At 49.3% G+C, this 71,128-nt stretch overlaps 3 protein-coding genes across 3 annotated transcripts; 2 read left to right on the forward strand and 1 right to left on the reverse strand.

Moving 5' to 3' along the window:
- The first annotated feature begins 8,142 nt into the window (after positions 1–8,142).
- GDF2 (growth differentiation factor 2) lies at positions 8,143–12,099 on the forward strand. Its single transcript, XM_061196470.1, has 2 exons — positions 8,143–8,488; positions 11,147–12,099. Exons 1-2 carry the CDS (start codon positions 8,143–8,145, stop codon positions 12,097–12,099), a joined length of 1,299 nt encoding a protein of 432 aa, XP_061052453.1.
- A 13,672-nt stretch (positions 12,100–25,771) lies between these two features.
- Positions 25,772–35,240, forward strand: RBP3 (retinol binding protein 3). The gene is made up of 4 exons (XM_061196484.1): positions 25,772–28,819; positions 31,050–31,240; positions 33,123–33,265; positions 34,762–35,240. The coding sequence occupies exons 1-4, from the start codon at positions 25,772–25,774 to the stop codon at positions 35,238–35,240; spliced, it is 3,861 nt and encodes a 1,286-aa protein (XP_061052467.1).
- A 9,332-nt stretch (positions 35,241–44,572) lies between these two features.
- On the reverse strand, positions 44,573–45,608 carry ZNF488 (zinc finger protein 488). The gene has a single exon (XM_061196498.1). The coding sequence runs from the start codon at positions 45,606–45,608 to the stop codon at positions 44,634–44,636; it is 975 nt and encodes a 324-aa protein (XP_061052481.1). The 3' UTR covers positions 44,573–44,633.
- Positions 45,609–71,128: the final 25,520 nt, after the last annotated feature.

A 71,128-nucleotide genomic window follows, 5' to 3' on the forward strand; every position in this document is an offset into this window, starting at 1 on the left:
TGCTTATTGAAATAACCCATACAGTGATACGTTGGAATACTAAAACATAACCAAGATTTTATATTTTTGTAAATTATACTTTCTATACTGTAGATTGTGTACGGTATGTGTTTTTATGGAAAGCTAATAAATTAAAGGGACAGTGGTATCTTGAAAAACTGAATGTCACCCATTCCAAAATATGGATGGATCTCCATGTGTAAGTATGACATCTGGGTGGCTGCTGGGGTCACAGCCTTCTTTAGAAGCCAAGGCCTCTGTAGGCCATCTCCATACTCTCTCATCTTTATCCTAAGCTCCAGACACTGGCCACTCCTATGCCTTCCAGGGTCCTGCCCACTCATATCGCACCACAGGTCCCCACCCTGGGCTCGTCCAGGCAGGACACAGTCCAGGCAGGCACAGTGGCCTCGACTCCTTAGCCTCAGAGGGGATATCAAGTGATGGGGAGGTGCCTGAGATATTTAAAGGAACATCTATAGTAGCCTGGTCAGAGGGCTTCTACTTGGGGTAGTTCAAGCAAGAGATTCAGTAGAAGAAGTCAGGGGTCTCTCCAGAGATTAGGGGGCTCCTGAGGAACTGGAACGTCTGCTTCTCCCTGCTTCTTAGTCAGCATCCCTGTCCCCAAATAGTCTCCCCCAAGTGGCTCCCTTATCCCTGAGTTGACATCGCCTTACAGTTGTAGTACCTGAAGCTGATTGACCAGCATTTCTGAAAGAGAAACTGGGTCCAACTGGGGGCAGGTGTATAACAGTCCCTCGGCTGGGAACTAAAAGGATGGCATGGCCCCCAGTCTTCTCTTACTCTGAGAAGGTTGAAAAGCCATGAGCAGTTCTCCAGGATGGGACTTAGAAGGAGAAAAGGAGCCCAAGGCATCTGTCTTAGGTCAGGCTCCTGAAACCAGGGTTCCTGTGCAAGGGATGGATGAGGAAGTGCTCCCAGGAGAAACAGGCAAGGAGTGGGTAGAGCAGGACAGAAGGGCAAGAAGCCAAGCATCCCAACTTAGCCTGGATCCTATGGGGAGCTCTGGCACTTAACCTATACCTCTGGGTTAGTCCAGCTTCAAGGCAAGGATGCTGGATGTTCAGACCCCCTCCCCAGGCTGCCCCCAGTGGAGAGATGGAAACTCTCAGTTCTCTGGCCCTCTACACAACCAGCTGCTGTGGCTTAGGAAGCCCAGGCAGCCTCTGAAGAAGGATGCAACTGCAGCCACTGGAGGCAAAGCAGCCGACACTGAAGAGAGTACCCAGAACAGGTAGGTAAGGGGGGCTGAGGGTACCTGGGTTGGGGTCTAGGTATTTTCCCCATAAACATCTCTACTGTAAGCAGTTTCTTCACAAGCATTCTTGCTGCACAACTAATTGGCCATGAGGCTATTTTGCCATAAAAGATAAAATAACTGGTTGACAGTTCCATTACACTAGAAAATGTAACATCAGTTTTTACACATTCTTCCGTGAGCACAGTCATACCTCCCACCCATCAAAACCAAAAGTTTACCGATTTATCAAAGATATAAAAGAGGCAGCTACTAACAACAGTCTTCGAGAGCATTAATGATGGGTTCTTTAGCTCATTTAGATATGACACCTTGTTCTCTTAAGCTGTCTTTACCAAATTTATTATGCCGTATTAGAAGTTGGAGGCAAAAGAAGAATCAAGCCCCTCCTATCCCTGCCAAAACAAATGTTTATGTGATTCCTGATGCGTAGAAGTCTCTTGAAAATGGTGAGCATTTTAACAAAACCTGGCTTAGATTAGCTCAACCAAGGGTTTGCAAAAATTGATGTGTTATCATTTTCTAGGGTAGTAGAACTGTCAAGCAGTTATTTTTTACACAAAATGGCCTTAAGGCCAATTAGTCGTGCTGCAAAACCGCTCGCGGCGAAGATGTTTACAGCAAAAATACTGGACACACCTGGCTGGGGCCCAGCAGCATATGCTCAGCATCCCCTCTGAGGTACTCCAAATGGTTGTGGGACATGTGTGTGAACAGCTGCCCTGGGCACATGGCCCTGCCTCTTGGCAGAGATCAGGTGAGGCGAGGGGGGTGGTCCTTAAGGCACACACTGCCCTATTCCTGCAGGACTTGTACTGGGACTAAATGATTCATTCACTGGATTGCTGGGATGTCTCAAATTGGTCTGCAAATTGGTCATGGCTTGGTTTGCCATGTCTAATCCTTTTTGAAATATGACAGGATATAAATTACTAGCAAAATAAGTAAAAACATTAGGGCTTGATAAGGTTCCAAATGCCTTTCTTCTCAATAGTAGATTCTTCATTTTCCCTTCTCCCCCTCAATTTTTTTCTCATCCAACTGCTCCCTTTCCATTTTTTGGTGAAGATGGGGTGTCCTATAATACTTCTATCTTATTCTTTCTGGCATTTGTAATTTCTGGGAGATCTCCTATGTCACTATGAAAGGCTACAACTTCTCCGAGCCCTCATTTCTGGATTACAAGGGTAGAGGGAGCAGGCTGGGAGGATCACCCCTGTGTCCAGCCATGGGCAGGAGCTTCGTGCTTGTGCCAGGATGGGTGGTACCCAGTGGTGATGACTTTGCCGTATGATGAAAGGAACTAGTGTCAGCAGGGACCCCTCACATTTACAGAGCATCGTGCATTTAGATATGACACTTCATGTAGCCTCACAGCAACCTTGCAGCTTACTCCCCAGCTGGTGCTTCAGAAAAACAAGCTCAAGACAAGTAAGTAATATGGCCACCAATGTCTTACCAAGACCACAGGTAACATCAGCTTTGACATGCAAGGCTGCCTGGTTCAAGGCCTGTGTAGCTGGTGCTGCCTCCCAGCTTCCTGACCAGTGACCCCCACCACCAGCCAGTTAGGGCTGTCCCAATGGCCCTAAGTGGCCTTACAATAAAGCAAGGCTTAAAAAGATATGTAGGTATGAAATAGCGTTTTTTTCCTCTTAAAACCAAAATATCAACATCACATGATCACAAGAGCAAGAGGTCCCAGGACCCAGCCCAGATGTGCACGGGTTCCTGAGCTCACTAACTGCATCTGGGTCAGTCTGGAGGGGGCAGTGTGGTGGCCTGGCACTGAGCCCTAATCCTGAAGTTATACATCCTCTGGATGGGCAGAGCCTTAGTTCATGTGACAAATATAAACAGTACAGCTGCGAGCTGGAAACGTTAAGGCTGGGAGAAAACTTTGAAAAACTTTGGATGCAACCCTTTTACTCAACAAGCAGGGACACTGAATCTGGATACTACCAGGTGTCTTGCCTGAGGCATCCCGATAGGTGCCTCTGTATGTCTAAGTCACTCGAAAAATGTCATCAGAGCTGTAGCCTGTAACTCAGGCTCCTTCTGTGGCCAGGATGGAGTCAGGGCCATGATGGAGAAGCCTACAGAAGTCTGGGGCTGGGGTGAGAGGGTTTGAGGAGAGGGCTCCAAGGGAAGAGGAGTGGAGATGACTCCACCAGGATGGAAGAGCTGGACTTAGCTGGTGGCATAAAGCCACTGCAGGCACCAGCTTGTGCAAGATGCGTTTGATGGTAGCACGGGCCAAGGTAGGCTGGAGTGGGCTTCGGCGGGAAAACTAGGAGGGCAGAACCAGCCTGGCAGCACTGGCTCCTAGTTGTGCACCAAAACATTGAAGTTAGAGCCAAAGACGATTTCTTTTTACCCAAAGCTGCAAACATAAAATCTCCTTCACTGATAAACTGATGCTTCTGAGATTTCCAAGTCTCCTCCTCTCTTCTACTCCCTAAGGTGATGGTGCTCTTTCAAGCTCTGGTCCACTTTTCCTTCTCACTCAAGCCTAATCCAATCCTAGATTCCTCCAATCTCTCCTAGCAGTCCTGTCTGTATGTATAGGGGCTGGGTGAGCAGAGGAACGAATGAACTGTTTATTCATTCAGTGATTTAGCATCTACTATGTGCCAAATACCATACCAGGCAGTATACACACACTTGATCTCTTGGAAGGCTCATACGAATTTCCTCTTTTATTAAAACCAATGTGCAAACTTGAATGTGCATCAGAATCACCTGGAAGACTTGACCAGATTGCTGGGCTGAATCAGACTTTCTGATTCGGGGCAAGACTTAGCATTTTTAACCAGTTTCCAGGTGCTGCTACTGCTGTGGTTCAGGGACCACGCTTTAAGAACAACTGTTCTAATAAATGTGCTGACCACCTGGGCACAGTCCACAGACAGAGTGCACATTGGCTGAGTACTTACCGTGTGCCAAGAGGAAGCAGGATCTCAGGGAGGCGAGGCGCAGAGCTGGGAAATGACATGCCTGCTGCTCTGCCTGGTTCATGCTCTCCCCTTACAGCCTCAAGGTCAGTCCAGTTTTCATTCCTCTGAGGAATGTGTGGGTGAGAGTGGAGCTTGAGAGGTTAACGGAAGGACAGGTGTCTTGTAGTCAAGTCTTTTGTGAGGGAAGGGGCTCCTGACCCCGCAGAGGCAGCTGTATCACAGTTAATCAGTAACTCACCATTCCCCCCTCCCCCCAGCCCCTGGCCACCACCATTCTACTCTCTATCTCTATGCATTTGACTACTATAAGTACCTCATATAAGCAGAGTCATACAATATTTGTCCTTTTGTGACTGGCTTATTTTATTTAGCATACCTTCAAGGTTCATGCATATTGCGGCATGTGTCAGAATTCCCTTCCTTTAAGGTTGAGTAATATTCCACTGCATGGATGTACTACATTTTGTTTATCCATTCATCGATCAATAGACACTAGGGCAGCTTCCACCCTTTGGCTATTGTGAGTAATGCTGTTATGAACATGGGTATACAAATATCTTTTTGAGACCCTGCTTTCAATTCTTTTGGATACATACACAGAAGTGGAATTGCTACATCACATGCTACACTACTTGGGGGAAGAGAAGAGGGGGAGAGGAGTGGTAAATAAGATCGTTTGTGGCTCAATTAAGGCAGCCCTTCCCTGAGGCCCCAGGAAGGGAAAGCTGGTGGAAGGAGAGGGAGGGGGTCCTTTTGTATGAGGACCTCACATCATCTGGGAAAGACAAAACAAGACCCAAACCTTGTTCCCTAAGACCTAGAGTTAAGGGGATCTGTCCAGAGGGACCAAGGCCCATATGTTCAGAAAGGTAGCAAGGTCTCTAGATCACCTTGAGGAAAGTGGGAGTTTAGGCTGGTAACTCAGGGTCCCCATAAGGACCTAGAAATTTGTGGGAGAGGGCAGGATGGGATCAGAGTGTGATCACAGCTGGCCTCTTCTCTCAACCCAGCCACCTGCCACAGGGGAGTGCCTTCTAGAGAAAGGGTAAGCCTGGGAGGATGTCTAAGAAAGCTACTACCTTGGTGCCCAACGGGAGACACCATGGGGGACCCGGGCAGAAACCTGGACCAGCCAGGACATCCCAGCAGCTGTGCACCAGCAGCTATAATATGTGTGACACCCACCCCAGCAGCAAAGCTGAGTGTCACTGAGAAGCAACAGCAGGTGGGAGCTGCCAGGACCTCTATCCCACTTCCCGCGTCCAGCATTAAGAAGTTGGACTGATACCATCCCACCTCCATCTCCTTTGGACTAAATAAACCTACAGGGTTCTTGGACAATTCAGGAAAGGGATGACCTGAGAGAGAAAACCAGACTTTCCAATAATATGGATCAGGAGGTCTCATACAATTACTTAAAAACAATAAAGGAGATGTGGACATATTGATACTCTGAGTTTGTGGGGCAGATCATTCCAGAAATACAGAGGCATGTTGTACTGCACAGTTCTGGGGGCGCCATCCTCATCACAGTCTATGTGACCAGGACCTCCGGGCAGTGTTCACATGCAGCCTCCAGGGCCAGATGTGGTGACGCCATATGTAAACAGGTCTGCAGTCCTATATCTGAGATCCCCAAATCCAAAATAGAAAACCTGAAGTTTCTTTCAATTCCTTTCATGATAAAACCTGACCTGAATGGATATTTGTGTTTTTATTTGTTTCACTGCAGAAATGTCAATGTGTTTGATTATAGGGGATCACCCCCAAGCCCACTGGGGATATTACAGTATACACTTCATACCAAATTATCCAAATCTGAAGCTTTCTGAACTTCAAAACACTCCTGGCCACAAGGGTTTTCAATAGGGGATTGTGGAGCTGCATATAATCACAAAATGGTAACAGTGGCCATCACTGGATGGTGAGATTGCAAGTTATTTTTATCTCCTTTCTAATGCTTTGCACTTCCCAAATTATCTGCACTACATATTACTGTTATAATCAGAAAAAAATATTTGTCATGTTTTTAAGAAAACGTCAGATAGCAACTCCTCCGGCTTCAAGAGCATATTCAGCCACCCCCAGTTACATCCCTTGGCTCCACCTCTTGAATGTGACAGGCTTCTGGGCTGCCTCCAGGGACTAGAGCCCTGTGGGGGATGCCTGCCTAGCTCCCCAGCTCCTCCCAGCCCTCTCCCTGCTGCGAAGCTGCAGTCCTGCTTCCCGGGCTGTGCACCCGTTCATCTTTTCCCTGCCTCACGGAGTTCTTGCACTAAGCTGGCTCAAAGCCCAGCATGCTTCCTGCCCCCTCTGCAAGCAGCACTTCTGAAGCTGCACCCTTCCCATCCGTCCTCCCTGGCAGTGTCCCCAAAGTACGGGGACAGCAAGTTCTGTCCAGGCCCGGCCACTGGAGATTCCTGTTTTCACTCCATCCCCCACTAGGGGTGGGGAAAAGCTGGGTGCACACCCGGGATCTCTGACTCCGACCGCCCTGGCCCCTTGTCCATCTTCCTGAACCTGCACCCTCTCCCCAGGAGCCCTGCCAGCTTGAAAAACTTTCACATTCAAATCCTCCTCAGAGTAGACTCCCAGAATATGTTTATGCTCATTCTTTGCTGTGGTCAAACCCACACGTGATGGAAATGGACTGATCTAAGTGTGGGCCCACTGCTCTTAAAACAACACAGACTCTGGGGCCTCGCAGGGCCCGACTGGGCCACGGCTTGTCAGCTTCCTCAGGGGGGAACATCTCCTGGGCATGTACTGGCCTCAGAGCTTCCCTCCTCCTTTGTCTCCCAGATTACTTGGTTCTCCTGACTGACAAGTGTGGCCCAAGCAGCCACCCAGCTGACGTGAGCCAAGACCGCACCCTCCAGACCAGTGACAGGGCTCTTCTGGGGTCCCAGGGCCAGCAGGATTCTGTGTGTAAGTGGTGTTTTCATAGAGCAGCCCAGCACAGGGCTTCCTCCCCAGCTCCCAGGTCAGTCAGACCCTGGGGTGGAGAAGTTGCAGCCAGAATGCAGCCACCCAACTGACTGGGGCTTAAGGCGACCGCCATGATGGTCAGCACATAATCACCTTGAATCCTTGCAAGTCTCTTCTGAACCCCAGACTCAGAGAGGTGAAGTGACTTGCTCCAGGTCATGCTTGTGAGGAATAAGTGAGGGAGATGGGATTTGAACCCGCATCTGGACTGACTCCAAAGTCCCCACCACCTCACTAAATTATACGTGCCACCTTCCCCCATGAGCTCTAAGGCTCGGGAGCTCACTTGACAGATGAGAAACCAAGGCACTGAGCGCTTGAGCCACAAATGCACATCCCAGTTCCACAGGAGCCAGGCTTCTTACTAACTCTGATACAGCCTCCACTCCACCACCCAGCCCGGCTCCAGTGGTTAGCCAGGGGGCTTCTGGGAGTTTTGTGCTGTTGTTTCTATATTTGGAGGACTTTTTGGTCTTGTTTGTTTCCTGGATTCTTTGTTTCCGTGGCCCAGGAGATGGAGCATATGTCACCCTGTCTCGAGATTCTTCTGAACAGAGCTGGCAAGGAAATGAGAAAGGATCCTAATTAGGGGGCGATAACCCCACGGAGAAATTCAGATTTTTGCAGCAGGCCGTGTCCTTCCCACAAGCCCTGTGTGTTTGTCAGATGTTTATAGAGCCTTCATTAACAGAGAGCTCCCTTAGATAAGAGGCCTGAGCACAGCATCAAGGGCCAGATAAGAACAAGCGGAGGGCACTTCGGGGACGGCAGGCGGGTGAGAGCCTGTGAACTGGCCCGGGTGCGCGGTGCAGAGCGGTGGGCAGGACAATGCGGGCCGGCTCCTTCCCGGCTCCTCCCCGCACCCGCTAACACACCGCGGCTGCCGCAGTCTCCGGAGCAGGGCTAGAGCATCCCAAGATGTGCCGCAGGGCGCTCTGGGTGGCCCTGCCTGTGCTCTCCCTGCTGGCCTGCTCCGCGCAGGGGAAGCCACTGGAGATACGGGGGCGGGGGTCGGCTGGGGCAGATGCCCACCGCCTGCTAGGTGGGCCCGGAGGTGAACGGGAGGGGGGCACCTTCGACCTGAGGATGTTCCTGGAGAACATGAAGGTGGATTTCCTGCGCAGCCTCAACCTGAGCGGGGTCCCTTCCCAGGACAAAACCCGAGCCGAGCCGCCGCAGTACATGATCGACCTGTACAACAGATACACCACCGACAAGACATCCACCCCCGCATCCAATATCGTGCGCAGCTTCAGCGTGGAAGGTAGAGTCGGCTCCACCGGGGCGCCCCGGGTCTGGGTGGGGGACTCAGTGGTCCAAGGCTGGGCTGCCCAGTATGGCGGCCACTGGACACATGGGACTTTACGTTTCAATTTAAGTTAATTTAAATGAAATAAAATTAATAATTTAGTTATTTAGTTTCACTAGCTTGGATGCAAGTGCTCAGCAATCATGCACGACTATGGCTACCCCATAGGACAGCGGAGATTATAGAACAGTTCCAACATTGCAGAAAGTTCTACTGGACAGTTCTGCTCTAGAAGATTCTCCCTCCCTGAGCCCAGAGCCACATTTAACACAGTAGGGGCTGAAGGAATGCCAGTTCCCTTCCTTCCATCCCTTCCCTACCTCCCCCTTCCCGTACTGTCCCCTTCCTACTTAGACACAGACAACTTATTTAGCCTCCAACTAACTGGTATATTTTTAAACACCAAAGGAATGTCTATTTCTCTTTCATCAAAAGGTGTTTAAAATTCAGATAAATTCCTCCGAGAGAGAAGCACTGGAGGACAACTTAATTATTTTCTAAATATAAAATAATTTCCTTGATTTAGGAGGACTAGAAGATAACGAATGTCAACTTAGGGCTTATGTCCACTAATTCACACAATGTAGGTGACAAGATCTTGTGAGTAGGGAAGCCATGGCTTGCAGACTCGGAGGGAACTTGCCCAGTTCACATATTAGTTAAGCAGCTGGATTCTGACCCAGGCCCACCTGTCTGCACAGCTCACTTTCCCTACGGCTGCAGCCTCTCTCTAACCAGCCAGGCACTCAGGGCTTCTTCCCTCCTGGGCTTGAGACCTGCAGACTCTTAACAGGCATATGCCCTAGCTAAAGGATGCCGTGGTCATGCTGCATGCCCGGCAAGGCTGTATTTTCTGATGGCTCAAAAGAAGAAGAAAATTCTGGATTTTATGTGAACTTGCCTGGTTTCTAAAACACTGGCTTAATTTTTTAAAAATTAAGTCTGCAGGGCTTAATTTTTTGTTTTTTAATGTGGTCTGCAGGTCATACAGATACTGCCAGCATCTCACTATGCCCATGGGGCGTGTCTGTAACCTCTGCTTTAGGGAAAGGCCAGGCTTCTTTGGCTGGACCTAATCACCAAATCCTGTAGTCTGGGAGTCCAGCATTCAGAGCCATCTCAGTGACCCCTCCCCACTCCCCCCATCATTGTCCATGTCCTGGAAACAAGTGCTCTGATCTGATCCCAGCTCTGCCTGTGGCCAGTACTGCTGTGAAGGCCAATTATGCTTCCCTTCACAGATGGCCTGAGTACGGCTCAGAGGGGGAGGGTACTTGTTCTCTAAGTGTCTGATGCGGTCCCAGGGCCATCTTCTAGGTGTGCCACAGTAAGTGCACAGAGTGGTTAATGCACTGCTCATGGACCCCACTCACTACTCACATATGCCACAGTGGCTCACCACATGCTGCAGGAGCTAGACTGACACATCCATGCTGGGTGAGGGGACACAGAGAGCTGTGTGAAAGGCCACGTGCTTGGGGGTGGGGGAGCTGTGCACAAGTAGGGAAGACGGTCTTGGGAGGACACAGAAATACTGATTGAGCATCTGCTGTGAACCAGGGACACTGTTGGGTAAGTTCCATGTGCCTTCTTGTTGAAGGCTCACACCAACACTGGGAGGTTGGTAGGATGAGTCCCATTCTACAGATGAGGAAACTGAGGCCCAGAGAGACTCAGGACTTCTCCAAGGTCACAAGCCTAGAAGGGAGAGAGTCAGGATTGGCACTTCAGTCTGTCAGACACTGCCGGGTTTCACGACAGCACACAGTATCCCCTCATGTTGGCACATAGTAGGTGCTCAAAAAACACAACTTCTTCCCTCTTTGTGACCAGGCCATGGTATAATAGAGATGTGCTAATGGCCGGGTGTCAGCCAGGGGAGTGGGAAAGTGAAACAGTTGTGTGGCTAAAAGGCAAGCCCTATGTATGCCTAACATGACCAAGCCGTTGAGGTTAATATATTTTTCCCTCAAACATTAAAAAAAATCATCCACTTTCATTTTGCTCAGAAGTTACAATTCTGAATGATTTTTTACACCATTTAGATGCTGAGATTTTTAACACTGCCATAATGTTTGAATTTTACCATCCCCTCCCATGATGTCTCCTTTAAAATCATACACTCAGGATCTGCACTCTGAGGCTGACAGTGTGCTTTTCTGTTTTGTTTATTTGATTCTTTTTTTTTTTTAAAGTGAGGATCATTACAGGATGTATGCACTTTGGCAGTTAAACACCCTAAATCCCAGTCTCCACATCTGTAAAAGTGGAATAATGATTAGATCTTCTGGGGGTCAGTGTGAGAGAAAAGTGAAATATAATATGCAAAGCTCCTGGTGCAAAGCTGGGCATGTACTAAATGCTCAATAAACAGCTGGAGCTGTCAATTTCAATGCGATGCATCTCCTGCCTCTGTTTTTCTTCGGAAGTTGCCAAATGTACATTTTAAAATACCCTTCTACATTAAGGGCTTAAGTGAAACCAAACAGAGACTTGATAGAGATAGACAATGTCATGCCGGATGCCCTTTCATCTAAACCATGAGTCTCAGCTTTGGTGTCATGAAAACAGACTCTCCCAGCAGATGACTGTCACCGTGTATTTGCATTTCAGATGCCGTCTCTATAGCCGCCACAGAAGACTTCCCTTTCCAGAAACACATCTTGCTCTTCAACATCTCCATTCCCAGGCATGAGCAGATCACCAGGGCCGAGCTCCGACTCTACCTCTCCTGTCAAAGTCACGTGGACTCCTCTCACGAGCTGAAAGGAAACATGGTCATTTATGATGTTCTGGATGGAGCCAATGCCTGGGATGCTTCTGGGGAAACCAAGACCTTCTTGGTGTCCCAGGATATCCGGGACGAGGGCTGGGAGAACTTTGAGGTGTCCAGTGCTGTGAAGAGGTGGGTCCGAGCAGACCCCACTAAGAGCAAAAACAAACTGGAAGTGACAGTGGAGAGTCACAGGAAGGGCTGTGACAAGCTGGATATCAGTGTCCCCCCCAGCTCCAAAAACCTGCCCTTCTTTGTCGTCTTCTCCAATGACCGCAGCAATGGCACCAAGGAGACCAGGCTGGAGCTCAGGGAGATGATCGGCCACGAGCAGGAGAGTGTGCTCAAGAAGCTGTTCAAGAGCGGCCTGATGGAGGCAGGTGAGAAGAAGGATGAGGAAGAGGAGGAAGATGTGCAAAGCCACATGGCCGTGAGCTCGTCTTCGGCCAGACGGAAGAGGAGTGCCGGGGCCAACAACCACTGTCAGAAGACCTCCCTGCGGGTGAACTTCGAGGACATCGGCTGGGACAGCTGGATCATCGCGCCCAAAGAGTACGATGCCTTTGAATGTAAAGGCGGCTGCTTCTTCCCCCTTGCTGACGACGTGACCCCGACGAAACACGCCATCGTGCAGACCCTGGTGCATCTCAAGTTCCCCATGAAGGTGGGCAAGGCCTGCTGTGTGCCCACCAAACTGAGCCCCATCTCCATCCTCTACAAGGATGACATGGGGGTCCCCACCCTCAAGTACCACTATGAAGGGATGAGCGTGGCCGAGTGTGGGTGCAGGTAGTGCTGGCCCGTGGGTGGGGGAGGCAGGGTGGAGGGGGCTCCTAGTGAGAGGTCCTGTGTCCTGCTGGGCATGACAGAGACTAAGTCCACCTGGGTGGCAGCCTGGAGAAGGAAGGGGAGCCACCAGGTCCTTGCGGGAAAGACCTGCTCTCCCTCTCACGGCCCACCCCAAGCACACACCACTGGGTTGAACTGCAGGGGAGGGGATGCCAACGGGCAATGGGGGGTTGGGGAGAAGAGGAAAGCCTGGAAGTGTTGCTGGGGTGGAAGGGGAGATGAAGAAAAGGGGACAAGAGAAAAATTATCCAGAGTCAGCCGAAAACTGAGTGAAAACGAGGCCGAGGAGTATAGATGGGAGGTGCGCAGAGATTAATGGAAATTAAAGGACTGAGAGGCATGGGGTTTATTCCAATAACCTCAGGGAGTGAAGGGGAAAGGAATGGGCTGTGTGCGCCACACCCACTCCACGTTATTCCCACAACCTGTGAGATGGGCGTCGTGACTCCCAATTCACACACGCGGAAGCCAAAACTCGGGCAGTTCAAGTAGCAACGGTCAATGGCATGATTCCAACCCACGGGTCTCCATAGGTCTGTCGATCACCGAAGCCCAGGACCTCCCCAAGTACCCCACTGAGGTTTAGCAGGTCACCTGGTAGCTGAAGACAATTAGACTTTGGGGGCTGGGGAGTGCGGGGCAAACGGGACTGAGGCCGGCCAGTACCCAGCAGGATGACTGGGCTGCTTGTCACATCCAGGGCATGTTCTGACCGCTCCGCGCCTGTGCTGATTCAGTGTCCAGGTGCTTTTTAAGATGACCCCTGAGTCACTGAAAACTATCCCCTAAAGCAACTGGGGGATGGAGAGAGGGCAGGACGGAAGCCCTCAGGCTGCAGTGAACACTGTGGCTGGAGGTACTTTGACCTGCTGGTTCATACAGGGTCACTCGCCGCCGTGGACTCAAACTGCAAGATGGTTTGGAAGGGGATGCACCGTTAACCCTGAGGGGTGGGGCAGCCCGTGGCCTGTGTCTCTGCAGCTACTTAGCACCACCAGCTCACCAGCATCACACACCATGGGCTCCCCTCCCACAAGGACTCCATGGATGACAAGACCTGGATTTCAATTTGTTGGAATAAATGCACTCTCGCTTCGGTATTTGCAACGTCCCTATTCTTACCCCACGTACTCAGGTGATGACATCCAGTCCTCCTGGGGGAGGGCTCCTGGCCACTGGCGAACTCAGTTCCTTATTGGCCGCATTTGGCTCTGGCTGCACTCGCTGGCTTTCTTGAGCAATGTGTGTCCAGCCCTGGTCCTAGGCTTGGGCCTTGGGACCAGGCTCCTTCCCCACTGACCGCAAAAGAGGACCTCTGACTCTTGAGGTCACACATGGAATGGGGTGGAGTAGGAAGTTCTGACCGCTGACCAGAGCAGAGCCTATAGGAGGCCTGGAGAGACCTGGGCCATTCCCACTGGTTGAAGTTCCCAGAATATTTTTTTTTTAATGGTTTGTGTTAAATGTTTACATGGAACCAATGAACAGCTTTAACACAAAAATGCAATAAAAACATTATTGTTTAATTACTGGAGTTACAGAAAATACTAATTCCTGGTATGACAATGTTGCTCAATTGTAAGGATGGATGACAGACATCTTTTAGTCCCGGTGGTGTATTTCTGTGCCTGCATCAAAGTCTCACTTGGAAATAAACTCAGAAGTCTAATCTGTAGCCTTTCTTGGGTGTGAGGCCTGGGCCTGATGGTCCCCTAGCCCCACACCCTGCCCACCCCTCACTTCAGGCCCTTCTTTCCCTGGGGGGAAGTGGAAGGGAGAGTCACGGAGAGGGGTGGACACATGTGGGCGGTGTCTCTGCAGGTCGGGGGGAATGGACGCGTTTGTGTAAGAGCCCGTGTGTGGGTATGTGGGCCTGGGTGTGAGCAGGTGTGAAGTGGATACTTGCAAGTGGAAAACGACAGTCAGCCCCATGCCTTTCTTGACCCCCCCACACGTCAGGGGCAGGAGGCTGGGCTCTGGCAGGGAGACACATCCGGCCGTAAATCCTGTCTGCCCGGTGTCCTGGGGCCTGCACAACTCTTCCAGCCTCCGCTCCCTCTACATCACTGCTCAGACGCCCAGCTCCAGCCAGATACACTCAAGGCCACCCCCTGTTCTCAGCCCTCAGGGGACTGCCGTGGCTGCCCCGCCCCCAGCTCTGCAGCCCAAGTCCACCTTCCATGAAGGCCCAGCTCTAATGTCCGCTACACACCCCCCCGGCCCCTCTCTTGATGCTCCAATTCTGATCTTCTTGGCTCTAAGGGACATTACAGTGCTTTTGTCTCCTGGTTACCATCGGCCTGGTGTGGGGTCCTACTGACCTCTTATCTTGAGCCTCCTGGGGCACCAAGTCCTCTGGGGACAAGGCCCAAGAGCCTCTGGCCTCAGTCACTCCTTGGAGGGCTGATGTGTGTTGTGACTCAGGACAAAGTGATTTGGACGGATGTGCTGGGACAGAACTTGCAAGGAGATCCTGAGAAATGCCCTCTGCCTTCCATTTCACTGTGTTCTTTCCCCCAGACCCTCCAAAGCTTGTTCAGCCCCAGACAGAGAATGAAATCCAACAGTGCCATCCTCTGGACACTCTGTTACGTGGCCAATCAGCCCTCTGCCTAATGACTGCCACAGTCAATGCTGCATTTGTAGTGTGTCCTGAAGCGTTTTCATTTTTCTCCTCTCAGGGTGATGATCACGGATATGAAGTGGCAGTCCCACAGGGCCACTTGGTGTCATGTTCTGGTCTTGCCATCTCGAAATTCATAATAAATTTTAAACAAGGGTTCCACATTTTCATTCTGTGCCTGGCCCCGCAAACGATGCAGCTGGTTCTACATGCTTGTGTGTGGTTGGCATCTTGGTTTCCCGAGTCCCAGGGACACTCTGGAGGCTGCTTCAGGCCCAGACACTGACACGATCCTGTAGAACAGGGTGTCGGAGCTTGGCTACTGAGAGCTTCCCCGGGGTCTGAGTGAAAGGACCAGCCCTGCCCCTCCTCCCTGGCCCACGCCGAGGGGGCCCAGGGGCTTCTCTGGTCTGTGACCAAAGGCAGCAACACTGTTTGGCTCTCAAAGGCTGGTCCATTCCATCTATATGGCAGCTCCCATGGGAGCAGCCTGACACAAAGGGGGTCTCACTTTTCCCAGATGCGCCTTAAAGAGGAGGCCAGAGACTGTACACTAGACAGGCCGCACTGGTGGCACACAGATGGCTTCCATGAGACCAGACTGAATAAACCTTTTGGAACTTCTTTCCTGTTCAAATCAGATCACCTACCTCAGGTAGAAATCTCACACCGTTGTCTCAGCTTCCCTGAACACCTCTCACTAAGACGAGCACCCCTCCCCAAGGGAACCCTTTTCATCAGCATATGGCTCCGGTCCTCAGAAAGATGTCCCTGGGCCCGCAGCAAACGGCTGCTCCTCTGCGGCTCTCTCCCGTGAGCTTCTGTTCTGGATGAGGGTTCCCTTCCTCCCAGAGAGCCTGACACCCGAGCTGCCTTGATGGGGGCTGAGGAGCCAGAGAGCATTGCTGGGTCTGAGGAGCTAGACAGTGAATATGTGAGCTTTGAGGCCCTCTCAGGACCCCAGTATCACACTTGCATTCTGGAGGCCATTTGGGGCCGCACCTCCAGTGCCTTCCAGGTCATCCACATCAGTGCCCACCTGTCCTTCCTTCGCCTGGACCATGCTCCTGCTGGGCAGTGCTTGGCCGACGTCTTCCTCTGGCTCAGTGACCATCACCCTGATTTGCCTGGGATGGGCCTGGTTAATGCGTGTTGTCCACGTATAATTGAAATTAGGGCCTCTGTTTGGATGACCGGTTATATGGTGTCCATAGTCAGGGACAGCTCAGGGGCCAATAGCAGAGGGCAGTTGGGAGCAGCAGGGTGGCTGAAGAGCACCGGGTGTGGGGTTGCCTGGCCTGGGCTCAGGTCCTGACCAGGTCACTCACTGGTTCATAGTCACATCAATGGTCACTGATTCTTGAGGTCCTTGCTTATCACCCCCAAAATGACATGCAAATGCTTCCCGGGTACTTTGGAAAAGTTCATGTAGGTTCTTGCTTCTCTTTCTGAGTAATATTTGGAAAAACGTTAGAGCTACACTATTACCTTTTATTACACTCTTTCACTCTGAATCTTCATTTCTTTCCTCATTATCTTTTTTTATTTCCCTCCTCTTCATTTTTCCCCATGCTCTCCCAGTATCTTCGGCCTTCCTACCTGTACCTGGGTTGGAAGCAAGAGTCACCTCTGCCTACACGTGCCCTCCCCGTGCACATGCACCAGAGGTCCTCCATGTGCTGGGCACCCAAACCTGAAATGTAGCCAGACATCTGGGAACTGCAAAGACAACTCTCTACTTCCTTGATTTGCCTGGACCCAGAGGTCTCATGGAGAAAATCCTGATGCCTCTCAATTATTGGGGTTCATACATATACAGACATGTCTGATAAACCTGTGAGAAAGAAATGCAAGAAGAACGGCTAAGTCATGGGGGAAAAGTGAGGTCAGCATCTGGAGGGCAGGTCCTGCTCACCAGCAATGTACCGATGACCCCAGACACAGGGTGAGGCCACCCCAGGCAACACATGTGGACAGAGAGGGCTACAGGTAAACCAGGCCAAAGAGCACCATTGAGAGGGAAAGCTGGAAGAATTATAGCATGAGGGGTGCTAGCTCCCTGGTCTTCCAGAAGAGAGCTGGCACAAGAAAAGGGAGACTTTTCTTAGTGCCTGGAGAGAGAGAAAAAGAAAGAGGGGAGAGAGAGAGAGAAAGAGAGAGAGAGAGAGGAATAAACAGGAGAGAGCAGGAGACAGCTCTCCTGGAGAGTAGATGCTCAAGGGACATCAGAGGTTGAGGACAGCTGAGCCCAGTGGCCTGAGCAGAGCCCCAGGCCCTCCAGGGTCTGCCCCCCGACCTGTTCCAAGGCCTCCAGGTGGACCTGCTCTTAGATTTCCAAGGTTGTGTTCCATTCACCATTCCCACCACTCCCATCTTATCCATCTTATCCTGTGGATTCCCATGGGATGGGGGGAGATGTTCTGGGTTCAGGCTTCACATCAGCATCCAGCAGACTATCTGCCCTGGAGTTACAGAGACATGGCATTGCTGGGGTTACTAAAGCCATAGGGGATCTAGGCCCTACTCATGTCCCCAACCCCCCCTCTCACCACAAGTCCATGCCTGGGGGTTCGACACAGAGAGAGGAACCAAAGCCCAGGTAAGTGTGTGCGGAATCTTCAGAGGATGGCAATGTCCTCCCTTCCTTCGGCCAATCCACTGCTCCTCACCTCTGTGATCTTGGGCATGTTCTGTAAGCTCCCCAAGCCCCAGCTTCCTGACCCATAAAGTAGGAGGAAGGATGGTTTAGGAGAAATCACCTTAGAAGCAGGATGTGAACAAGACCTATGAATGAAGGCATCACCCGTGAACAAACACTTACTGCACAAGACCTTGCAGACTTGGGGCAGCAGGAAACCTACTTGACCCTTGTTTACTCTTCTTATGGTTTTACCTCTCTGGTAAAAATGACTGCTTAGGCATAAATTCTCTCCAGATTTAATTTAAAATAAATCTAATTTATTTGTAAAAAGCATGCGTTCCCAGAACCTCTTTAGGCCCTGCACTCCTGTGCTTTGTCTTTAGGCTGGTTCTGGCCACAACTTTCATTGTCTGTAAACTTGAATTTCTGTCCTCACTGCACAGAAAATGTTTGATGCAGGGAAGAGTCAAGGCAGCCACGCGCTTCATAGAGGTTTACCCCCTGCAGAGAAAGCATGTGGGTGACGTTCCCACTGCCGTCAGGACCTTGGTCACTACTCAGAGCGCCAGACACACCTCAGAACTGATCCCAGTTCGAACCACCACCCCCGCCCCGCCCCGCCCCGCCCGGCTCATTGTCTGGCACACAGCGCCCCCTGGAGGTTCCAGTGGGAGCTGCACCCACAATTACCCTAGGTCTCTTCTGCATCAGGCAAATGATGTTATTTGGGGGCTCTGAACACTTCTTATGTGCACACTTCTTATGTGAGTGATTAACAGCTGGAATGATCTTTATTCTGGGACTTCACTTATTGTTTTCCTTTCATGGCACAAAACTGTAAACATGCTTTGTTGGGAAGTGGGAATAAGGAATAAACAGAACCAGCCCTTCCTTCCCTAGAGCAGTACTTTTTAACTCTTCAAATAATTAAAATAATATCAATTCTACATGAACTGTCCCATAAAATAGAAAAATTAAGGAATAGGAAGAGAAAAAATCCTTTCCAACTCATTTTATGAGGTCATAACTACCTTGAAACCAAAGCCAAAAGAAAAGACTACATATGGATATCCCTCACGAGCATGCAAAAATCCTCAAAAAAACACCAGTAAATTGAATCCAACAACATATAATAGGATAATACATAACGACCAAGAGAAATTTATCCCACAAATGAAAGATTGGTTAAATATTAGAAAACCAATCAATGTAATCAACCATGTTAACAAACTAAAGAGGAAAAAACATGATCACCTCAATAGATGCATTTCACAATACTTAACATCTGTTCATGATTTTCTCTTTAATTCTTAAATACTAGGAATATAAGAGAATTTTCTTAAACTGATAAAGAGCATCTGTCAAAAAGCAAAACAAAACAAAAACAAATATACAGTTAACATTACACTGATGATGAAAGACTGAATTGTTTCCTCCTAAGATCAGGATCAAGGCCCCGGAGGTCCTAAGGAGTGCAATAAGGCAAGGATAAGAAATGAAGTCTGTAGATGGGAGAGAAAGAAATACAATATGAATATCCCTCTAGAAAACTCTAAGGAATCTATTAAAAACATAGTGGATGAATAAATGAGTTTAACAAGGTTGCAGGATATAAGATTAATACACAATGAATAACTAGAAATTAAAATTTTAAGGAAAACATATCATTTATAATAGCACCTGAAAATAATGAGAATACTTAAGTATAAAACTAACAAAATATTGAATGGGAGAAAATATTTGCAAATGAAGCAACTGACAAAGGATTAATCTCCAAAATTTACAAGCAGCTCATGCAGCTCAATATCAAAAAATCAAACAACCCAATCCAAAAATGGGCAGAAGACCTAAATAGACATTTCTCCAAAGAAGATATACAGATTGCCAACAAACACAAGAAAGAATGCTCAACATCATTAATCATCAGAGAAATGCAAATCAAAACTACAATGAGATATCATCTCACACCAGTCAGAATGGCCATCATCAAAAAATCTACAAACAATAAATGCTGGAGAGGGTGTGGAGAAAAGGGAACCCTCTTGCACTGTTGGTGGGAATGTAAATTGATACAGCCACTATGGAGGACAGTATGGAGGTTCCTTAAAAAACTAAAAATAGAACTACCATACGACCCAGCAATCCCACTACTGGGCATATACCTTGAGAAAACCATAATTCAAAAAGAGTCATGTACCACAACGTTCATTGCAGCTCTATTTACAATAGCCAGGACATGGAAGCAACCTAAGTGTCCATCATCGGATGAATGGATAAAGAAGATGTGGCACATATATACAATGGAATATTACTCAGCCATAAAAAGAAATGAAATTGAGTTATTTGTAGTGAGGTGGATGGACCTAGAGTCTGTCATACAGAGTGAAGTAAGTCAGAAAGAGAAAAACAAATACCATAGGCTAACACATATATATGGAATCTAAAAAAAAACAAAAAACAAAATGGTCATGAAGAACCTAGGGGCAGGATGGAAATAAAGATGCAGACCTACTAGAGAATGGACTTGAGGACATGGGGAAGGGGAAGGGTAAGCTGGGACGAAGTGAGAGAGTGGCATGGACATATATACACTACCAAATGTAGAATAGATAGCTAGTGGGAAGCAGCCACATAGCACAGGAATATCAGCTTGGTGCTTTGTGACCACCTAGAGGGGTGGGATAGGGAGGGTGGGAGGGAGGGAGACACAAGAGGGAAGAGATATGGGGATATATGTATACGTATAGCTGATTCACTTGGTTATAAAGCAGAAACTAACACACCATTGTAAAGCAATTATACTCCAATAAAGATGTTCAAAAAAAATTAAAAACAAATAAATAAATAAAAATTAGGTTATTTGTCTTTTTATTGTTGAGTTGTAAGTGTTCTTTATATGTTCTAGATACTAGACCCTTATCAGATAAATGATTTTCAAATATTTTCTCCCACTCTGTAGGTAAATACCAGTGTCTTTTAATAAATAAAAATACTTTTGAGAACAAAAACAATAAAAATAAAACTAACAAAATATTTGCATAATTTATATACTGAAACCATACAACACTGATAAATCAATGAAGATGTAAATAAATGGAGTTATACCATTTTCAAAGATTGGAAGTCTCAGTATTGTTAAGATGTCAATTGTCCCCTAACTGATCTATAGCTTCAATTCAATCCAAATCAATTGTCTGATTCTAAAATCAATTATTGGTATCTAAAATGTACATGGCTTTGGATAAATCCATATAAATCCAAAGGAACTAGAATAACCAAAATAATTTTGATGAAGAATAACAAAGTTCGAGGGATTACACTACATGATTTCAAGACATACTATAAACTACAGTAACCAAAACAGTGTGGTATTGGTGACAAAACAGACAGAATACAGCAGAACAGAGAGTACAGAAATAGACCCACTTGTATGTGGTTAATCACTTTTTGACCTAATACCAAGGCAATTCAATGGGACAGGAAAGTTTTTTCAACAACTAGTGTTGGCAACTGGATATTGACATGGAAAAAGAAAATCTTGACCCCTTCCTCGTACAATAAAATAAACATACACATACACAAAAATTAACTCAAAATGGATTATAAATGTAAAACCTAAAACTATGGAACTTCTAGAACAAAACATTAAAGAAAAGCTTGGTGACCTTGGAATAGGCAAAGATTTCTTAGATATGGCACCAAGAGTATGAATCATAAAAGAAAAAAATGATAAATTGGAATTCATCAAAAACAAGAACTTTTAATCTTCAAAAGACACTGTTAAGGACATGAAAAGACAAGCCACAGATTGCGAAAAAATATTTGCAATACATACATCAGGTAAACGACTCATATCTAAAATGTACAAATAATTCTTACTTGATCAATAGTAAGACAAAAAACAGCCTCCTCCCCCTACACCCTACAAATGGGAAAAAGGGTTAAACAGACATTTTACTACAGAATATATACAAATGGTCAATAAATATACAAACAGATGCTCAACACAATTAGTCATCAAGGAAGTCCCAATTAAAATCACAATGAGAATGTACTATATACCCATTATAATAGTCAAAATTTAAAAGTCTAACCATGCATACAAATTGCTGGCATTAATGTGGGGGAATTGAAAGTCTCATATGTTGCTGGTAGAAATTTCAAGTTTGGAAAACATTTAGATTGTTTCTTAAAATGTTAAACATGCATTCTTGTCCTAGTGAAAATAAAAACATACATCCACGCAGAAACTTATACTCAAATATTCACAGCAGCTGTATTTGTAATAGTTACACTCTGGAAGCAAACTGTAGTTCTATCAACATGTGAGTGGATAATAAATTGTGGTATATCTATACAATGGAATACTACTCAGCAATAAAATAAGTGACCTAATGGTACACTCAACAGCATAGCTGTTTGTCAGTGTTTGTCTGGAGATGGAGACGCAAGGGGATGGATAACAAAGGGGCATGAGGAAAATCTGAGGATGAGGGCAAGATACATTACCTTGCTTGTGGTGATAGTTTCATGGGTGTATACACATGTCAAAACTCACCAAACTGTACATTTCAAAGATGGGCAGTTTATTGTATGTCAATCGTACATAAATAAAGTTGTAAAAAAAAACAGAAAAAATACACATTTATTATATAATTTTAAAGTTACTGAAAATATAATAAAGAAAAAGAATAAATAAACAAGTGTCCAACCATTTGATTCAGCAAGCCCAGGTTTGGAAATTTTTCTACAGAAGCAAGAAGCACTAGTCCTAAGAACATGTGTTTGAGAACACTTATCACAGTATTGTTTATAGAAGCAAAAACAGAAACAACTTAAAATATCTTTTGCTAGGGAAACAGATCAGTAAATTGTCAAGGACAATTATGCAGCCATTAAAAGAACAAACTTTATGCTTCAACTTGGAAGGTTGTTTCTGCTGTATGCTTAAGTGAGTAAAACAAAATGCAAATTATCCTGTGTGCTATTATGAGGTGACACTAGGTAGATGGACGGATGGATGAGCATCAAAGATGGGCAGATCCATGGATGGACAGATAGATCTCCTACATATGTGCTTCCACATATGAACACAGAGAAAAGTGAGGACAGCTACACATTAAACTGTTATTATCGGCTGGATTAGAAAGGCTTTGGGAGAAGATTGTTCATACATTTATGAATTATTTAACTTGCAAATATGAGTATGTTTTACTTTTATTTTTAGAAAAGTAAAAAGAAAAAGGATTAAAATAAAGTAAAGGCAAGATTCAACTTGCTTTGAAATACATCCCAAAAATATGTTGGCTTGAGGGTTAGAGAAGGGACCAGAGAGACAGAGGTGAGAGAAAGGAAGGGTAATAAAATGTCAATGGTAGAATCTAGGTGAATAGGTCATGGATATTTGCTGTGCCACTTGAAAATGACCATAATGAACACTGAGGGGAAAACTAACATAAAACAGTAGATAGGTAGGTATGTAGACAGATAGATAGGAAGATGAATGGATAAATAACCAGACAGACAAGGCCTCTGACCACTGCAAAAAGGGAATCCGTACTGTAGCAGGAGATTAACTTTTTCTGGGATTGCCCAGGCTCCAGGTGTGCTCCATTTGACTCCCAGTAGCACACCATCTGCGCCATTGTCCCTCTTTTAATCTCCCTGGAGTGTGCTCTGGAGTGAACACAGTGTCAGGGCCTTTCTCAGGTGTACAGACTCTCCAGATACACAGAAGCCCATGGAAGGTTTGGGTCTTCAGAAGCACTTGGTACCCCCAGGGTCCCTAAGACAACCCCTGCCTCTTGGGTTATCTCTCCCCAACCCCACCGGGGAGTTCTGATCACAGGCTGTCTGCCACTCATCAGCTGCTACTGTGACCTCAGCTTCTTCATCATACCTGCTGACACTGTCACAACAATACTGTGAGGCTCTTCTCCTTATCCTGTTTCCCTTTTGAGGAAGCCAAGGCACAGAGCAGTCATGTCACTTAATCTGGGTCTGTACTTTAGAAAGCGGTAGGGTTTGGGGGTGGCTCCTGAGCCCGTGCTCTTAACACCTCTGCCCACATGGCTGCTTGTACAAGTGAGGGGGAGGCAGGGGCTTTGACTGCATCCCAACTCCATACTCAGCCCCCAAGATCACAATGGGACTCTCTGTAGCCCCTGGGCCGACAGCTGGCAGAGGCTGCATGGAAGCTCCTCCTGGCTCCCACAATGGGACTTGCCCAGAACGTGCTCACCTTAGACAGCTGCCACCTGCTTATGCCCCCCTCATCTGGGGGCCAGGACATCCCTTCCTCCTGGAGAGTTTGGGGAACTCTGGGGACAGAATTACCTCCCACTGGCCTCAGGCCACACCCACAGGAGGACACATCATCTCCCCTTGCAGACACTAACTTGGGCACCTCAGGGACTTGCAACAGACCCCAGGCCTGCTTCTACGTCCTCCCTGAGGCTCTGGGCCATCCACACAAATCAAAGCCCCACACCAGCTCCAGGCATCCCATCCCGAGACTGCATTTTAATGAGTTCAGGGGAAACACTTTCCCCAAAGAGATACTTATTCCTGCCTATCTTCATCCACACCTTTCCTGGTCCAGAGGCTTTGCCTGGGTTCAAGCGATGATGGAAAATGCCCTCAGAGGATGAGGCTGGCATGTTCCGAGTTGTGATTCCCCAGGCGGCGGTGGAGCAGAGGGCTCAGCCTTCCCAGTGGGGACTAAGGAGGCCTTATTATTATAATAAATCAGTCTCACTTGATTGGCTGCAAACGGTGGAGTGATGTGACCATATGTCACTTGGGCATTAAACAAATCCTAATGAGCTAAGAATATGTTTGTTTTAGCTAATTGACCTCTTTGGCCTTCATCAACCACTTGGTAAACATCCTCAGATAATGATTTCCAGAGAGCGGATTGTGGCTCTCGAGTGTGCTGAGAAGGTCCCCCGGCCCCAAGACCACCTCCTCCGGCTGCCGGCTGAGGCACATGTGCGCGCCTGCCTATGGCCACCCGGTCCCAGGAGGGTGCACTGGCGGTAACGGGGAGAAGGGAAAAGAGTGCAGCCAGACGGCTCTCCCAGCGCTCGTCCCTGCCTATGTGACCACACTCTGAGCCATAGCTGTCTCATCTGTTAAGTGAGGGCAATGCCCACTCCCAGATGGATGGGGAGACAAAGCAGGGGTTCTAGGGTCTAGGCTCCGTGGTAGGTATTCTTGGAAATCTGTGCCGAATCAGTCACAAGCTGGACCCACGTCACTTCTATGCGAAGGAGCAGGAGTCCAGCAGTTCTCTGGGGACTGATGATCTGGATACCTGTGGGGTCTGGACCACAGAGACCTAAGTCCCCCAACTCAGTTCTCCTTGCAAGCAGTGGGCCAGGGGCCGAGCCCTCAACCAGCGAGGGTCTTCTTTAGCCAGCATAATGGATGCTTGTTAGATCTCAGAGCTAACTTCATCTGCCCTGGAATCACCAATCCCGTTCATCATGCCCCACAGTGAAGTTCAGACATTTCACTCCAATCATCTGAAAGCTGTCGGGGGGAACCACTTTGGTTCCCTGGATGCATTAGCAAGACAGGGGAATAAACTTCAAGCCGTGAAGTAGATGGAGCCTCAGACTCAACCTCAGCACGGTCTAAGTGACTGTGACCCCACAGGCTTCTTCTGGCTGCCCTCACATCCCCCCACCTAGGATGGTGGGCTTCCGTTAGCTACTGAACTCTGTTTCTTCAGCTACAAAACAGAGCAACTATCTGACACAGAGAACTTATCAGTAATTGAGTGCTTCCTTCTTCCCTGATGCTGTCAAGTGCCTTACCCATATTTTCTCACTTAATCTACACAATAAGTAAGACACTTCCCTAAGGCCACAGAGTAGAGGGTGGCAGCATCAGGCCCCGGAGTTCTCCTTAATTCCAGAGGGGTGTGTCACCCAGTGCAGGGGGGAAATGCTATTTACTTGCAGGTTAATAACTCTGCTTTGCAAGCTAGAGACTGTCAGCCTGTAAAGCATGGAGCACAGTGCCTGGCATGTGGCAGGAACTCAAACAGTAGTTATTCACATTAGTCTACCAGAGGTGGCGCAGCAAGATGAGACCCCACATACCTTCTGAGTCAAACCACTTCCGCCGCTTCTCCCCAGTCCCCAGGGCTGATGCGCTTGAATTAGACAGGATTAAAGGCTTACCGGAGCTGGAAGCTACACCCCAACTCCCGTGTTTAGCCCCAGACCTTCTGTCCGCTGGCTGAGAAGGACGCGGGAGAAAGGCAGCCACACAGGGCAGTGCTGTTGCCTGGCGCACGGTGTCAAGAGAGCTTTTGTGCAGGAGCCAGCCCTCCTCTGGATCCCCATGTCAAGAAAATGGGTCCTGCTCTTGCCCATGCTGCTCTGCAGCCTGGCTGGCCCTACACACCTATTCCAGCCGAGCCTGGTGCTGGACATGGCCAAGGTCCTCTTGGATAACTACTGCTTCCCAGAGAACCTGATGGGGATGCAGGAAGCCATCGAGCAGGCCATCAAGAGTCGTGAGATCCTGGCCATTTCAGACCCTCAGACTCTGGCCCATGTGCTGACAGCTGGCGTGCAGAGCTCCTTGAACGACCCTCGCCTGGTCATCTCCTATGAGCCCAGCACCCTCGAGGCTCCCCGGCAAGCCCCAGCACTCATGAACCTCACGCTAGAGGAACTCATTGCGGGGCTGCAGAACGGCCTCCGCCATGAGGTTCTGGAAGGCAATGTGGGCTACCTGCGGGTGGACGACATCCCGGGCCAGGAGGTGATGAGCAAGCTGAGGAGCTTCCTGGTGGCCAACGTCTGGAGGAAGCTCATGGGCACCTCTGCCTTGGTGCTGGACCTCCGCCACTGCACTGGGGGCCACATTTCCGGCATCCCCTATGTCATCTCCTACCTGCACCCAGGGAACACAGTCCTGCACGTGGATACCATCTATGATCGCCCCTCTAATACGACCACTGAGATCTGGACCCTGCCCGAAGTCCTAGGAGAGAACTACGGTGCCGATAAGGATGTGGTGGTCCTCACCAGTGGTCGCACCGGGGGTGTGGCTGAGGACATCGCTTATATCCTCAAACAAATGCGCAGGGCCATTGTGGTGGGCGAGCGGACTGTGGGGGGGGCCTTGGACCTCCAGAAGCTGCGGATAGGCCAGTCTGACTTCTTTCTCACCGTGCCCGTGTCCAGGTCCCTGGGGCCCCTGGGCAAGGGCAGCCAGACTTGGGAGGGCAGCGGGGTGCTGCCTTGTGTGGGGACACCGGCCGAGCAGGCCCTGGAGAAGGCCCTGGCCATCCTCACGCTGCGCCGCGCCCTGCCGGGAGTCATCCAGCGCCTGCAGGAGGCCCTGCGGGAATACTACACACTGGTGGACCGCGTGCCTGCCCTGCTGCACCACCTGGCCAACATGGACCTGTCCTCGGTGGTCTCCGAGGAGGATCTGGTCACTAACCTCAACACCGGCCTGCAGGCCGTGTCCGAGGACCCCAGGCTCCTGGTGCAGGTGGTCAGGTCCAAAGAAACCTCTTCTGGGCCCGAGGATGAAGCTGAAGAACCCTCGGAGTTGGTCTCAGAAGTGCCCGAGGACGAGGCTGCCCGGCGGGCCCTGGTGGACTCCGTGTTCCAGGTGTCCGTGCTGCCGGGCAACGTGGGCTACCTGCGCTTTGACAGGTTTGCCGACGCCTCAGTGCTGGGGGTGCTGGCCCCGTACATCCTGCGCCAGGTGTGGGAGCCCCTGCAGGACACGGAGCACCTCATCATGGACCTGCGGCAGAACCCTGGGGGGCCGTCCTCTGCCGTGCCCCTGCTGCTCTCCTATTTCCAGGGACCCGACTCCGGCCCCGTGCGTCTCTTCACCACCTACGACCGGCGCACCAATGTCACGCAGGAGCACTTCAGCCAGACCGAGCTGCTGGGCCAGCCATACGGCACCCAGCGCGGGGTGTACCTGCTCACCAGCCACCGCACCGCCACCGCAGCCGAGGAGCTGGCCTTCCTCATGCAGTCGCTCGGCTGGGCCACGCTGGTGGGCGAGATCACGGCGGGCAGCCTGCTGCACACGCACACGGTGCCCCTGCTGGAGACGCCCGAGGGCGGCCTGGCGCTCACGGTGCCCGTGCTCACCTTCATCGACAACCATGGCGAGTGCTGGCTGGGGGGCGGCGTGGTCCCCGATGCCATCGTGCTGGCTGAGGAAGCCCTGGACAGAGCCCAGGAGGTGCTGGAGTTCCACCGAAGCCTGGGGGAGCTGGTGGAGGGCACGGGGCACCTGCTGGAGGCCCACTATGCCCGGCCAGAGGTCGTGGGGCAGACAGGCGCCGTGTTGCAAGCCAAGCTGGCCCAGGGCGCCTACCGCACAGCAGTGGACCTGGAGTCGCTGGCCTCCCAGCTCACGGCAGACCTGCAGGAGATGTCTGGAGACCACCGTCTGCTGGTGTTCCACAGCCCCGGCGAGATGGTGGCTGAGGAAGTGCCCCTACCACCTCCCATCGTCCCCTCCCCAGAGGAGCTCTCCTACCTCATCGAGGCCCTGTTCAAGACAGAGCTGCTGCCGGGCCGGCTGGGCTACCTGCGTTTCGATGCCATGGCTGAGCTGGAGACGGTGAAAGCCATCGGGCCACAGCTGGTACAGCTGGTATGGCAGAAGCTGGTAGACACGCCCGCGCTGGTGGTCGACCTGCGCTACAACCCCGGCAGCTACTCCACGGCCGTGCCGCTGCTCTGTTCCTACTTCTTCGAGGCAGAGCCCCGCCAGCACCTCTACTCCGTCTTTGACAGGGCCATGTCGAGAGTCACAGAGGTGTGGACCCTGCCCCAGGTGGCAGGCCAGCGCTACGGCTCCCACAAGGACCTCTACATCCTGGTGAGCCACACCAGTGGGTCGGCGGCTGAAGCTTTCGCTCACACCATGCAGGACCTGCAGCGTGCCACCATCATCGGGGAGCCCACGGCTGGAGGGGCGCTCTCCGTGGGCATCTACCAGGTGGGCAGCAGCCCCTTATATGCCTCCATGCCCACGCAGATGGCCCTGAGTGCCAGCACCGGTGAGGCCTGGGACCTGGCTGGGGTGGAGCCAGACATCACCGTGCCCATGAGCGTGGCCCTCTCCACAGCCCAGGACATAGTGGCCCTGCGTGCCAAGGTGCCCACTGTGCTGCAGACAGCTGGGAAGCTCGTAGCAGATAACTATGCCTCCCCCGAGCTGGGAGCCAAGATGGCATCCAAACTGAGCCGTCTGCAGAGCCGCTATGCCAGGGTGACCTCAGAAGCTGCCCTGGCCGAGATGCTGGAGGCTGACCTGCAGGTGCTGTCCGGGGACCCACACCTGAAGACAGCCCATATCCCTGAGGATGCCAAGGACCGCATTCCTGGCATTGTACCCATGCAGGTGAGTTACAAGGGAGACTTGGTCCAGCACAGTCCCAGGAGAGAGTCAACCAACTGTCCGCACATCCAGGGCTCCGCGCAGGGTGCAAGGCAACGGCTTCCAGACGTGTTTTCATGTTAAATTTTTCACCAGTCACGTCTTTTCCTCTCTCTCACCCTGCCCTCCAGTCCCTCATGTGCCCATGAGGTCCCTGAGCACCTCAGTAGAACATTGGTACCCACAGGAGCTCAGTTTGAAAAGTGCTAGTATAGAAGGAGCTTCACTCTTGGCTAGGTAGAATGCAAGGGTTTGTAGGGCTTCTCATTGTCAGTGTTGGAGAAAGAGGTTGATAAGTCACATGAGGTCCCCGTGATTTCCTATTCTGGAAATGTGGGGTTTGTGTGCATCCACATCACCTGCCTGCCTCAGGGGTTTGCAGTTTGTGTGAATGAGTCAGGGGGATGGAGACAGGGAATCAGCACAGGTCCTGGCATCACAGTTGCCTTGGAGCTAGAGCATGGAGCCTGGGGACAGGTCCAGGAGTGTCCACACACAGCCAGGACAACCCCTGCAGTGAGGCTGCCTTGGGTAGGCACCGACTGCCTTCTCCTCCCCTCCCCCAATGCCAAGTACTGTCTCCCAAAGGAGTTGTGCTGGGTGGGCGTGCACCCTGATACAAGGGCCAGCTGAATGGGAAATTCTGGGCCAGGCTGTGTGGTCAAGATATTTGAAGCCAGCACTGCAGGTCTGGGGAACACTGAAAAGGTAAATCAAGGCTGCAGGGTAGATGAGGGAAAAATTCTCCCGATCAAGGGCCAAAACACATCACAGGACTCACCAAGCACTCCCATCAGCAAAGAGCTGGATCTAAAGCACCTTTACAACAGCTCTCCATGGTGTTTATCATCTATGATATAACTGCATAGTCACAACAAGTAGGCAGGGCAGCATTTGTCCTGGTTCCCTTGAAGCCAGGACCTGAGATAGGGGCTTAGGCGCTGTCAGTTGATGTGGGAGGTGGTCACTGCAGCAGGAGTGAGGGAGCGTGGAAAGTGGAACAGGAAGTGTGGGCGCGTTATTGAGCCTGTTGCTTCTGAAGATTGCAACACATCCTGACAAGTGTGAGGAATGCCTCTGCAGACGTGACCCCGCGGCTCCCGCTCTCTGTTAGCTGAAGGTCCCCCTGGGGACATGAACTCTCTCAGATTCTGGGGCAGCTTGGAGAAGGTCCTGAAGTAGAGAGTAAAAAACAAGGGTATGCTAGAGGCAAAGCCCTGTCAGCCTGGGTCAAGCTGTGGCTGAAATCAGAGGAGGGCTGAGGGCACCAAAAGCATCTACTGCCGAATTGTTATCCCATTTTACAAAAAGAGGAACTGAGGCCCGGAGAGGTACAGAGGAAAGTGGCCCATGGCCAAAGGGCTTGTGACTGAGGTCAACACAAGACCTGGAGGCCGGGTGTCCTAGTCAGCAGGGGTGTTCCTGGTTTGGAGTCACCTGGTGTGGTTTCATATTCTGGCTCTTCCACTTACTGGCTGTGTGACCTTGGGCAAGTTACTTAATCACTCTGTGCTTCAGTTTTTTTCAGTAAAAAGATGGGGATAATAGTGTCTTCTCTACAGTAACTGCTACAACATGCTCAGCACAGGGCCAGATTCCTGGTAAAGACTCAAGGGCCCAGTAGTTCATGTCTTCAGATGTTGATGTCTTTAGATGATGAGCTCAGAGACAAAAAGTGTCTGGGGAGCTCAGAGGAGTCAGAGTGGAGACCATGCCTGGGCCTTTCAGCTCTGATGCCAGGGTGAGAGGTTGGCACCCATGAGCATTCCCTGTAAGGAGGCTGCTGACCACTCATTGGGGTTCATATCCCAGGCCCACTACCCATGTAACCTCCTGGATACCATCAGGAAAGGCCCTGGCACCTACTACCTCCTTAGGAAATGTTAGCTCCCTTCCCATGGGCTCAATATATCTCATGATATAAAGGACCTCCGTAACACCCACTTTCAAATCTGACCTTTCACCGTATCTGGCAGAAGTGACAGGGGGTGGATGCTGGGCACAGTTTGGCAGGAGAACAGGGAACCATGGCTATGGGAGAGTTTGACCTGGACTTTCTTCTTTAGCGGAGCTAATTGTCCATTTAAGTACTATGATCAATAATGAAATAAAGATACTCAGAACCTTAAAAAAAAAAATTTGAGCTTTCAAATCTCTCCTCTCCTGACACGGAGCCGACCTCGCACTCTTTCAGATCCCTTCCCCTGAAGTCTTTGAAGACCTGATCAAGTTTTCCTTCCACACTAATGTGCTTGAGGGCAACGTTGGCTACTTGAGGTTTGATATGTTTGGAGACTGTGAGCTGCTCACCCAGGTCTCCGAGCTGCTGGTGGAGCATGTCTGGAAGAAGATTGTACACACAGACGCCCTGATTGTCGACATGAGGTCAGTGGGCGGGGCTCAGCAGTTCCCAGCGAGGCTGGGGCAGCTGCTGGAAGACAGTCAAAGCCATGAGTCTAGTAGGGAAGAAAGGACCCTGGGACGCCGGGCAGAACCCAAGTGGAATACCCCGCCTGGCTCTCAGGGCTCTGGCCAGCTATTCTGGGGTTCTGGTTTAATTAGCCAGGTGGGGCCCCACCACTGTTGGTTATTTTAAGCTCAGATGACCAAGGCTGAGAACCACTGAGCTAATCCAGAGGTCCCCAAACTTACCTAGTCACAGGATTCAGTGAGGAGAGAGGGGAAGGGTGACCTTAAACACACTGATTCCAGGACCCCTCCCAGCCCTGCTGAATCCAAAGCCCCAGGAGTGAGGTCCAGTGATCTATATATTTAACAGACATCATCCAGGTGACTCTGATGATCAGCCATGTTTGGGACAGCTAGGCTTCCACCTGTGCTTGTGCCTCACATCTTACGAAATCAGCCCAGGACAACCCTGGTCATGAGAATCATAAAGCCAGTGGCCCAGAGAGAATTTGCGATTTAGCCACTATTGTTGCAAAAAGAACTCTTTACGCTACAAAATGATTGTTGGGGGGATGCTTTCAGCTAGACCTCTCATCTGCTTCTGTGAAGGTATGCCTCATACAGGTTGAGTTTCCTTCCGAGAGCTGGGGGAGGGGACTTGGAAGGGTAATAGGTAGAAGAATGCCCTTCAGTGACCAGGTCTCTTGTCACTCCCGGGGCCATCAGCAGACGTGCCCTGGGCACCTTCCATGGGCACTGGGAAGGGGGAAGCCAGCTCCCCTGGGAATTGGACACTTCCGCCCCCCACCCTCACCCCATCCACAGCTGTTGGATATACTGAGAGGGAGCTCTGACTGCTGGCTTGCAAAACTCTTGTGATTCTTAGTCATCACTAGGTGGCACTGGATCCCAGAGGCGGACTTTCCTCCCTGGAAGATGAACCATCTCCCAGGGCTTGGGTTTGGGTATACACAGAACTTGAGCTTGGGGACTCCTGTGGCACCTCTGATGACTTTATTCTTCAAACGTTCTATTGAACATCCAAATGACCCTCATGCTAAGTCCCTTTCTGCTTAACTGTGTCATCCACATTTTTCTAAAGAGGAGACCCAGCCCACAGGTGTGCTTTGCTTAAAGATCCTTCCAAGCCAAGGTTTGGAGGTTCAGATGCTGAAGTCATGGGCCCTGAACACATCTGGGCCATCCTAGACCATCAACTGGAAGAGACTCCTAATACGCTGCCAGCCCAGGATTCCTCGTTACACAAATAAGGAGACAGGGGCCCAGCGAGGTCACACAGCAGGACAAATCCAAATAGCCTGGAATGATCACAGGATCCCTCACCTCCAATGCAGTTCCACAACTCTGAACACTCCACCACACTAAGAGCCATGTTAGGACACCTCAACTAAGATACCTAGTGGGTTTTGTGAAATTATCAAGCATGAAACTAGGGAAGACAGTGCTCTCAAAATGTGCAGGCAGCATGGGTGCATGGGAGCAAGCCACGGTCAGCAAGCTGGGGAAATTTATCAACAAGTTCCCGAGTGCAGGACTTAGGGCCTTTAATATAACATATACAATATGTATCACATAATGTATTAATGTGTGAACAGAAGGCGTGGGTAAGTTATGCAGTATTTTCTAAATGAATTTGACCACAAAGTCTCTGGTTCTCAAGAATCTTGTACTCTGGGAAATGCCAACCAAAGAATTCTGTAGGAGGAAGAAAGGACACCAGACTGAGGCTGCCTGGAATTAGAACCCTCCACGGGGCAAGGATTAGGGCACCCAGAGGGGCACCGAGGGCTTCCCTGTGGGCTCTGCCCCTCAGTGGGCAACATTTCCCTTCCCTCAGGTTCAACATCGGTGGTCCCACCTCCTCCATCTCTGCCATATGCTCCTACTTTTTCGACGAAGGCCCACCTATTCTGCTGGACAAAATCTACAACCGGCCCAATGACTCTGTCAGCGAGCTCTGGACCCACGCACAGCTCGAAGGTGGGTACAGAAGACTTTCCTTCCTATTATCATTCTAGAAGCTTCTGGGAAATCAAGGAAAGACAATTTGGGTTCGGGTAAAAGTAACTGTAGCTAGAATATAAAGCCCCCATCCGATGCCATGTACTCTGTACATAAGACCTTTAATCCCTGCAAAACATGTACCATTATACCTATTTTCTAGATGAGAAAAATGAGTCCCAACTAGGTCAAATAGCTTGTCTAAGGTCACTCAGCTAATAAGTGATAGCTCCCAAACTCGAACACTGGTTTGTCTAAAACCAAAATGCCTGCCATTCCTGCCATAGCAACCATCAGCCTGCAAGACAAATGTAAAGCTACAAGGGTCCTTGGGCCATCACCAAATCCCACGGCGTTTCCAGTGGTTTTCCATCTCACCTGAACTCTCAGCAGCTTCCCAGCACACCTACCTAAAGGAAGTTCATAACTCTGATGGGGCTTGTGTTACCTGCCCTGGGCCCAGAGCAGTGGCCGGAGGAAGCAGTACAGGCCCTGCGCTTTACAGAGCCATGGCTGTCCAGCCACATCCCAGGTGGATAGCCTTGCTCCATCTCCCTTGCCTAGCTTGCAAAACCAAGGAACCTGCGCGTCCATCTGAAAAGAGGGGGCTGGGAAACCAATGGGGGGTGTGCCTCCTCCGATCAGAAAAGCACCCTGCAATTTTCATTTGCATACTTCCTTATCACACAAGCATTTGGAGGGAATCTTCCAAGATATACATTCAATAATATTGCAAAATGTAAATAAAAATCAGGACCAGATGAATTCTCAATTCAAATAGACATTCAAGACCAGTAGTTAAAAACAGATCTGCAGATCATGGGGTCTTGGAATTGCGATGTCCAGTACGGAAGCCACATGCCACACATGGATTGAGATGCATAAAATGTTCAGTGCACACCAGATTTTGAAGACTTTTATGAAAAAAAGGATGTAAAATATCTCAATAATTTTATTGATGACATTTTGAGAGGAACAAATTTTAGATTTATTGAGTTAGATAAAACAGCATTAAAATTCATTCTATCAATTTTGTTTTACTTGTTTAATGTGGCTTCTAGAAAACTTGAAATGACATATGTGGCTTGCATTCGGGCTCATGTTGCTTTTCTATTGGACATCACTGTCCTAGAGGGCTGTCGTCATTAAGTCACAAACTTGGCTCTTCTGAGGGTCCAAAGTGAAGAGAGTCTGGTCAGGTTAGCCCTTTTCTCGGGTAAGTCAGTCCAGCCTCTTCCCATCACTGGTGGTAAAATCTCTCAAGCGCTGGCATGCTCAGGATCCAGCACACATCCTTATCCCCATTTTACAGATGCAGAAACTGGGGCTCAGAAAGGTGGGGTGACTTGCCTGTGGACACAAGGACACAGAACTAAATCCCTGGCCCTCCTCTCTGGAGTCTAAGCAGTATGGAGAAGGCAGGTGCCCAGGGTGGGGACTTGACTCCCTATTTTGAAGGGCCTTATATCCTGCAGGTGAACGCTACGGCTCCAAGAAGAGTATGGTCATTCTGACCAGCAGTTTGACAGCTGGCGCCGCAGAGGAATTTACCTACATCTTGAAGAGGCTGGGCCGGGCACTGGTCATCGGGGAGGTGACCAGTGGGGGCTGCCAGCTGCCGCAAACCTACCACGTGGATGACACCGACCTGTACATCACCATCCCCACTGCCCGCTCAGTGGGGGCGGCAGACGGCAGCTCCTGGGAAGGGGTGGGCGTGGTGCCTGACGTGGCTGCCCCTGCAGAAGCAGCCCTCGCCAGAGCCAAGGAGGTGCTCCAGCACACTCTGCTAAGGGCGAGGCGGAGCCCACGCCTGCACGGCCGCCGCAAGGGCCACCGTAGTCAGAGCCATAAAAGGGCGGGACCTCTGGGACACATCCAAGGGACACCCAGGCATGAGGTCCTGACTGAGGCCCCCAAAGGGCAGAAAACGGGCCTGCTGCCCTCTGGTTAGGCTTGAGAATCAGAGGTACCCTTGGAGCTCATATATCTGGTCTCTTCCCAATTGCCAGCATCCTCTCTGTTGGAACACCTCGGGACAGGAAGCTCACCCCCTTCAAAGTCCACCCCCTTCAGGGAAGTGAAGTCCAGATCTATCCCCACCCATGCTTCTTAACCACCAACCCCTGTTCCTCATGCTGTCAACTAGAACATCTCTGTCCAATAACGTCATAACGTGAGCCACGGATGCCAGGCACATGTGTCACTTTACATTTTTAAGGAAAGTATAAAGAAGCAGGTGAAATTAATTTTAATAGTATACTTTATTTAACCCACTATATTCACAGTAGTATCATTTCAATGAGTATTCAATATAAAAATTGTTATGAATGAGATGCTTTTGCACCAAGTCTTTGAGATCCGGTGTGTGTCCCGCGCTTATAGTACATCTCCATTGGCACAGGTCACGTGTCTAGCACACAGCAACCACCTGCAGCTGGTGGCTCCCATGTGGGACAGTGCAGGCCCAGAGGTCAGGAGCCCCACTCCCCCGCTACACTGTCCCTATTCTGTCCTCCCTGCACCTCCATCTTCCCCAGTAGTGTACCTCTCCCACTCTGCCCTGGGATCATTTCTGTCCCCGCCGTGCTGTGTAGTCCTGAGGGGTGGAGACCGTCCTACGCATCCTCGTCTCCTACTGCCCAGCACTTGGCATGGCACCTGACACAGGCAGTGGATACACAGTAAACACACATGCCTATCAAGCTGCAAAACTATGTTTTCCTCCAAGTGGCAGCCCTCAGACACATGAAGACAAGTTCAGTTTCACTTAGAACCCTCTCCTCCCTGCCCTAAACCCTCCCAATCCAATTCTACACAGCAAGTCTATCTTTCCTTCACGATCCTTCCATGACCTTGTTCTCCTGCTTCTGCCAGGGACCCAAAAGTGAGCTCTGGTGCCACGCAGAATCCCGCCATGCAGCGTTGCTACCAGAGGGGAGAGTGGCCCTGGGTGGTGGTCTGGGGACCTGCCCTGCTCGTCCAAGTGCAGCCTGTCACTGTGCCAGCTCTGGTGACCAAGCTGACTCCTAACAGGGTGAGAAGTTTGAGGCAGGCAGAGCCCAAGACCTCCCCCAGAGTTGGGCCAGCCCTGGGAGGAGACCTGGAGCCCAGGGGTAACCTGGGGGAATGAGAGGCCCCTGGCTTGTGCCCTGGGTCCATGCAACTCTGCTCTGCTAGAGTCACAGGGACCCAAAAATGAGAGACCTCTGAGGCTCTGCCCAATGTCATGGTGGGGCGAGGCCAGGAGGGCGGGGAGATCCCAGTGCACAATCCTTGCTCCCAGAGCTCCAGGCTCCAAGACTGCCGGGGTGAGGATGAAGTTCTGGTCCTGTCTGGCCTGGCCCTCTGGTGAGTCCAGGCTTCAGCTGCCAAAGGCGACTCCCCAGGGCACCAGGCACAGCCTGGACTTCATCAGCCCCCTCCCTAGACCTCAGAGATCTGGGGAATCTGGGCCACCACCATCCCTAGGGGTTTCTCCACCAGAACACCTCAAAACAACCCTGTCTAAACTGGAAAGCCCTGATGGAAGGCAAGATTTCTCTCCAGCTCCTTTTCCTCCTGCTAAATTCAAGTAAGATTCATGGCATGATCGAATTTTAGTAGTTATCATATATACTGTGATCTCACATTTTTCTTCATTAAACCTACTGCTATCCAGGCAAATGTGTGACCACATTACATGCTTACACTCTAGGACTCTCTCTCCTCCCTCTTTCTCTCTCTCACATACACCCACAAAGAGATACATACATATATATACATGCATATATATGTGTGTGTGTGTGTGTGTATATATAATATATATATATAATATACATATATATATAATATATATATATTATATATATACACAGCTATGTGATGATTACCTAAATCAAACAATGATTTCTTCTAGATGGTAGCATTTTGAGTGATATTTTAACTTTCTTATTTATACTTTCTCTTTTTCTTAAATCCTTATAATTAGCATATATCACTATTTTCAAATGCAGCCGTCATTATTCCAAAAATATAATAAATAAGATAAAATAAATTATATAACTGACTCACTATCTATACCTTAGTGATCATTAGTGCTTGTTCATTTTTTTATGGGTTTTCCTTTCACATCTTTTGGATTTCCTTGATTTGCACCACTGGTGTTCCTGCAGCTTAATTTGTTTAAGGTGTCCCACAGGCACTGTGGGGTCACAGATGGCAAATACCCTGGTGGGTCTTAAATAGGGGAAGGGGCGGAGCAGTTTAGGGTGGGTGACATACACAGATCTCTCTTCTGAGCTTCACACCACATGGACATCCATTATTACCATCTCCACCAGAGTCAGCTCCACCCAGAGCCTTAGACAGGATCAGTTATTCACTGGCGGTCACACATCTAGCACAGTGGATGTTTGCCCTCCTTTAGGCCACCAGCATTTGCACCCCCTTTGGATGTTCAGAGAATTGCTCCCCATATGAACCTGTGGGAAACAGACTTACTCAGAAGCAGAGAGGTGTTTAGGAGCTCAGGTTCCAGCTTGAGCCTGCCCAGATAGGAAGGCCAGCCCTGCCACTTCCAGACTGTGTGACTCTGGGCAACTTACTTCACATCTCTGTGCCTCAGTTTCCTCATCCATGAGATGTATGAGATAATAGCACTTTTGGGGCTGTGTAGATTGAATTATTAATCTAGTGCTTGGCCAATGTCAGCTGTAACCATTCCCCCACCATGAAACCAGATGTCCTGGACGCTCACTTTTCCAGCTCCCTGGCCGTGGGGTGTGGACATGTGGTCCTGCCTGGGCCAACCAGAGGCCCCTGTGCAGGACATTTTTTTTTTCTTTTTTGGAGCAAGTGACCCAGGGAAGCTTGGTAGCAGCAATGGCCAGATGTCCAGTGTGCAGGGCAGCATGGCCATGCCCCGACTTAGGGGCAGAAGCAACACCTTCCAGAGGTGGTTCCCCTGCCTGACCACAGCTGAGGTCCTGCTGAGTAGCTCCTTGCTTCTGCCTACCATTCAGCCTGGGCCCCCTGCTTGCCCACCCAACACTGGGTGCAGCCCTGGCTCCTCTCAAGATATCCTTTTCCGCTTCAACCAGCCACAGACTTTGCTTTCTTACAATGAACTGCACCGTCCATCCCCTCTGCCTTGTCTTGAGGTCCTGGCTCGGTACCTAAATCCCCACCACAGCCTCCTGCCCCATTTCTGTGTTCCGGCCTGTAGCCAGGGCCACTGCTCTGCCATGCAACTTTCTCCCATGTCCCCCTGCTTGAGGACCCCACTGATGTGCTGTGAGAGGGGCTGGACCAGGCCGCCACCCCCTTTCCCAAGATATCCCCAGCCACAGACAGGCTGGACCTTCACCATCAGGATCCTTGCTGGAGACTTGACCCAGCTCTCAGGCACCATGCTGGAGCACCATAGGGTAGGACCCCAGCTCTTCTCCCATCTCACTCACCCTCCTGCTTCCTGTGTGCCTCCATCTGCCAAACAGCCCAACACGAAGCAGACGGCCCCGTTTGTGTGTCAGTGAGGGTCATGGCCACCCACACAGCTTTAATGCAATGAAAGGATACAACTTGGAAAGAAAAAGGATACAGCCCGAATCACAGCTGTGGGCAAAGAAACCTGCCTCCAAGGTCCCCAGTGGAGAGCGCTCAACTCACACTTCCTGGTTTCTATAGGATTAGCTGCCTAAGGACCTCCTTGCTACCTTGCAGATCAGGGTGACTGGCAGTGAAAATAGCCTCCTAATCCAAGCAGCTTAGAATAGCAAGGGTATCAGAGGCTACTGGCTTCCTGTCTCTTGCTCCAGGAAAACATAAGATGACTGGGGAAGAAAAAGTTACATTTAAAGAACAAGAACGGCTACCCTCCTTCCAGAAGGCACTGTCTCCCCAACGCCCATTCAAAATCGCTTTCCAAAAATTCTTCTTTTCTAGGACGCGGCACGAATCAAAGCACATTGGAGAATAATTTGTTTTTAAAATAAAAGTTTTATTCTATGGATTTCATATCTTACTATATGATGTTTGGACCTCACACATGACTTCTACTACAAAAAACATAAACAAAATTATACATATAGGCAGGGCATGTAAAACCTCTTCTCTGAAGAGAACTGGCCTGCAGGGGAGGCATGCTGCCACCAGGGGGCGGCAGCACCTCCCAAGGAAAGAAAGGCTGGGAGGTTTACCTTAGGACAACGCCTGCTGACTTTCACCCCTCTATAGGGTCTCTCCCTGTGCCTAGAGGAACAGGGCAGTACTGTGAGGTTAGCAGGGCCAGGCCCACCACCCAGCTGGTTCAAAGGCTGGGAGCATAACAGAGTTAGGGGTCTCCAGCTGGTGGTTCCTGCCCCTCCCCACGCCACCACCACTAACGTGCTTCCTTAAGTCCATGCCATTTTGGCCATCAGTTTTTTAGAGACAATTCCACATATGGTCCTGATTTCTGGCCTCTCTTGAGAGCTGCACTTGGCCTGGCACTAAGGATCCTTCACCTAGGACACATGAGCTCCAGGTGTCAGGACGACCCTCACCTCCTCGTCCCTCCACACCCCCCAAGCCCAGTGGGCTACACACACTTTCATCAACATAATTATATAGTCTTTTGAGTAGAATCTGTGGTCTAAGATTCAGGAATTGGCCAGAAGTAGATATGGACCTAGGACCCTGGCCTTGTTAAGGTTTTACTTCTCTTCCAGATAAAAGCAGAAAGAAAAGCAAATCTTGATGAAAATTGAGAACTAAAATGGATCTGAATTCAGAATGTCTCATTTTAGCCTCATTAGCACATTTGGGGGACTTTTAGAAATCTTAATGGAATGGCTGGTGTTTGGGAGGTCACATATTGAGATATAATTTGCTATTTTTCCAGCCACTATAGGTATTTTCTCTTCCATTGTCCAAAAAGCAAGCCAAGACTTTCTGTTTATTGGCTCAGTGGCTCCTGTGTTACCTGCCTAATGATGGTAGTGCCAGAAAACCACCAGGGCTGAGATCCTGGGAGAAGATCCAGAGCACGTTGGAGGATAGAGGCAAAGACACCAACACAGCATGGGGACGCTGCTTGATGCCAAGAGAGGGTATTCTTAGGTGGGAGGTGCTGGGGAATGTTCTGTAAACTGGAGAGACAGGGGAGGGATTTTAAAAAGACAGACTGCCTGTCCTACCAGAATAGGATTATGGTAGAGAACAGATTAAATTAGATATAAAGAATTTAAGGAATGTGGTGATCCTTACGCCAGAATTGTCGAGTAAAATTCATACCTGCTGATGTGATGTTCTGTGGCAACATCATCTGCCAACTCTTAACTGGGATGGAAGGTGGCAGAGAGAGCGTGGGCAAAGTCATGATTAAAAGTGACTGATCTCCAGTCGATACAGGAGGGTAGGAGAGAAAAGGGACGAGACAGTCTTCAACTGCCATGGGGACTTTGGGAAGGCAGCCTGGTGACAAGTAGGAACTGCCACATTAATAAACTGTAAGTCATCACCTCCATGAGTCATCTTGGCGTCTGTCAATTTGAATGGCTACAAAGCAACTTGCATCTACATCAATTTTTACCAAAATGAACTCCACCTTAAAAAGTTGACTTGGGAGATGTTTTCTTGTGCTTCTTCATAAAATTAATTAACTTTAATTTTTTTTTCAAAATGTCTCTCTTGCTTATGAATGACGCGGTCACTATTAGTAATCATTCTGTTTGCAGCCATAGCCGAGGTTCCCAGAGGAGTGTGGGTGGGCCAGGGAAGACACACCAGTGTAGACATCTCAGGGGTCCTAGCCTTGACCTCACCACCTCTTGCCCTGCATCGCTTTGCACGTCAGCTCACCGTGGGCCTCAATGCTCACTGCTATAAAGTCAGGGGATGGGCTAGAAAGGTAGAATCCCTTTCAATTCTAAATTTCTATTGTTTTAGTATAGTGCACTTATGCCTGTCAAACTGATTTCAAAGAAATTATAGAGCAATCCAACAAGTCAGAGGAGAACAGCTGTGCATCCATTTTAACAGATGTCGAAACCCTTGTGTGAAGCTGGTTTGTCAGGAATGAGGCCAGAACCAGGCATCTCGTTCATTGTTCCCACAAAGGTCTGTCGAATGCCTGCTATTTGCCTACATTGTTCTAGCTGCTGGGGATACAGCAGTGAACAAAACAGCAAAAATCCCTTATGGTACTTACATTCTAGTGATGGGAAATACAAGAAACAAGACAAATCAGTAAAAAGAGTAAGCAAAACAGTGAAAAGTGCTCAAGAGAAGGGCAATAGAAAATGTTGGGGAGGGGAGGAAGGGTGCAAGTTCAAACTGTAGACAGGGAGTCAATGCCTGTCTTAAGTCCCAGTTTTTTCATCGTCCACAATGCCACACAACCTGGCTGGGCTGAGCAGACGCACGGCAGGCTGGGAAGGATGTGAGCACAAGTGGGGCAGCCTTGGGTCTTATTCTTGTACTGCTTCTCCAGAACCCATGGTCTTAGGAAAGTCAGCTGACCTCTTGGAGTTCAGTTTCTTCCGTAGTAAAATGGGAATTAAGTATCTACCTCCTGTGGGACTTCTCTGGTGGCGCAGTGGTTGGGAGTCCGCCTGCCAATGCAGGGGACATGGGTTCAAGCCCTGGTCTGGGAAGATCCCACATGCCGCGGAGCAACTAAGCCCGTGCGCCACAACTACTGAGCCTGCGCTCTAGAGCCCACGTGCTGCAACTACTGAGCCCATGTGCCACAACTGCTGAAGCCTGTGTGCATCTAGAGCCCGTGCTCCGCAACAAGAGAAGCCACCACAATGAGAAGCCCGCGCACTGCAACAAAGGGTAGCCCCCGCTCACCGCAACTAGAGAAAGCCCACGCACAGCAACGAAGACCCAACACAGCCAAAAATTTTAAATTAATTAATTAATTAATTAATTTAAAAAAGTATCTACCTCCTGGGCATGTCATGTGGATTAAATGGCATAACGTACATCAGTGCACGGTGTGGAGTCTCAGATTCCAACCCCATGAGGTGCCCTCTCCTGCCCCACATGGGACGGCAGGAGACGGAGGCTCCCCAAAGCTTCAGCCCCCTTCTGGGCACAGCCTCCCGGTGGGCAAATTGTAGCCCCACGCAGCTCCCAAAGGGGCCCGGCCGGCAGGGCTCCTCACCTCCTTCAGGGAGGGTGGGGCCTCCAAGCCTCCCTGTAGAAATGGGGGTCCTTCCTTGGTGCCTCTGGGGAGCACTGCTGCTTCCTTCCAGATGCAGAGGAAAAGGCTCAGGGGGTCCATCTCCTCTCCTCCAGCCCACTTTTCCTGCTGCAGCCAGAGGCCCCCTGGAAGGGTTTCTTGGAGCCGGCCCTCCAGGGCCCTGGTCCGAACTCCTTTCCTTCGATGCCTTCCTATGTCTCCATCTCAGAGGCCCACCTCCCCACTAAGTCTGCCCCACCTGTGCCTTGGAGCAGCCTCAGACACTACAGCTCAGGACCGCCTTCCCCCCAGCACTGCCCTCCCTGTCTGAATCACCAGCTCCTGCTGGACTCTGAGGCTCAGCTCACATCCCCACCCCTCAGGAGGCCTCCAGGGGTACCCTCCTCCCCTACCCACAGGTCTGACTTGGGCATGCCCCCCGACATGCCCAGCACCCCGGCACAGGCCTCTGTTCTGCATCTGTCACACTGCACCTAATTATCTCACACCCTGAACAAGGACTATGTTCGACTCACACAGTGGGTCGAACTCACTGTGCCCCCAGAAGGGCCTGGCACACAATCTGGCACAGCACGGGTGCCCAGGGAGGCCAAGAAATGAACGAATATACCACTGGCTGTGGAGAATGGGTGGGAGGTGGGGGGAGTGGGAGAGAGAGGGACAGGTGGGGGCTGGGCCAGGGGGGACATGCAGCTGCCTCGGGCAAGGTGGGAGCCTGCCGTGGAGACGGAGAGGGGAGGCGGAGTCTACGGGTGTTTGGATGGCTGGCTCGCTGCTGGCTGAGACCCCCACCAGCTCCTTCCCACCCGCAAGCCTGAGCTCTGTGACCGAGGCCCCAGTGGAGGGGTTGGAAATTGCAGGTCAAATGAACAAATCTTGAAAGTGAGGTGGAAACCACTCAAAAGAACTGCACTGCCTTGAAAGAAATTCCAACAAAGGGCTTTCACACAGACTGGCTTGTGTTACAGCAGAGTTTATGACCTGAGGTTTGCATTGTTAGGAATAAGGACAAATGTGGATAAACAGCATAGGTACTGAAACTCAACATGCATCAGATAATAAACAGAACCCAGGACTCTCCCAGTCTTCACAATGTCTCAAGCCTTAAGGTTTTGTGCATGCTCACCTCCTGAGAGTTAAGGGGGTGTGTGCGTGTATGTGTGCATGTATGCGTTGTTTCATTTTCCCATTTTCACGTATTCAGAATGTGAAGAACCAGGGACCAGGTGTTGGTTGAATTATTGGTCCCAATTCCTCCGGCCCCTGTAGGATTATACACTCACTCATGACTTCCCCGTTGGCCATATGCACACCTCACCCCTTAACTTTGGGCTTGGCCATCTACTTGTATTGGCCAAGGGGACATTAGTGGAAGCGAGCCAAGCAGAGGCTTCAGTTGTGCTTGGGTATTTGGACTTGTCCTACTGTGCTCTTGGCGTAACCATGAGAGAAGCACGACTGGGTAGCCCAACAGTCCTGAGAGAAAAAGCAACCTTGGAGCCAAGATCAGCCAAGCCCAGCTCAACCCCAGCCAACCCACAGGCCCATGACTGAGAAACAGGGGCTCTGCATTGTTTGCCACTGAAATTTTGTCACTTAACGATAGTTGACTAATCTGGATCATGCTAATAGTACTGTTTACTCTGTGATGACACTGCCGGGCACATGCTGGCCATTTCCCACACGTCTTCCCATACAATCCTGACAACATCCCTCAGACACAAGTGTCACCATCTCCATTTTGCAGAGAAGAATGCCAGGACTCAGATACTTAGAGCAATTTGCCCAGGCTCAGGGCCAGTATGTGAAAGGGCCAAGATCCCAATCCAGGTCTGTCTGCCTCCAAAGCCCATGCTGGGTGCCAGACTTGCTTCCACATGGAGCAAGAGTTACGGTGACGGGAGCAGAGCCCTCACTCTTGAAAATGTCAGAAACACTTGATGCCTATTCGTCACCATACCCTGCCATTAGCAAAGCGCATCATTTCACGACTTTACTTCCTTTAAAGCACGTCCTGGTGGCGGGTTGACTTTTTCCAATTTTGACTGAGCTGTTCATCCTCAAATGCCCAAGGAGACGGCCCTGCGGGCAACTGTGACCAGTCTTTTAGGAGGAAGGCCCCGTGAGCCATCTCAGCCTCATGACCAAGTGCTGGACGCCCTTGTTCCAAACCACCTGTTAACTGTGAGAAGTCATGTGCCGGGAGAGATGGTGGCGCTCGCGAAAGTACTCGTGGCAAACGGGGCACGTGAGGGCCTCTTCTCTCAGCCTCTTAGAATGCAGGTCGGGCCCCACGTGCTCCTTTTTGTGGTGGGACCGCATGTGGAAGACCAGGTCGGAGGTCAGGCGGAAGGAGAGGTTGCACTTGGCGCACCAGTTCTGGGTGGACAGGCCCAGGGAGGTGAGCGTGGGGGGCAGCAGGGCCCAAGAGGCGGTGGAGGAGCACGACAGAGGTGTGGGTATCTGGGCCGTGGCATGCTTGAGCCACAGCATGGGGTCACCCAGGAAAGTGCCGCAGAGAGGAGCATTTGGTGGCACCATTTGCAGGTTCCAGAAATTACCCACCAAAAGCTTGGAGTTGGAAAGTCGACCCCAGCAAGTGACATCTACTGTGTTGATGAGTCCCAGCAGCTCCCCCAGAGCGTCTACAGGTCCACCTGCCTGGAAGACGGAGGCTGGCCCCAGTCTCCCTGCTGGACTCCCAGTTGGCTTGCTGAAGGCACTTTTCTGCTCCCCGCGGGCTCCACTGGGCCACACTGAGAAGCAGGTGATGCTAGCCGGGTCCCTGGGGATGTCCAGGGTCAGCTGCTGGGGGCCAGACTGGCCTGCAGGGCCACTGTGCACCCTCTCCTGGGCCTGCCTGCCCCCAAGCCTCTTCTTGAGCCGAGGCACCTCCATGAAGGCGCTCTGCCTCTGTTCCCAGCAAGCCTTCCGGGGCATCAGCTTTCCCAGCCTGAGCTTGCCCGGGGCTGCTGACAGCGCCATCTCAGCACAGGCCTCATCCCGGCCACCGTTGCCCGGGGCAGCCTCAGAGCCCAGGCAGTTTGTTTTCTCCAGCAGCACTGGCTTGCGGTCCCAGCCCTGTTCGGGTTCACTAAGCCGCCATCTGTTTTCAGCTGAAGGGCTCCGCAGAGCTCCCTTCCCGGCAGCCATGGGGACCGCAGGGCCCGGGCCAGCTGAGCAAGGTGGATGCTCCAACAGCTGTCAGTCTCCGAAGCTTCTGGGCCCGGGGAGGGGCCGTGAGACGGAAGGGCTCCCCTGGTGCTTGGGTCGGCACACTTGGACCACAGGGCTCTGCAGAGAGAGGAAGCAAAAGGCAGTGAGAAGTGCGCTCTCCACTCAGGGACGTACAGGAGCACGCAGGTTGTAGGAACTTACAGAAAGCCTTCTCTCACCTGGGACCTTGGTGTCTCAGGGCAAGTGCTGAGAGCAGCATGAACTTGGGGCAGACAAGTGTCCATGTGAGCCCAGGCTCTGCCAGTCCTCAGCTGTGTGATGTTAGACAAGCAGCCCTTCTAATTAATCTTCTTGGCTAACTTGGCAAGAGATAGTTTTTGTCCTTTGCATCCAAAGAACCCTGACTACTACAGACGCAGCAACTCACCCTGACTCAGAGCACAATGCTTTCACCTCCAGGACGCCATCGGAGGGAAGGACCACAGCACACAATGCTCCCACCCAGAGGCCAGGCTCAGTACTGCCCCCCATCTGTCAACCTCCAGACAGCAGCTGCTATCTTCTAACAGCGACACAAGGTTTCTACCAGTCAGTCTGACTTGGTTGACAACTCTAATATGTTTGCACCCTGATTTAAAGCAGTTTTTGTTCCTTGCTGCTCAGTATGCTAATTTTTCTCCCAAATCATCAGAAATGCCAAGACCCTACAATCACTTGGAGACGGGAGCTGGTGCAGCACAGGTGACCAGAGGGTAAAAGCTGGACAGTAACATCCAGACATGGCCGGTTGGGTCTGGAGCTGTTCCTGGTCCCTGCTCCCACACCTGGGGGCAGCCATCTCTCCACCAGGCCCTGCCCCTGCACCAAGTGTGGGTCTCCCTCTCCACTCTCCTGATGTGACCACAACTGTTCTTCACACATTCATCCACTTGCTTCTCCTCGGCTCACCCATCAACTGTCAAATGTGCCAGTTGTGCCAACCTGCTGGGCATCACCTGGGGAACCAGCCTCGGCTTTGCCCTCGAGGTGCTCATGGCTGCAGGGGAGACACACAATGGCCATAAGTGAGGGTGGTACCCAGGAGGAAAGGGAGCCATCAGCCCTGCTAGGGAGACATTCATCCCTGCCCTTCCCTGATCTGCTCCACCAGCAAGTTCTTGAAGCTTGCAAACCCATCTTCAAGCGCCCCCTCAACTTGTGAGAGGTTTGCAGGACCACCCTCAGCTGAGTGTTCTGAGTTTTCATCATTAAGAAATATGTCTCCTGAGACCAGGAGGACCGTGAGGAGGGGACAGCTCCGCTCCTTCCTCACAGGAACATCACTTGAGTTCAACTTAGCTCCTTCCTCTTGCCCTGCCTCCTGCCCCACCTGTAAAAGGAAGCACAGGTGCCTGCCCTCCTTCTCACTATCTTGGCAACAGGAGTCTGTGACACATATTTTGCATATGTCACCTCCTTCCATCTTCAACACACCTGGAGGGTCATCACCCTCTTTCACAGATGAGGAGGACCCAAGTCCTGCAATACTAAGCATCCTGCCCCATGTCTCCCACAAGAATGAGGCACAGCTGGGATTGAAACCCAAGTGTGTGTCCCCAAGCCTGCTTCGGTTGCACTGGCCATGTTGCCCTCCCAGAGCCCCCAGAGGTGAACACCAAGTCAACCATGTGACCCAAACACCAAATGAGGGCATGTTGAGGGTTTAGGTCTCCTTTTCCTGCCTTCTCTCCAACTTCTCCCAAGCTTTTACTCCATCAAAAAGTCAAATTCTTTGTCTAACCTCTGAGCTTTAAACAGCTCCTGAGGAAACACATGCCAGCCCTACCTTTCAGTCCATTCCTGTGTGAGCCTGGTCTCGAGCTTTGTCAACCTGAAAGGACTTACAAGACTGGCCACCAGGGAGAGCTCAGCCTCTCCTAACATCCTTTCCAAACTGAGTCCTCAAAGGGGATGTCACTGGCATCAGAGATTAGTGCCCACCAATGTTCCTTGAAGAGGAAGAGGCAGTCACATCACTCCACCAGCTGACCCTGAGATGTCCTTTCCACCTCTCTCAGCCTCAAATTCCCATCACCTGGGATTGGGCTTAATTATCTCCACAGTCCTTTCCAGATCTACCAGTGTATGACTCCAACTGGGATGAAGCCACTTCTCCCCCTTTGTCAAAGAATAACTGGTCTGCTTGAAGCCCTGATGCTGAGCTTCCGTGAGCTCACAAAGACACACACACACCCAGGCACACTCATACCCTCACATACACACACACTTTCACAACACATACACACTCACAATCTCATATACACACACTCATATACACATACACTCACATACATACAGTCACATACATTCACATACACTCAAACACATACACATACTATCACACACTCAAATGCACATACACCGTCACACAAACTCCCCCTTTCTCTCGCTCTCTCGCTCTCTGTCTCTCACTGTTCTCCAGATGACAGTTTAGAACCACCTGATGTATCCCACGCCTGGGCAGGAGGCTGCCCTGCTGACCCTGGTCCGGCTGCACCCCTGCATCCCTCTGCACACAGCCCTGCTGCATTACCCTCACAGCTTAGGCAATCTTGTCCAACCACAGCCCTGTAGACCCCATTGACAGAACCGTCCAGAGTGCCCTGAGCCACAGATGGGACAACCTTCTCAGCGGTAAAATTTGGAACATGTGGTCTTACTTCAGGATGGAATGTTTGCTAACAGGATGCTTCATGATATAAATATGCAACTCACCATTTATTGACTATGTAAGTGTCTACATGCCAGAGATGCCAAGAGCTTAACACACCTTATTTCATGGAGTTTTCACAACAACCACGTGAGGAAATTTGCAGGTCTCAACCCAAATGTGTTCATCTCCAACCTGCAAGTGCCATATTGCTAAACTCTGTGCTGCTCCAGCTTATTGCAGATCTGGCCAACTGCTGAATCCACCCAAAATCGCTTCTGTCAGTGCTATCATCCAAATCTTAATAATGATAACAAGAACAAGGAGGAGGAGGAAGAAAAGGAGGAGACCAAGGTACTGAACTGACAGGGGACCTTAGCATGCTGCCCACCCTCCCTGAGGGTCACCACTCTCATATGCACCAGCACTGCTGGGTAAGATCACTCAGGCAAATGCAAAGAATGTCCTACCAAACTCCATCTGGGGCCCCATCTAACCTCAGTCCACTCCATCTGCGACCATCACCAGATGGAAGTCTTTCAAGTGGAAAATGATGTGAGTCTGCCGTGGCTTGTTCCTGGGGAGCCCTGCCAGCTCCTAATGCTCACCTCCTCTTGTCGAGAGATCGCAGGCTCTTTCCCAGGGTCAACATCAGACTTTGAGCCTCATTCAGCTCCAGGCTACATGCACCTCTGCCATGGTCCTCAACTCCTCTCAGGTGACCTCTGCAGATGTGTGAGGTCATCTCTGGGTCACTCCTGGCCCTGGACAGTGAGTTCTGGGTCAGGAGACCACATGCACAGCTGCTCAGGGCTGCCTCTGTCCCCCTTTCCTACATGGACCTACCAACGCCCTTTGCAACTGGAGGCTGGTTCTCTGTCCAGACAATCGCTGGGCAAAGCAGAGCTTCTCCCTCCTCTTTCTCCCTCCACAGACACCAACGGTTCTGGCAGCGAGTGGATCTATGCAGCCCTTGTGCTTTTGCTCCCATCCAGTATTAAAAGACATTTTCTGTCCTCCACTCCCTTCAATAGCCTCAGTTCATTCTGGGCTCTCACCCCCTGACACTATTTACTCATCCTTGTCGCTCTATTGTGTGTGTCCTGAGAAGGGACTCTTCTTGTCTTCCTTGGTTCTTTCAGTCTGAGCTCAGCAAGACAACCCTCTGAGTCACACAGACATCCTTCAGTACCACCCATGGTCTTCCTATTGAAAGAACCTGATTTCAATTCCAGGCTCTGAACCTTTTCCCAGCCCTTAGATGATCTTGGCAACCTTCTAAAACTGAGCTCCCCAAGTCAACAGGGTGTCTGACCATGTCCAATCTTCCCTATCAATGGGGATACTTCTTCCTTGGGGTTCAGTCCTCCTGGGCTACCAACCATGATTCTGCTGACCAAAACATGAAGTTCTCTGAGAAATGACACCTCACCCACCTCATAGCATAAAAGCACTTGTTTCTCTGTTTATTATCTATTCCTAGGTAATAGGAATCGTTCCTTCATCTGTGAAGCACTGGCCACATTCTACCTTTCTGTTCATGTTCTAACCAGGCCGTCCCAGGAACCTTTCAGCCTCACATCCACATAGAGGTTAAGTGTGTGGGTTCTAGGGTCAGAATGCCTGGATCAAATATAGCTCTGCTCTTACCAATCACATGACCTTGGGCAAGGTGCTGATCTTCTCCCTGCCTCTGTTTTCTCATCATGGATCACCTTGGTGCCCACTTCATCAGGTGGTTGTGAAGATTAAACGGATTAACGTGTCTAGAGTGCTGAAGAGCCTGGCTCAATAAATGTTAGGTAGCATCAATTTATTATCGCACTAGTTCTGAAGGTTAGAGACAGCCTCAGGGTTGCCTACCCTCCATTCATGCCCCTCCAGGGACCAGCGCACAAGAGTGTTTAACAAGTGACCAAATGGCCTGGGCAGTTCCCTCCTTCCCCCTCCATTTACAGAAGAACTCTTTGCAAACAACTGAACGACAGCATGTTACTGAGATGTCTGCAGATACTTACCACCCCAAGTCAGCTGGTCAGCCTCCAGCTGTCCCAAGCTGCAGCTCAGAAACTAGGTCTTATTTAGTGACACCATCTACACCAACAGTGCCTTCCTGCGTTGCCTTCCTCTTCAGCTAAAACAAATGAGAACAGAAAAAAATCTCCTGTGCCCCAATTCTTTGGTTTCCCCAGACTCTGGAGATGCTTCTCACACCTTTTTGGAAGATTTCTAAGGATAATCATCCATCTACCTCTTCTACATGTGGATTGTGAGGTGCTGTGTTTTCCCAAAAAGGAAAACACACATGTTTTCTAGACATCCTCCTAGCCCTAGAACCCTGAGAAAATGAAAAATTGCAGAGCTGTCCAGGCCTTCCTGGAGGCTGGCTGGTGGTGCCATGAGGTGGGAAAGAGGACTTCCCAGCCAGCCCTCGAAGGCTCCACGTTCATCTATGCCCACATCCCTCTAGCAGCAATGCCTGCTATGTCCAAGCAAAACCAAATGCAGGATGCTCAGGATGTAGCCAGCTCCCAGGCCCACTGTGAGGTCAGCTGTGGCCCTAACACAACTTGGCCACATGGACCAATTCCTGTGGCAGCCTTCAGAGGAAAAGGCCATGGTTTGTACAACAGACTACTCAGCCAGACTCTACAGTAGCATCATTAGCTAGAAAGAAGAGATGCAGCCTATTGAAGAAGGAAAAAAAAATCTAAAAGCACTGCAGCTCAAGACTTAGCCTTGAATCAAAAAAAAAAAAAAGATGTGATCATCTGTTTTAAAGAAAAGTTGTCACCTCCTATTTTTTGAAAGAGATATCTGCTAAGCAAAGCAGGCATGAAGGTTCTAAATCATTGGAAAAGCATCCCCTCCCCCTCCCCTCCCAAAATTCTAATACGTGGGAAGTCAGTGGTTAAATGATGTGAAAGACAATTTAACTCTTCAATCCAGAGAACAGTCTCCCAAATCAAAGTGCCATGCTTATACCTATGAGTGTGTCCAATGTTCTTTGATACAAAGTAGAAAAAAATTTCTTTCAATAAACACACTGAAATCCTCTTCCATCATTTTTAATTTTTGTTCAATTCTGTGTGATTTATCTATTGACAAATTTCCTTCTGCATATCAACCAAAAAGTTAAATAAGCTGAATTATCACTAAAAATCATAACAAACTCAAAGGACAGGTTAAATTAATTATAAGAACAAAAAGCTTCAAGTTTTGGGCAGTAATTAGCAGCTTTAAAAACCAAACAAGTTTTCTTTTTCCAACTTAATATATATATTATGTATGTGTATGTGCGTGTTTGAAAATACAGCTATACATGACATAAGAATATCATCAAATAATGAAATCATGTCTCTCTGATAAGATTATATTTTTAAGAAGCAGAAAATTGCTTTGCTATTTAATACTTTCTACTTTATTTCTCACAAATGAACCAGATTTGTTTTTCTATATTTCTTCACTTAGTATGTATCTAAGACAATCTTTGATATGATGATGAAACATTTTCACTGTGTACACAAAAACATTAATTTCCAATACCACAATAATTGTATAAAAAGTCTGAATCAGTTAACAGTAATTATGGAACCTAATTTTTGCACACCACCAGCATTGACAAGTATATACTTTTGAAATTTATAGTTAATTTCTTATTTCAACGCTCACCCAAATGTTTCACATGCAAAGCCCTGCCCTATTGTCTTCCCACAATTGCTCTCTGAGTCCCACTCTCACTCTCCCCACCAACCTAGCCTTGCACTGCCTCCACAGAAGGATGGTGTGGGCCCCCATGTTCCCTAAATGATCCTGCAAGATCTAGCTTCCTGGTGCTGTCTGTGTCTGTAACTAAAGGCAAAAGGCCAAGAAAAGGATTCATTCAATGCCTTGTCTCTAAAGCCAAGTATTTCTTTCAGCTCACCCTGAAAACTCAGAGATTTACAACTTGATCCTTCATGTATTTTTCCCACAACAGGCACTGAACAGGTTACATGCCCAGATCTTTGGATATAATCTGTTGGAGAAAGGATCTGGGGCAAATGCATCGTTATTACCCTCGTGCCCAGTACAAGCCCTGGCTGAGAATAATAGAGCGGCACAGGGTGGGTGAATGGGTGGATGGATGAATTAAAAGAATTGCAGCCCAAAAAAGTTGACCTAGCAGAAAAAACAAAAATCCAAGGTGGAATTCTTGATGGGGGGAAGGAAAAAGGGAAGAAGCGGGGAGGAGAGAGAGAGGGAGAGAAGAAGAAAAAAGAGAGAAAGGGAAGGACAGGGGACGCAAGTAATAAAAAGATGGATAGGAAAAAGTGAGACAGATGAGAGAAAAATACAGAAGAGGCAAGGAGACAAAAGACAGAGGCAGAGGGCAGGGACAGGAGTAGCACGGGAGAAAAAAGAAAAAAAAAAAGGAGCGATGGAGAAAGCTGGTGACAGAGGGAAGAGAAGAACCGGGCAGTCAAGGGCAGGACTGAGAACGTACCCTGGGGAAAAGCCAGTAGAAATGAGATGACTCCCGACCCCCACGCCCACTCGCGGGTCCGTCCCGGGGGCAGGACAGCGCGTCTCACCTCGGCTCTCCCGCGGCGCTGGGCGCTGGGGACGCGCTGGCAGCCCCGGCCGCCTCCAGGTCGGGGCAGTGACACGCGGGTCGGAACTTGGCGCGCGAGCCCTGGGGGGCCGGCCAGACCCCGCCTTCCCGGGCTGCCCCCGCCTCTGGGGCGGGGCCTCGGGCACCGCCCCGTTCCTAGGGGCCCGCGGGCCTTGGGGGAGGGACCTGTGAGTGGGCTGAACCCGCAGAAAGGGGCGCCTAGGAGACCCGCTTCCCGGGCACCGCCCGCAGCAGATCTGGACGCCGGGGTGTACGCCGGCTCCGCGCCCACTCGGCTGGGCCCGGCCCTCCCGCGAGTCCAGCTCCGCAAACCCCGGCCCGCCGTCCCCGCTGGTTCAGGCCTAGCCCCGCGCCTCCCAGGTGCGGGACCGAGGAGGGTGCCCTGGCGCGGACCTGCCTTTGGAGGTGGCCGTCGGGCCACGGCGGAGGCTGCACTTGCCGCTGCTCACTCGCCCTGTGCGCCGGGACTTCTACCCTCTTGGGTCTCGGGGACCCGGGCAACAGCCTGGTTGTCAGTGCAGGTGTTCCGTGTCCTGCGACTGCGGATCCTCCGTGCTGCGCAGAGACCCCATCAGCGCGTTGGACTCTCCTTCCGCCTCCAGGCTGAGCGGCCACGCAAGCTCCGTCTTTGTGGCGCACTGAGAAACTTCCAGACTTCACTGGAGCTGATCGTCGGCCTCTCAGCCTTTCCTGAGCCTCCTCAGTTCTGAAATGGCAGCATTGTGCCAGATAATGGTGAGTTCTGTGACTTCACGCAATGCAAAGGTGTCAGAGAACTTAACTACCCATGGAGGGTGGGACAGGTCAGGGCCTAAAGGGTGGGGACAGGAGGGAATGCCTTCTAAGTGACTACATTCATGCCAGGTCTTGGACTACCTAGGACATTTCCCTGTAGTGAGGGTGAGAGGAGATAGGAGTGGGGTCTCAGGTAACCAGAATTGTTGCAGTGGCAGCCAGGTGTAAGAGTCACATTGTTTGAGCCCAGAAGAGGGGCAGAGCAGGCTGGATAGGGGAAGAGAGAATCCTTGAGGGACTGAGAGGGAGCCCTGAGTCCCCGTTCCTTCCTTCCTTCCTTCAGTCACTCAGTAACTGTTCTGGATGCCCCTGAGAGGAGAGGGTGTGGAGACATAAGGAGACAAAGCTCTGTGCTCTTCCCAAAGGGTTGGGAGTATATATTACACAGATAAGATGGTAAAGGAACAAAATTATGATGAGTCTGAGGTGGGCAAAGTGAGATTCAGAACAGACATTAAAGCTCTGAGTAACGGTCCCCAAAACAAAAATTTTCTTCTGTGAAGAGAACCCATTAATGAATATGGACATGAGAGGTCAAATCCCAAATGTGCAGCTCACTCAGCCTTAGTGAAATTATAGAATGTCTAGGACAAACCTTGAAAATAATCTGTCCACTTAGAATCCTGTATCTAACTGAACTGTTATTCAAGAGTGAACACAAAACAGAGATATTTTCGGAGGTACAAAGCCTAAGTTGAACACCCTCACAACCTTGGTAAAGGAACCACTAAAGAATGTATTTCAGAAGGAAGGAAACTGAACCCAGATGAAAGGAGAGAATTTCAAGAAACCATGACTGGAAGTCCAAGATCAAGGTGTCAGCAGGGTTGGTTTCTGATGAGACCTCTCTTCCTGGATTTCAGGTGGCCACCTTCCTTCTGTGTCCCCCACTGCCTTTTCACTGTGACTGTGTGAAGGACAGCACTGGTGTCTCTTCCTTTCCTTATGAGGACACTAGACCTATAGGATTAGGGCCCAACACTTATGACCTCACTTAACCTTAATCATCTCCTGAAAGGCCTGACCTCCAAGTGCAGTTACATTAAGGATTAGGGCTCAATATATGAATTTGGGAGGAAGGGCACAATTCAGTCCATAGCATTCAGTAAATATTAAATAAATTGTATCAGTAGTTTAAAGACTTTACACAAAGAAAACACCAGATATAGGAGATATTCCAAATATTCAAGAAGCAGACTATTGTGATCACATTCAAAGTCATCCCAAAGACAACATAAAACACTCCCAAGTGCATTTCAGGAGGCTAGTCTTACGTAATATCAAATCCAGATAAGAGCAGCACAAAAATAGGAAATTACAGGCCAACCTCTCTCCTGAGCATAGGCAAAAAAAAATCTAAACTAATACTAAATTCAATCCAGCAGTGTTTAAAAAATATCATGGCCAATTTGGGTCTATTTACAATATGTTAATATTGTTTCAGATGCATTAATTTAATTAGCCATATTAATAGATTACTGGAGAAAAATATATACTTCTCACAAAATATACAGAAAATTTTAGATAAAATTCAGGACTTGTTCATGATATCTAGCACACCAAGAATATTAGTGAAATACCCTTATCTGATAAAGGATTTCTACCAAAAGCTTTCAATAAATATCATTCTTAATGGTGATGTATTAGAGGCATTCTCTTTAAAATCAAGAATGCCTCCATCATAGCTCTACTCGTTGAAGAAGTAATCAAGACAATGTTTTTTGTTTTTTTTTTATACTGACCCAATGGATTTTACAGTTAAATTTTTAGAATAAGAGAGCTTAGCAAGTTGAGTGAATATATCAACCAATAAATACATTTCTTCACAATACCAATAAACAGTTTAAAACTCTATTTTAAAATGCCATTTACACTAGCAGCAAAAATATAAGGTATTTAGAGAAGGCACTTACAAAAGAAGTGAAGATCTTCATAGGGAAATATAAATGAAAAGCATTGAAAAAGACCTAAATAAATGAAGACAATGCCATGTTCACTGATACGAGGAGTCCTGATTGCAGATTCAAATCCCTCCAAATGTATCTGTATATATGTTGATATCATAAACAAATATCAAGAGGGTTTTGGTGGAGACTTGAAGAGTTGATTCTAAAATTTGCATGAATGAGCAAATGGCCAACAATTACCCTAAGAAAAATTAGGTGGGTGATTTACCCTGTACTATCAAGGCTTGCTGTAGCACTCTGCAAATGTTAGGTTAGGTAACTGAACACCGTGTGTATCAGGTTCTACTGGGTTATCTTCTGTAACAAAACCCACCAAATCTAATCAGCTGAAAAGCACAAACTTTATTTCCCACTCATATATCTCACTGTCCCACATATACATGTCCATCCCAGGTTCCCAAGAGGGAGCAGCACGTCACAGTTACTCAGCTACCAGGCTGTTGGATTCACCTGAGTCACACCTGGATTCTTAAAGATTCTGTCCAGAAGTGGCACATGTAACTTCTATTAACGTTTCCTAGGTGGAATCAAGTCCAAGCCTGCCATGAATGTGGCAGGGAAGCAGTCCTCCTCTGCAAGAGGAAGGGACAGTGAGGAACAGTATTACAATCGTTCACACAATAATTTAGACAGTGCGGTTTCGACACTTTCAATATAAACCAATAGACGGATAAAGACAATGGAACAGAGAGCACAGAACCAGGCCCACAACTATATGGAATTTGAAACACATCAGAGGTGACATAAAAATCATGAAGGAAAAAATGGAATAGACAACAAATGATGCTGGGACAATTTGCTCTAAATATGGGAAACATGAAATCAGATCCCTGGCAAGAATCAGACTTATAAATTAATTCCAGATGGATTCAAGACGTCAGTGTGAAATCTTTAAAGCTTTTAAGGTAAAATCTTTAAATCTTTTAAAACTTTTAAGTTTTAAATCTTTAAAACTTTTAAGATAAAAGCTGTTTCAGCTTAACAGGGAAGGATTTCTTAAATAAGATACAAACAGTGCAAATCTTAACAGTTTCACTTAAAAGTGACAAATTCAACTACATTAAAATTAAGAACTTGTAAAAGAATAAATATATATACATAGAATACAAGAACATATATATATATACGTATTCAAGAATACATATATGTAAATACATATATGTAAATATATGTATTCCTGAATCATTTTGCTGTACACCTGAAACTGACACAACATTGTAAATCAACTATACTTCAATAAAAAAATTAAGAACTTCTGTTTTATTAAAAGGCATTAAATAGAGTGAAAAAAGAGCCACACACTGAAGAAGATCTTTGCAACAATTGATAAAAGATTAATATCCTAAATATACAAGGAATGCTAAGGAATCAATATGAAAGAAAAACAACTGAATTGGAGAATGGATACAGGCAGAAACAGGCATTTCACAAAGGAGGGAAAATGAGTGACCCGAAATCTGTTGAATAGAAGACCATTCCCATCAGTAATGAGGGGAATGCAAATTAAGACCAAAACAGACATTGAATCAATAGAAAAATATATAAAAATATGACAATAGCAAGTGTCATGAAGGATGTGAAGCAAGGAAAACCTAATAGGCTCTAGGGAGAAGTATACCAGATTTCATCAATTCCAAATATCATTTATTTAAGATATTCCATTATTTAAAATATCACTCAAACAACAAGAACTACAAAAATCACCAACACAATGCATTTTACCATTTGTAATTTTTGTATTTTCATTATACATATTGAAAGATCTATTTTAGACTTATTACAAATGACTTTTACCATATATCACTCTTCTTTTGTGCATACAAAAGAAAACAAAATAAATTGGTTAAAATATTTCTAAAAATTTTACATTCACAGCCTGAGTTTTTAAAACACTTTTGACTCAAAGTTGTTAATGCCCAATGTTGATCCATGGAGAAGAGAGAGGCCATCCCTACCCAGCCCTGTCTGATTTCTAGTCACAGAATTTGTGGGCATAATATAAAAGTTCTTGTTCTATATCACTCAGTTTGGGGTGGTTTGTTAAACAGCAGAAGAAAACTGGCATGCCCTTCATTCACAAGGGACTTTGACATCCTTGCAGGACCTTCTTCCCCTTCTAGATCCTTCCATCCACTGGGTCACACGAATGACCACTGCAACACTCTACACTCCCAGTTCCTGGACCTCCTCCCCCACGGCGATGTCCTCGTCTAAGCCACCTCAGCTGCCCTCTTTCAGCTGACAAAAAGGCAGGATTTCTCCAGGATTTTAATGGTCACCTGAGAGGGTTTGGGATGAGGAACAAACGGAGGCCTCATCTTACTGCCCCTCCAAAGAGCCCCTGACTCCCCCCTGGGATTGTCAGCAGGCAGGACACTGAGCAGAGCTTCAGGTCACAAAGTCACCATGCCAACCTTCCTGTCCATCATAAGGGACATCACAGGGAATTCTGCCTCCTTGGGGCGGGGGGCAGGCCGAGCAGGTAGTGAGGACATCCCCCAAGGCCAGCCATCTTTGCCTCTTCCACCCTCAGGGCAGGTACAAGGGGAGGCTCACAGTGCCCCATCGTTGGAGGGCTGGAGGGGTGGAGGCTGAGGCCTGAGGTGGCCTGGAGTGGCCAGGGTCCAATGGGACTGTAGGTACAGCCAGGTAAATGGAGAGTGGCGGGCCCTGGATGCCCAGCCCTGGGCTCTTCCTGTTGCTGTTGCTGCCCCCTCCACTGCTGAGTGCAGGGAGCTTCCAGCATAGCATCCCGAACTGGAGAAATTTCCACCACCTTGACCTTGGCTGGAGAACCATTCACCGCTACCTCAGCCCAGACTGGAGACGCTTCCACAGGGGCACCAGTCATTACAGGAGCAAAGCAAACAAGTTGTATGACTGCGATGGTGTCTTCGACCTCTACTTAGTCTTGGATGCGTGAGTGGCCTTCCCATCTGGCCCCCGTGCTTCTCAGGGCACCACTGTCGCCAAGGTTACTGATGGCAAGAAGTGGGCGGGGGGGGATCCCAGGCTCTGAGAGAGGGGAGGCAAGGACAGTCTTGGTCAGACCCAAGGAACAGACCTCTGTGGCCTCCTTGTTCCTGGACAGAAAGAAAGCCCCAGGCATTTATTTCCTGGGGCTCTTACTTCTGGAAAGGAAAAAGGTCACCATAAGGTTTCTAAATGGCTCTCAGTCTCTCCATCAACTTGGCCTGGATCTGTGACCTGCATGCCCCTTAAACAGCTGGAGGGGCAGGTAATTGCTAGGAGCTGCCTTCTCAGCAGTTGTGAGAAGCTCACAGTGCGTTTGGGTTTCGTTTCTTTTCTTTCTTTCTTTCTTTTTTTTTTTTTTTACCCAAATAACCTCTGTTTATACTGGGCCCCAGAGAGATTGGTGTATCATCTGTTAGGCATTCTCATAGTGTCACTGCTTAGAAAGTCCTTTTCTTTGCTGGTTCTAACTGCTTTGCTGCTTTCTTTGACAACTTGGAGACCCACGTTACAATTTGTGTGCACTTTCAGAACAGTTTGGTCTGTCTGAGTGTGGCCCTGGGAAACCTGTGCTGTGCATTAACTACCTTCTGGCCCTCAAAGAAGGAAAGGGAGGGGTGAATCCTCAGGCTGGAGAGATTGCCTTGGTTCTATTTTCAACTCCTCTGTGGGGCTGAGGATAAAGTTTACTTATTTAGTAGTAACAGTGGCATGACTCTTAATATCACTGAAATATTTTATGGTTTCCAAAGTCCATCACTGCACATCTGTCATCCTCAAAACAATCCTGGGAAGTAAAGTGGGAAGGTATATGCATATGCAATCTCCTGGAAAGGGGAACAGGCTCCTAGAGGTTGGATGAGGTATGACAGAAGCTGGTGGGGGTGACAGGACTGAATCCTGCTGGATTCTGCAAGTGGGAGGAGGAGCTGAGGGTGTCCAGGAAAGGGACCTACACACCCATTTCCCAGCCCCAGGCCATCAGAGAAGAGCAGGTCTACAGCACGGCCATAGTGGGCCAGGCTAGGCTTGTCTGAAACCACAGCAAATTCCTCAGTTCCGGAGAAATAACACTGTCTCTCTGGGAACTGTGCTCACTCAGTCTGGTTATAGAAAGCCTTGCTGTCTTCGAAACCATCTTGATGAGAATATTTGGAGGTTGAGGACAAATTCCCTCCTGATGTCCCCTGCTACTCTTGGGGAGAGGGGAATAATGACCACTGAGGAGGCAGCCCCAGCTTTGCAGTCAGGCAGACTCCACTCATCAGTCATGCGGCCTAGGGCAAGTCGCCTCACCTCTCTCTGCCTCAGCGTCCCCATCTGTACAATGGGGCCTTCATACCCACCTCACCAGGTTGTGATGAGGATGAAGGGGAGTTTATATGGTTTGCCCAGCATGTGTCAGATGCAGTCATGGAGGATGAGCATAAAATAAACTGCCAGGGAAGGCAGAGTCACACACCCTGGGAGCTCCCCGGCACTGCAGGGGCCCCTGATCCAGCCCTGACTCCGTGGCTCACTCTCTCCGCATGTGCCGTTTGTGGGGAGGTGGGGTCTGGGTCAGAAACCTCTGCTGGTGGCACTCCCAAGGTTCTCTGGATCTTTCATCTATTAACGAACAGTCTTATTCATTCTCTCATTCCCTTGTTCATCCACTCACTGAAATAATTACTGGAAAACTGCTATATTCCAGTCACTGTTTTGGGCAGTGGGGTTAAGGCAGCAAACAAAACTTGAAAAAGTCCTCATCTCTTAGAGCTTTCATATTAGGAGACAAGAAATAAATAAATCAAAGAGGAAATATTGTGTTAGATGGGGATAAACACCAGGGGGAAAATCAGGACAGGAGGATGGGAAGTGCTGAGGTAGGGGCTGTTCTAGAGATGTGCTCAGGAAAGGCTATGCTGACAGACTGGGGCAGTGTGGGGGAGGCTTTGGTGATTTTTGAGCAGAGGAGGTGTGTGATTGGATCATGTTTAAAAGGGTCACAGTTGAAGGGCGCAAGAATAGAGCCTTCCAGGAGACCAGTGAGGGGCCTGGTGCAGGGATCCAGGGAGGAGATGATGGTGGTGTGGACCAGTAGGTATGGGTGGCAATGATGAGTGGACAGATTCTGGAGCTATTTTGAAATTAGAGGCCACAGGATTCCAGAGAGTGTGGATGGGGGGAAAGCCAGGTGTGTCCCTAGATTGGGGATAGGGGTAGGGGATGAAAGCAGTTTCATCACCATGTCTTCATCATTATGTGAATAAGTATTATTATCCCTATTTTACAGATGAGGCAAGGAGGTAGCTCAAGGCCTGGGGATGACCCACCAAAGCCTCCGTATAGAATACACGGATCCAGAATTTGAACTCTGGAATCTTAGTCTTTGTTTTCAACAGTTTGATTATAGTGTGCCTTGATGTGGATCTTTTTATTTTATTGCATTTGGAGTTAGTTGAGATTCTTGGAATTGTACGATCATGTCTTTCATCTAATTTTGGACATTTTTGGATGTTATTTCTTCAAATAATGTTTCTGCTTCTTTTTCTTATTTGCTTCAAGAATTCACACCATATGTTTGTTGGTCTGCTTAAGCGTGTCCTACAGGTCCCTTAGACTCTGACCACTTTTATTCATTCTTTTTTCTTTATGCTCCCAACACTAAACAGTGGCAATTGTCCTATCCTCCACTTTGCTGATTCCTTGCTCTGCCTAGTAAAATTTGTTATTGAACCACCCTAATGAATTTTTTAATTTATTATTACACTTTCTGCTCCAAAATTTCTGCTTGGTTTTTTAATAATTTATGTTCTTGGTGATATTTATTTTCCTCATATATCATTATCCTGATTTCCTCTATTTCTTTGTCTTTATTTTCCTACCTCTGAGCATATTTAAGATGCTTTTAAGTGTTTGTCTAGTAAGTCTGATGCCTTGGCTTCTTCAGGAATGGTTTCTGTAATTTTATTTAGTTCCTTTGAATGAACAATGATCCTGTTTCTTTGTATGTTTCACTTTTTTTGTTGAAAATTAGGATTTTTATTACTATAATGTGGTATCTCTAGAAAGCAGAATTCACCACAGCTTACTGGGTTGTATTTGCTTTTATCTGTTAATGTAGACTTGTGTAGTAGTCCGTTTATTCTGCGACTTTTCCAAACTACTTTTGCAAAGAATATTCCTTATTGTGTGAGATCACTGGAGTTTCTGTTCCCCTAACTCTTATTCACTGAATGTATTGACAGAGATTTCCCAAATGCCAGGATTTGAAACAAACATAAAACCGTTACAAAATTGTAAAAAGACATGGGGTGGCAGGGAGAGGCCACCTCTTCCATTCTTTGCAGAATGTTTCTTTGCTGGGACATTCCTTTAGCACTTAGCTAGACTACCACTGAGCCTAGGGATCAGCCTAAGGTGAAACTTAAGGTCTTCTCAAGACTTTCCTGAACTTTCTCCTGGCCTGAGCGTATGTCTGTTTTTAAATTCACCAACGCCCACAGCTGATTTTAAACATCCTAATTGACTCCAGCCAGGTAAGGAGAGTTTTACACAATAATTTGTAAGTAAGGTCGACACTGCTCCCTCTAGATCAAGGACAACCTGGGACTGGGCCAGTGATCACGACCAAAGCTGCCACCATGCCAGAGAAGGTGTGGGAGAAATGTGATGAAATATGCAACAAAACTCCTACCATTTTGAAAATAGCTATTTCTTGATTGCACATTTGCTTTATTGTTGTAATCTTTTTTTGTTTTCTAGGGCTCCTACAAAGTTGGTGCTGACAGCTTATGGTTGTTTGTTCAATGTCTCCGTGGGGGAACGAGGGCTTAGATTTTCAGATCTGCCATTTTGGTGACATCATTCATGCTACAAGTTTTTGTTTGCAATTTTATTTTCACATTTGGGAGAAACTGAATGAACATAAATTTTAAACCAAACACTATTATTGTTCACAACAAAAATCTTGAGGCCCCTGACCCTTTCCTCCCCACTTTTGATCTCACTTCCCAGAGGCAGCCACTTACAAATCTTCCAGATTTTTCTTCTGATAATGTGACCATGTTTCCAATGCTGTGCTTGTATTGACTGCTATTTCCTGCTTTTTGAGGTTTATACATTCTCTACTGAGTTCTTATTAGGGGAAGAGGAAAATTTAGCTTTCTGATAGCTCAGCTCCCCTGCGTGATACTGCCGTAGCCACTTCCGATGTCCCAGCATAGTTATCTCACTAGGATGTTTTGGCCTCAAGCTTTAATATCAGAGATATCCTGAAATTGCTGGTGACCCTCGTCTCTCCGTTCTTATTTAAGAGTGGGCACTAAATCATGATTGAAGCTCTGTGTGCCAGAAGCCCATGTAGTTGCTCTGTTCCAAACTGCCTCCTTCCTGGGGACCTGAGGGTCCCTGTAGTATTTTCCACTGCCATGAGCACTCGTGTTCTTCTGCGTTCTAGAATTGAGACCTTCATTCACAATAATCACACACTGAAACCTTTTCCAGAGGAGGTGGGTGGGTTGAAGACTTTTGTTTCCTATATATCTCCTTTGGAAGATCCTCTTCAGTGGGGGAGAACACAGAGGAGAGGAGTAATGAGAAGGAAAGTGGAATGTGGTATGAATAGTTAGGAAAGGAGTTGCCATGCACTTAAGTATAGGAGCTCCTAAGGAAAAGTCTGTATTGTGGTTGGGTTGACGGAGTCTTATGCTTTGCCACCCACAGTTGTCACAGCAGTGTCTCCCGCATCTGCCAAGTTCAGTGGGTAAATCATGGGGTTTGCAGCTAGTTCTGGGTTCAGGTCCATGGAAATTTTGGCAAATTCCTTGACCTGTGAGAGCCTTAGTTTTCTCATCTGTAAAATGGGAATAATGATATCATAGAACAGTTTTGGAATTGGAAATCATGCATGTAACGTGTCTGGTATATACATACTCCATGAATGATAACCATAGTATTAGAATTATATATCCTTAGTGTACTAGCCATCTCTTGACAGTTCTAGATACAGCCAAGAGGAGGCAGAAGGAATGGTAGAGAGGAGAAGGATGCTTTTGGGTATATGGGAATTACACATATAAATATGACATTCAGGATGTTTATGGGCATGGTGATCACTGGAGGTGAAAGGAAGGAGCTCCTGGTGGTTCCTCAGACTTACAATCTGTATCAAAGACATGAGCCAACGTTCACTGGGGAAGAGCCCAGAACAGGGCACCAGCCTCAGTTTCATCCCTACCATCTGCAGAACCTTGAAAAAACACTTAGCCAGTGAGACCCACATTTGCCCTCCATAACCTGCACTAGTGCACACCTGCAGAGGCGTGGGATTGAGCCCTGGCCAGTAGGGAACATGGAAGTTCTTCCCACCTAGACAGAGGGAGCATGAGGCTCCAACCCCCTTCAGCCTCCTCATTCTCCATTCAGGTTCTAAAGTCAGAGCCAATGGCAGTGAGAAACTGAATGTAGGGATAGGAAGGTCCCACACCTTTCCCTGCTGGTGGGGTCTGATGACACCAAGACAGCAGCGTCCCAGGCCTGGTTCTGTTCCTCCCCATGAGTGTTCCCAGAAAAGGCCTTCAGTGTCCAGAGTGGCTCAGCTTTGCAGGCTGTTAAGAAAGTAGTGAAGTAAAATAGTCTGAGTAGCACATCCCTCTCCTGCCTGAGGCCAGGGCTCTTGTTGTGGTGTCAAAACTGGGGTACCAGGAGAGCAAACATAGCAGAATTGCTTAGGCTTCTCCAACCACTGTGTCCTCCCTTATTCCTTGTGTATCAGCCGTCCTGGTTTGCCACCCAAAGTCCCTCATCCCCAAGCACACGTCAGGTTGGTCACCCTCCCCACCACTCACACTGGTGAAAGTTACCACCAAGGTGACCCACTGAGCTCGCTGCGGGAGTGTGGCAGCCTTCAGCTACACGGGGTGGGGAAGAGTTGCCAAAGGGTCTGCTGGAAACGGGAGGCAGCAACTCTGCCCACCAGAAGGAGGTGCCTCATCCCTCTTAATCAAGTCTTCTTTGTTTTCAGGTCGGACGGCGTAAGCAGATCCTGGAATGACATTTGTGATTTAGTAGAAAAACTGTTGAAGAGGTTTACAAAGTAAGGCTGGTGTTTTCCTCTGACAGGCAGAGTACACAGCTCTTTACAATCGGTGGGCATGGGAGTCCTTTGGATCAGGAGCAGAGAGCCCAGGGCAGTGTTCTGAAGCAGAAAGAATTAGCAATCACTGGTTTTATCAGGTGTCGACATCCTTCTTGGCTCCTGCCTGGGAATCAGGTTACAATGTGGAGGGCACAGTCTGTCTTTGAGGACCTCATAGATGAGGAAACAGGCAAATCAGTAACACATAGCTAAACACTGGGCTAAAGGGTGCCAGGGACCAAAAGAAAAGAACAAAGGAGTTACTTGCAACTTTAAGGAAAAAGCAAGTATTCTTAGGAAAAAAAAAAAAAAATGCAAGCATGGCTTCCTAGAGACTGGAATTTTGAACTAAATCTTGAAGGATGAGGAAGGACAGGGTAACAGGAACCATCAAGGAGACTTCTTGTGCAGTTAGTGGTCTGTTTGGCTGGAAAGTGGGGTTACTTCAAGGGAGGGTTAGGAGATGAGGCTGAACAGGACAGCATGGGGCCAAGTCCATGGGGCTCATAATGCCAGGCCCTGGGGCTTATGATTTCCTGCTCTGAGCAATAGGGCGCTATAGATGATTCTAGGGCAGGGGTCTGACATGATCAAGGTTGTGCTCCAGGAGAAAAGTCTGATAATTATGGATTAAATGAGGTGGAACATGAACCAGGAGAAGTGGGGAACCCAGCAAGAACCTACTGCAGCAATTTCACAAAAGATGAGAGTCAAGAGACCAGAAGACAGTGGGGGAAAGAGGGAAGGATGTATATGAATGGCTGCTGAGAGGTAGAACAATTTCCCTGAGATAAGAGGCGGGCAGGGAAGACAGGAGAGGAGGGAAGTGTGGGAAGGTCTAGAGAATTTTACATTAGAAGAGAGGCCAGTGGAGAGGCCCTTATGCAGGAGTTTATAAGTGTCTGCCTTCTTGTGCGTGCAGGGAGCGTGTGCATATGCCTCTGTGTGTGTGCTGGTGTGTGTGTGTGAGAGAGGGACTTTGGGGGTGATGGGAGTGTAGGGACAGAACATGATACCATCTCAGCACTCACTTCCAGCAAGATCACACATCTTATAGGCCTCCGAATCCTTCACAAAAGGAATGAAACTTCCAGGATTCGAGAAATGCACAACAAAGCAAAAGAGTTGGGGTGGAAGGAGGGAAATTGACATGCACCCCTCCCTGGCTGCTCATTGATGTTCATTTTGACCAGTGTGCATGGCTTCTTATGAGCCCATGCTTCCTCCCCAGCCCTAACCTGCGGATGTCCCTCATCACCTACTCCTCATACGGCAATGTTGTCCTAAAGCTCACCTCAGACAGGTAAGTGCCATTTTAAACCCCCAAGGCAGGCCTGGTGGGCAGGGTAACAGAGAGACATAGGGAGCTGACAGTTCCCACTGGGAGCAGGCTGGGCCGTCCTGGGCTCCCCTCAATGTCCACTCTGACCCCCAGCCCCGGCTCCATGGCTCCCACTGACCCCTGGCTGCGCTGGCCCTGGCAGACCCCGTGCTGCTAGACCATCTCTGCGCCCTCTAAGCCCTGCCCTCCGCCTGTCCTGTGTCCTCTCAGCGCTCTTCCCTTTTCTGAGAACCGGCTCACTGCAAGGACTCCTGGGATCTGGTGGAACAGATGTGTGGGCCCTTTGTGAACACTGGTCTGTGTTGGGCACCTCTCTGTGTGTCACTCTCTGCTCTGGGCCAGTGGGGGAAGAGGGGAGGCACAGTCAGAACCAGGAGGCAGGGATGGGCAGTGCTGAAGTGCTGGAGCTTCAGTGGAGGGGAGCTTGGTCCCTTGGTGGGTCTGAGACAAGGGAGCCCATGAGTGTGGGCTGGGGTGCAGGAGGGAAGCATGACACACCAGCATCCTAGGTGGACCATTCGGTGGGCCCAGCGATGTGCCCAAAGCCCTGGAGGTGGGAAGATATGGAGCTCCTGAGTAGCCGGGAGGTTAAGATGCCCATGACGCAAATGATCGGAACCCAGGGAGTGTGTTGGTGCCAGTGCGTGGACACAGCACTCCCCATGCCTGGCTCCCAGGAGAAGCAGGGGCTGTGCTTCCTGTTCAGTGAGCTAGGGGAAGGCGTGGTTTTGTGCATGTTTGAGTTTAGAAGAGAGAGACCAGAGTGGGTTTGAAGTGGGAGAAAGAAAGTCCATGGGGAGGGATACTGGCAGGTGGCAGAGAGAGGCGGGGGCGGGCGGGGGCCTCTGGGGGAGGAGCTGCCCGTCGGGGAGAGGAGGACCACTGCCTCCTCCAAGGCAGGGGGCTCAAGACCCAGACCGAGGGAGGTTTGGCAAGGCTTATGGAGGGCATCCCTGGTCCTCTCTGGAGAGTGTAGGAGAGGAAGTCTTCCATGACAGAGGGTTCAGGAGAGGGAGTGGGGCTCAAGGGAGAGGAGAAGATATGAAATCCTCTATGTGTGTATGTTGGGATGGGGGGATACATACCTAGGAGGACAGCTCAAAATCAACCATGGCCCTGATGCTTCCAGCTCGGGAGGAGCCCACAGAATCTTGCTGAGAGCAAGGCTCAGCCCGGGATTGGGCATTCCCGAAACTCCCTAGGAGTTTAGGAGGGTGTGGCAGAGGGCTGGGGTGGGTCCTGGTGTACGGGGTGCGTCCAGCAGTGGCCGATGGAATCTGATACGAGGTGTGACTCTGGTGGGTCTGCAGAGCGTGTCGGCCAGGACTGGGACCAGGGATGGTACTTTCTGAGCCCTGCCAATAGGGGGAGCAGGCTGAGGATGGCGCGGTCCACGCAGGGCTTGCTCTGGGTGCTGGAGAAGCCAGACGGCACAGGGCTGGGAAGCCCCAGGGGTGATGGCGGGGGTGGGTGAGAACTGGGAAGAGGTGGAAGGGGCTCTTATGGTATGAGAGGGGTATTTTAAGAGCAGGAGGGATTGGTGAGGGTGCTGGGAGCCTGGTGTCCCTGTATGAGAAGAGCTGGGAGGGCAGCACTAGGGAGAGCCACTTAGGTAAGAACTTTGCCTGGTGACTTGAGTCCTGGGCAGGAGGCTGGGGAGGGCTGAGCGTTTCAGGATATTGCGAGGTGCGAACGACAAAACTGAAATCTTCCCAAAAGCGCCAAGACCTGTATTTATGCTAGACTAGGCAAGGCCTGCTTTGGCCTGCCCTGGCCATTGGTCCCAGGTCTCCTCTCTTCCTGAACTGGGTTGAGTAGGTCTGGGGCTCTCATATCTCACCACACATGAGCATCGCTTCTGCCCACAGTGAGAAATCAGCCTTCAGGGACCACGTTCTCCTTAGAGTTGCTGTGACTGCTCAGCCCATCACACAGGATTAGCCTGAACCTAAGCCCCACCCCTGGTGTGTCCCAGTCCCATACCCTGCTATCTGCTTTAACAGAGGCTGACAGCCCATCCCCATGGCAGCCTGGGGTCACTGCTCTTCCTCCCACATGGACGGGCCTCAGGCCTCTTTTCTAGCTTATGGTCTCTTTCTTCAGGAGCACATGAAGCCCAGGAGCCCTAGACTCTAACGGAGCATCCTGACTACTTCCTTTAGTACCGATCCAGAAGGGGAAGTGGCTTGGAGGGACCAAGTCCACCTCAGGAGTCTGTGGCAGGGGAGGAGGGGACAGGGCAGGGGTATCAACAGAGTGACTTTTCCAAACTCAGCCTTGCCTGTTGGAGGATGATGTGCCCTCACCAGGGACCCCTTAGGTGCCAGCAGTACCACCAGTCACATTGGGGGTGCTGGATTCACAGGTGCGCATCCATGGGTGCTCCCCCCTCACCAGGGACAGTCAAGGCAGGGCCCTTGCTGAGTCCCCTGAGGTCTGCATGAGCACATTGAAAGCCAGGCCCTACCCATGGGACCAGCAAAGCAGCATCCTCCACGCTCACTGAATGGGGGACAGAGAAGGGTTAGGGTTAGTTCTGTCACCGTCAAAGACACAGGCAGAAGGGTCACGACAGGGTGGCTAGTGTCTTCTCTTGTCCAGGCAGGTCTGCACAGGGCAGAATGGCATCAAGACAGCTGGAGCTGTTTTATAGCAATCAACCCTCATTGCTCCTCAACCCTCTTTTCTGATTTGTTTTCAGAAATGAGCTAAAACGTGGTCTTAAAAGACTTCGGGATGTAGTGCCCTCAGGACCCAGAAACATGCAGGCAGGATTGAAAAAGGTACAGACTCTACGGCTAAGGGAATTTACTCTGCTTTGTCGAGTTCTTAAAGAATTATTGGGTCATTTCACTGCCCTCCCCCAATTTCCTTCATTTTGTTGCAGGCAAATGAGCAGATTTCGAGAGTTTTCTACAATAGTAAGTTGCCTGCTGACGTCACTGTGCTCAGGTGGGACAGAGCCAGGCGCAGGCCTCAGCGAGGGCTGGTGCAGACCCCCTCGGCCAATTCCTAGCACTGACCCTCGGAGCGAGTCCCTTGCCCTCTCTGTGCTGCAGGTTCCTCCTCTGCACAGTGAGGACGAAAACCACCCCCAGGGATGCTTCCGAGAACCACATGGCATCATGCATTACATTCCTGGTTCTTACTAGGTATCAAGTGCTTGACCTATGGTTGGGCTGCATGAAAAAGAAAAGAGAATTTCCAGGGACGGCGAGCAGACGGGGTTCAGTTTAGGGAACAGAGACCTTGGCATCCCCCTGGCTGCCCACACTTTGTCCACCACAGTTCTGGCTCTGCCTCCTTTCCCTTGAGCCTCTTCCCTCTGGTTGACTCTCATCCTGTGACTGTGCCTCCGACTGTGGAAATGGCTGTACTTGGCCCAGACCACCTGCATCTAGACTGTAGGGTTGCAGCCCTTGTCAGGAAAGATGCATGGGCTGCTGGGGAAAGGCGGGGAGCTGGGCGGGGGCTGCTGCCCAAGCACCTTGACAGTCATTCTGGCTGCTCCTCCCTGTGCTCACCTGAGAGGCTTGTCCTCGTCCAGTGAAGTAGCTGCAGTTGCCTTTCAGGGCAAAGGCTGTGCCACCTGCCCATAGTGAGGGTCCACTAGGAAGGGCTCTGATCCGGTCTCAGGCTCCTCGTCTGTAAAGTGGGTCCTGGGCTGAGGCCCCTTCTCCCTCCAGGTGCAATGGGTGGTGGGTACTCCGGTCAAGGTGGCCTCTCCCCAGGAGGAGGAGGTGTGGGAGCAGTGCTGTGGGCCTGGCAGCCTGAAGCAGGTCACTCCAGGTGCCTTGCTGACCAGGCCACTCCCTGCTTCTTCTGCAGACAGGAAAGCTGCCAGCCTAGTTTATGCTCTGACCGCTGGACCACTGCTGCCATCGACATTACGGGATGCTAAGAATGAAGTGAGTCTAGTCCATCATTAACAGCTTTGTGCCTCATGTATTTGTGTATTTTATACTCAAAATCTTCCTTCTGTTAGGCCAGCAGGCTTCGGAATATGAAGACCAAGGTTTACTGCCTGGGTGTAAAAGACTATCAGAGAGACCAGGTAATTCAGAACAGGTAACCAGGTGCCACTCTTGAGCCCAGTTGGAGAACGCTTTCAAAGGCAGTTGTCCCAGGGCCCCCCAGAGGATGGCCCTCTACCCGTCCCAAGTGTTTGGACAACAGTTAGCCACAGCAGATGAATAGCCAGTGTTGTATAAAGCTACACACTATCGATGTGGGTGGAGGAACTTTCCACTTGCCAAGGGTGGGCTGCTGGCAGATGCCAGGGTGTGGCCATTGGAGTCCAACATGGCAAGAGGCAAGAGCCTGTCTTCTTGGATGGGATCTGCTGTGTCCTCAACCCCTGGCTGTGTGCCAACCATCTCCTCTTCCTTGTAGCTGATTCAAATTGTAGAAGGAAAGACCCACATGTATGATGTGCCCAAATCCAGTGATGCGGAAGGCTTTATTATATCGGTGAGTGTGGCCTAAATGTGAGAAGGGGGATGGGTGGCTTCTCACCATGGTCACGCCTGCCTCTCTCTCTGACCCTGCCACCCATCTGTCTGTTCCAGCTCGTGGGAAATTCCTGTAAGGAAGTTATGGGTGGGGACACATTCTATGCCTGTGTAAGAGGTACGTGCTGGAATCACTGTTCTAGACTGAATGGCATTTGTGCATGTGTGGAGTGAATGTGCCTGAGTGTGTCTGTTTGAGGGTGGTGTGTGTGTGTGTTTGGTGTGTGAACTATGCGTGCATGGGGTGTTTTTACAGAAATATGTCGGGTATGTTATCGTGCGTTAAGTATATAAGTAAGTGTGTGTTTGTATGAGGCATGTCTGCCACAGACTGTGGTGTGGATATTGTGTGTAATTACATTTTCTTCCAGTTTTATTGAGATATACTTGACATACAGCTCTGTGTAAACTGAAGGTATACCACAAAATGACTTGACATACATATGTTAGGAAATAACTACCCCAGTAAGTTTAGTGTAATTG

This window comes from Eubalaena glacialis, chromosome 1, assembly GCF_028564815.1.
Source record: "Eubalaena glacialis isolate mEubGla1 chromosome 1, mEubGla1.1.hap2.+ XY, whole genome shotgun sequence".
In the NCBI taxonomy this organism is placed as follows: Eukaryota; Metazoa; Chordata; class Mammalia; order Artiodactyla; family Balaenidae; genus Eubalaena; species Eubalaena glacialis.

Excerpts from the sequence above, each read along its gene's own strand:
- RBP3 (XM_061196484.1), top strand. The coding sequence starts at position 25,772 with ATGTCAAGAAAATGGGTCCTGCTCTTGCCCATGCTGCTCTGCAGCCTG. Across the intron at positions 31,241-33,122 it reads GCCCTGATTGTCGACATGAG|GTTCAACATCGGTGGTCCCA; the intron begins GTCAGTGGGCGG and ends CCCTTCCCTCAG. Across the intron at positions 33,266-34,761 it reads GACCCACGCACAGCTCGAAG|GTGAACGCTACGGCTCCAAG; the intron begins GTGGGTACAGAA and ends TATATCCTGCAG.
- GDF2 (XM_061196470.1), top strand. The coding sequence starts at position 8,143 with ATGTGCCGCAGGGCGCTCTGGGTGGCCCTGCCTGTGCTCTCCCTGCTG. Across the intron at positions 8,489-11,146 it reads GCGCAGCTTCAGCGTGGAAG|ATGCCGTCTCTATAGCCGCC; the intron begins GTAGAGTCGGCT and ends TTTGCATTTCAG.
- ZNF488 (XM_061196498.1), bottom strand. The coding sequence starts at position 45,608 with ATGGCTGCCGGGAAGGGAGCTCTGCGGAGCCCTTCAGCTGAAAACAGA.